The following is a 72,089-nucleotide window of genomic DNA, read 5'->3' as shown; positions in this document are numbered from 1 at the left end:
GCCTAATTAGGTCATCTAAATTTTTATTTCAACTTATTATATGATTGTATAAATACTATTTCATTTCTACGTAAGTGCATTGGCTATGTATAAATACTATTTTAGCTCTATATGAGTGCTTTGGTTATGTATAAATACTATTTCAATTATATATATGAGTGCTTTTAGAGTGTACTTGGTGTTTATCGGCTTTATATTTATAGATACTTGTAAAACTTTCAAGTAGGTACTAATAGTGTGCCTCCCTGGCATGAGTGAATGTATGTGCCTCCAAGGCATGAGTGAATGTATGTGTTACTAAGACTTTGTTCATTTGCTCAATTCAGACTATTCTAGATGTGAGATTGTGTGTCATAGCCTTTAAGTTATAAGTTACTAGACTAATCATTTGTTCGTTCAGTTCAAATCATTCAAAAGTGTAATTTCGTTTCCTAAACCTTAAGTTATAGTGTTACTAAGACTTATCGTTCATTTCGTTGTATAAAATTATAATAAAAGTTTTCTAAGAAAAATTACGCAGTATAATTACTTTATTTTGACCAAAACCATATTTTATTCGATTTAAAACCAACAATACCAAAATATTGTACAAGTTCATAAAGCAGTAAAAAATCATTTATAAGTAAAAAATATATTTAACGACTATCTTGACAGTTATATTTACAAACGATAAAATAATTATTATTTTTTAAAAATATCACAAACCTATATCCTTAGTTATTTAAAATATTAGAAATATAGATCATTATGTTTTGTGCAACATATATATTTACATATGGGTTAGTATTGTTCGTTTTAACCATCGTTTGTGCTTGTATTCTCCCCTGAAAACATAAAAATTTTCAAAGGGTCCGTAGAACTCACTTTCATTGCATTATTTATCGTTGTTTTGTTCAAATATGAAATTAGGATCTGAACTGTGATTCAGGCTTTCACTAACGACACCTAGTTTCTAGAAAACGAAAATTGAAAGTCGTATATCGAGCAAAAACTCATAGGAAAATGTATTCAGGTCGAAAAATTGTTTGGATCGGAAACCAGGATCCAATCTGTTATTTCTGACTTTTCAACCTACAAATTTTTGGAGCACAATTACCTCACAAGTTCATGGATTCGGTCGAGAGGTTCCAGAAAAAGTATTTGTGGTTGTCGAAAAATTTCCTGGAGGCTTACTGGGAAATTCCTAGAAATCAGTCGTTGGATTAAAAAATGGCCGGAAAAGTGGTTTTCAAGCGGCAGTTTGGAGTGGTACCTAATTTCAAGTGTCAAAAATATTTGGGAGGACCATTTGGTCGATTTTGAGGGTTTTTGGTGGTGGAAGCTAGCGACTGGTGGCGACTATCGACAATTTTCGGCGGTTCTAGGGCTGTCGGAGTGGATTTCTGCCTCGCCGGAGTTGTTGGAACAGATAGAAGGGCTGCTGGGGATGGGTGGTGGCAACATGTTGCATCAGGTGGTAGTGCACGACAGTGCAAGGTCGCGGAGGTGGTGGTCGGCGATGGTCCAGTCACCTAATTCTAGAAAGAGAGAGAGAGAGGGAGATAGAGAAAGAAGGTTGGTGCAAGTAAAAGAGCTAAACTCTCTTGCATTTTATAGAGAGGAGAGAGAGTGTTGGGCCACAAAAATTTGACAAGTGTCACTACTTAGCTGGTTACACGTATTGTCGTCTCGAATCGCATGCCAAAACTTAACGAAAAACGACTCTATTCCAACTTTTCAACTATGCTTGTTAGATGTACCGAAGATGATGATTCTAAATATGTGATCGAAGTTACCAAAGGATTGATTAATATGTTTGAACAATTTAGTGTATGTATGCTTCGTTTGGTTATTGTGGTCCTTCTATAGTTGCCTTGTGTATACAAGTCGTATATAGTCCAAGATTGTATAGTCATTCAAAATAAATGATTCGACCCTAAGCCCACAACCAAACAAGGAATAAGGTTAAATCAACGTTGTTATAGGATCTTAGTTATATACTGATGGGTTTTAGGCATTCTAACACTCTTATGGTGTACATGCCACCCTAGATGCTTTGGATCTATGTTTTCTCTATTATACATGGAAACTTTCAAGTTTCCAAAGCATCATCCTAACTAGCATATTATGGAGTATATACAATACAAAAACTAGTTAAATGACATACCTTTTGTTGTAGCTTGAAACCTTGGACCTTTAAGAGCCTAGCACCAATAGTATGAATGCCTCAAATGGAATCACAACACACCTTTGGACAAAGGATTACTTTTGAGAGAATATTCTAACCCTCAAATCGGCTCATGAACTCCAAGTACTCTAGTGCACGATTTTGAATGCTAAGGGCTTCTTATATAGTGTGGCTAGGATTAGGGTTAAATCCATGTAAACCCTAATGTGAATAACTTTTCATCTTAGTTAGGATCCATGGGTTAAAACCTCCATGGACTATCCATGGACTACCATATTGGCTTGGCCCATCCTAAATAACCATAAGCCTACACCATAAGAATGATTGATTTACCAAATCAATCCCCTTACATTTAAGTAGTCTCTTTTGATCACTAAATTAATTCCAAATTAATTCTTGATCAATACTAATTAAATCATATGATTTTATATTAATATATTAGAACTTATAATATATTAATAAATCATAAATAACCTCTTCTCAAAAGTCCATCCTAGCAAATTGTCCTAGTGATATGCAACCCAAATAGACCATGCTACTCTCGGGTCAAGTACATACCAATTATAGTTAAGGACTTAGACACTAATCCAATAGTCTCCCACTTGGATAAGTCTAATAACTATTATTGCAAGTACGACTTAAATCCCGACTAGCAATCATAGCTCTTAAAAGCCGCTGTCGAACTCTGATCCAGTCAATGACGTGTCCATTAGATAAGGGATCATATATTCCTCCATTCTAGATATCATATAGACATGATACATGGATTATAATCATTCTCTCTGTCCATCTGTTGTTTCCCGATTTCCGATTTATGACGGCCGACTAATTGAACAAATCAAATTAGTCCAGGCTTGGCCAAGCACTTTAGGTTGTCATCACTAAATCATCGAGGGGCCCAATATATCGCTTTTATCCCTCTAAGGGTAAAAGGAATGGATAAAATTCGACTCAAATACTTGCTTGTACTTACTCATCAAATCACACACAACAATATGTTTTATAACACCAAGTTACTGGTGCATTTACATATGTCAATGTGAAACCGACTTGTAAATTACAAATCCCATGTCTTGGTTTCAAGAATATATGATATTATCGTCTCACAATCACTCGTGATAAAATCCATGAAGTGATTCAGATGAGCGTGGGTTGAATCCAATGCTCGAATCTTATTCCAGGAGCACTCATGAACACTATAGCTATGTCTAAAACACCTAGACAAACTACAGACCCATTCATGACAGTCTTGCCTCAATACCTACTTCCAAAGTATGATCGATTGTAGATGGTTTGAATAACCTAGTTATTCGGGAAGTCAAAACATGCAAAGTGAAACACAAGAATAATACTAATCCTATATGGCCCCAAAAATTTGAGCCATATTGATTACTCATTATTCATTGTATAATGTTTCGAATAATATACTTAATACTTGAATTAAAACAATAGTCATGTCATGCTCCAAGCATGCACACTATGTTTTCTTTGGTCATTTCTTTGTGAAATAGATCATTGAAAATTTTCCGATGATGCTCATTTCACAACTCTATATCCTTATTGCAAGTGTAAGAATTCCAAATTCTTGTCACTGCTCTACACTATTATGCAATATTGTTTTGTAATGTCTAGGTATCAAGAGTCATAGAGACTTGACCAACGATATTACAAAACTTTCCACTGGAAATTGTTACAAGACAATTCCAACGAAGCGAAGTCTCAAATTCAAAGTACATTCCTTTGAACATCCTTCTTGCATAAAAGTTTATAACTTACACATAGATTCTTAATATCCAACTCCCAATATTGAAACATTCCATATTTACCATACGACAACTCATTATTAAGAGAACCCTATCTATTCATAATAATGTCAATATGTTCCATCCATTACTATACTTCCAACTGTCCTTAAGCAACCAATCCTTGGTGAACCTCATATTGTCCTTAACAGTTGTTTAACCACTTTTAGTCATATCCGGTTCTACTCCTTTTTTCCTCTTAATGCCCTAGGCATTTGGAAAATTAGAACACGAGAATATTATAACATATGCAATCGATCCTATACCAAAAGCATATGGGCTACGATTCATAATGTCCAACATAAAGACATGATAATTGATCAGTATCTTGCTATAATTTTTTTATTTTCCATGTTCTCACAATTCGAGCTATGAAAAGGGATGCCGTAATCATAATCGAATTTTGAGAACGCAATTAACAATTTCGTATAGAATTTCCTTATGTTGAACCATTCCAACATAACATTCATATATAAATATAAATATATATATATATATATATATATATATATATATATATATATATATATATATCCATGACTAAATTTGATTAAAATCTCAATCTAAGCTTTTAGAATTGAAATGAAGTATGAATTCCTCTCCCTTAATTTTAGCAAAACAACTTTTCAAAACCTGCAACTTTCAGAATTGAAACCTTTTGTTTTCTATAATTAACATTGCTAAATCGCAACACTTACCATAATTGATTATGCTCCCACTAGCATAATAATTATTTCTTTATTAGCATAACACTTACGCTCCCACTAGCTTTGACATGTACCCATAAATCAGTTGGACTTCTAGAAATCAATACATTATTGACTTTCATTACCAAAGTTCAGATTTCTGATACGAGATGCTTCGATAAGACTTTATCTAGGCTTCTCATACTCATACTTAATGAAAGCGTTTCCTCACAATCATTTTCATGAAGCGGAGAGAAACCTTATGACACTTAGATTTTATGGTGTATGTGTTCCTATCCATGTGAATTTGTCAAACCATAATCATAAGACAAGGTTAGTTGCAAATCCAAACTCATATGGACTGAACTTTTTCAATCTTAATTTATTGCCACTTGGCAGCACGAGGACCCACCAATGCTTCCAGGTTGTTATGCAAACAATTGAGAACTCATATAACTCACATGCATGGTCAACTTTACCTGGAATGAGCACATAAATAAGAATATGTCAACACGATAGGTTACAAACCTCAAGTCGTGTGCTAGTGATAAACAATAGGTTTTATTCTTGATCAGTTCTTGAACTTGTCAAGATCTTTAAGACTCACACTGGCCTCTTGACATATAAGTTTCTCTTTGTCAAGTACCATTACTTGATAACAAGTATTCAAGGGTTAGTGCAGTTTCTTATCAACAAAAACACTTCACACAATTAGTCTTAGTTGGTCCTTGTTTTATCCAAAATATCACAACTTACCAATTTCAAATGTACAAGAGTAGAAAACATTTTACTCTACATTTGATAAGTGTTTTAAATCTTCTTAAGATTATGTTACTCAAGGCTTAATCTTGGTGTATGACTCTAAGACTTGATTTGGAACGAAGTATGACTCATCTTCTTGATTTAACCATTTCAGCAATTGACGATTCCTCTTCTTAGCCATACAAATGCACTAAGATGTCCTTAGAGGATCAATTGTGATAAGATTTTTTATAATCATTAAGATGATCATAAAACATGATACTAAAGTACTCTCCCATCTTTTCAGAATGGAGAAACTTTTATCTTTCTGCCTAATTTGATTCTTCTCATCCATTCTGCCATACATTGAAACTTTTCCAATGTTTCAAAATTATACTTAATCTTGTAAGCATAACCATATTTACTAAACTTTAGTAAATCATGACGATTACTCTTATCGATCTTTGTGGTGAACTTGACCATCGCACAACCAAGTGTACTTGATCCCCCAGTCCTTCACTTGACTCACATATGCATGTGATCAAAGAATTAGTCTTAATTTCCCAAAGATGAAAATTCTCATTCATCATACAATACCAGTTGCATGATTCCAAGTCTCTATCCAACTGAAACATGGGCGATGAGAATCTTTCCTTATTTGGTAAATTTTAACACTACCACAAATGAAAGAATCAAATCCATTGCTAAACATAGAAACATACATACATCAATTTTCAGAAATGTCATTGCAAGGAAGTTTAATATAAAAATAAAAACAAAATTTTATTTATTTATAAAATGAGGAAAAACTTTTCCTTACAATGCAATTACAAATGAAAACTATGTTATTACATATTTCCTAGCAATCTATCATAACTCCTAAGCAGCAGCTAAAAAATCGGATCTTCGAACCATGGGATTGAAATCCATCTTCGCGATCAGATTCATCAGACTCTTACTTTTAAGATCTCTTCCTTTTGCATGATCCTACAAAACATCAAAATGCAACCTTATCACATCATGTATTAAGAATCAACAATTAGGAACTTAACAGAGTTAGATAGTGGACTTACCTGAAGCAGAGTAACTTTTTGATTCTACCTTCTCTTAGATCTTTCAGGTAGTCAGGGCAGCTTCGCAACCAATGCCCCTTCTCTTGGAAATAGAAACATATATACCCTTTGGGAATGGTACACGAGACTATCTCAGACTCAGCCTCTCTCTTTACCTTTTGGTCAACCAGGTTGACCATGGCCGATCCCTTTCCATTGGGAAGAGAAATCTTTTCTGGACTTCCAATGTTTCCATTGTCAATGCCCATGGAAGTTTGAGAAGTAGACCTTCCAATCAAATTTGCTTTTCCAGCGTGCCAAATCATTGCAGATTCAGCATCAACAAGCAAATAGGTAAGATCACTAAGGGTCAAGTCGTGGTCTGTTACATATTAGTCCTTAATGAATTCACTATATGACTCGGGAAGTGATTGAAGAACCCAGCCAACAAACAACTTCCTCGAGACAACGACACCCAATATTCCCAGCCTATCAATATGTGACTTCATGTCCAGGACATGAGTACACACAGGTCTTCCATCTTTATGTTTCATTGTAAGTAGGGTTTGAGTGATCTTGAACTTTTTAAGTCTTTGAGCTTGTGGGCCAGGGAGAATAATTGGAGGAGGTGGAGGAAGTGAAGTATGATTTACACTTCCACGATCCAATCGTGGAACATCGACTTCAATCGGGAAGCTTGCTCCAAGAGATTTGGGAAGACCATAGTTGTCTGAACTAGACATCTATAAGGGAGAAATTCAAGTTAGTTGATTTAAATCCTTAATATAACACCCAAATGAAATATTAAGGCTAGGACCCAACGCAATATTTAACAAATTAGAAGAGGGATGTCGTAATCCAGTTTGCAAAATATTTGAAGGTAGGTTAATAACGATTTACCAATTTCCACCATAAAAACGAAATTGATTATTAAGTTTTAATTGGTTTGAAATTCCTAGATCCTTTGAGATTCATTGAACTTTTCAATGGCATGTTTAAATCTCGATTTTTCCCTTCAAGTTTGTGACTGGGATACCGAGGATCACAAACAAGGTGTGAATAACCATGAAAATTAGCTTGCTACACTTAATGTTACAAACTACCTAATCAATGTGTCGGTTAACCACACACGCTCCATTGATCTATTGTAACACCAGTCAAAATAGGTCAACAACAATCACATGTAATTATGCCAATCATGTAATGTGATTTTGTTAAAATAGTAATTTGATAAAATTACTATGTAATTCATGTTAAAGTATGAACATTAATACATAATTTATGATATAACTCAAATTATACATCCATACGATTCCAAAAATATAGAGAACGTCTAAATCTATATAATAAGATGAATTTAAAATATACTTAGAATTATCTATTGGAGTCTAGAACAAAGTTGTAGTACTCGGAAATACCTACGCGTGGATATAAAGAACGTCAAAAACGGAGTTCGTATGCAAAAGTTATGACCTTCTGAAGATGCAGCTGTCTTAGAGCATGACACGTGGCAGGGAACCATAGCTGTCTGCATTCACGACGTGAACATTAAATTCACGACATGAAAGTAGTTCAGGACACATTTTGGAGCTAGAAAACACGTGCGAAGTCTATGGGAATGAGGTGTTCAATCCTCACGACGTGAAACTAGAATCGTGACACCTTCGGAAGCTAGAAGATGGATGACAAGCCTACGAAGAGATAAGTTCCAAACTCACAACGTTAACAAGGAGTTTCTCACGTCGTGAGGACCAAAAATCTTCCTATAAAGAGCAAGTTTGGCTATTTGCTTTCTCACACCTGATCTCCTTCCTTTTCTCTCATTTGCTGAAGCACTCTTGCATCCCGAGCCCCCGACGACCTCATACCGCTGACCGTTTCTACTTAGATTACATAAAATCATTCTATTAAGGTGAGTTTCACGGCCCCACTTTCTAATATTTTCGGGATATAGTTGTTTTGTCTCATATATACCTAAAGTATATATGATATGTTGAAATCACACAACTATGTTAAACTTGTTAGCATGTTAGTATTATAGAAGTATACTAATATATACTCGGAATTATACTCGAGAATTATATATATATGTGTGATGTAACTTGTGAGTTATAGTTCGGAGTTCTATTTATACTATGTGGTGTGATAGACCCAGAATTATACACGGAAGTTATATATATTGTTTGTTAAGTATGTTATATGATATTGTTGGTTTTATGTCAAGATAAAATATGTATGTTATTGTTGGTTTTATGTCAAGATAAAACCTGTATGTTATTGTTGGTTTTATGTCAAGATAAAATATGTATGTTATTATTGGCTTTATGTCAAGATAAAACATGTATGTTATTGTTGGTTTTATGTCAAGATAAAACCTTGTTTTACCTCAAGTTATAGCTGTTATACTTCCTAAATGTTATGAAGTTAGGAGTAATGTTTAAAATCATAGTCTAATAACTTAGGGTTTTAGACACGAAAATGCTTTTGTTGTTAGGACTATAGAACGCCGTCAAAGTCTACATGAGCTACCTCATTCATCAACTAAGATTGGGGATCTTAGTGGAAGTCCTCTGACCTGTAACCGTTAATCCCGTGTGAGCGAGGAAGTCGTGTACGAATAAGATACGGGTTGACGACCCCACTCGTGGTTGTTAATTACAACCCAAGACAAGCAAGTGACGATCCGTTCCTTTTATTTGTTATTGTTCTGGCGTCAATGAAGCACGCGGTATTGTTTCTCATGGTAAATCATGAGTGTATTATTTCTCATGGTAAATCATGGGTGTATTGTTTCTCATGGTAAATCATGAGTGTGTTTTGTCAAAGGTTTTGTTGTCAAGCAGCAGTTACAGACTCATGGTAGCAACTTGTTAGAAACATTATACTTTGTCGTATACAAGTATTAATGTTAAGTATAAGTTTCCCCTACTTATACCCTAGGTACTATTTGTATATTAAGTAGATAATTATACCTAACACACATACTCGTATAGAATTGAAATAAGATTTATATGTAGCAACTTTCGTTTGTATGGAATTACAAACACTTATATTCATAGTATGTGAGACTTATAGGTAAACTACTTATTTGGTAAGTAAACTTTTATACCTAGGATATATATACTAAATGTTGGAGAGTCAAAATGATACTTTCAAAACTATATTTTTGAACTTGGAAAATGTATTATTTTATGGAGTCAAAACCTGTGAACTCACCAACTTTATGTTGACGTATTTTAAATTGCATGTGTTTTCAGGAAGTTGATAACTATGATACAAGAAATGACGTTTCACTTCCCGGTGTTTCCACCGACGGCCGGGGTGTGACAGATTGGTATCAGAGCTATTAACTATAGTGAATTAGTACTTTCTTAAGAAAGCACGACTATAGTTTAAGGCTTACTCTGTTAGGTTTAGGTATATCCCTTAGCCTACAATATAAAGTATTATTAAATATTCTACTGAAGGACTACTTACGGGAGCGGTGATAGGATAGACATGTCGATTTGGGTTGCTGGATTTCAGAACGGCTATATGCTAAAATGATCCTGCCCACCGACTGTCTTGACTGGCCGGTGCCTTATCAGCTAGACCTGAAGTAACAAACAATAATTAATAATACTCGTGAACACAACAAACACAAAGATATAGAGTTATGTATGAACTCAGTCCCGCGATGAGAACACATGTATGTATAACCCAAAAATATAGAAAATCTAAACCCTCGATAACTATACAACGCAATGTTTTAGGTCAAACTCCTTAGTCAAGTTTTATTGTACATGGGCTGAACCATAACTAAACGTAGACTGATCACCTATGTTTAATTTTGGTTAGACCGATGCACAACTAAAATTAGATACGGTGTTTGATCGATTAAAACACCTGAAGATTCTAGAAGATTAAAGATAGATCTCAGATCATGATACCATCAACTCGGAGTACAAGAAGACGATGTTCCGAAAACAACATTTAGGACTCGGTATGGTCATTAAGAGTTCTTAGTTATGCCTTTGGATTGACCAACTCTCCAATAATGTTCATGGACCTCGTGAATAGTGTTTGCAAACCTTACTTGGATAAATTTGTGATAGTAGTTATCGATGATATATTGATATATTCATGAACCTAGGAAGAACACGGTCAACACTTGCAAATAATCTTGGAACTACTGAGAAAAGAAAAGTTGTATGCCAAATTCTCAAAATTTGAATTTTGGATTAGAGAAGTACAAATTTTTAGAACATGTATTTAGTAACAAAGGGATTCATGTCGAACCTTCCAAGATTGAAGAAATTACGAATTAGGAGGCACCGAAGACGCCAACAGAAGTGCGTCAATTCTTAGGGCTTGTTGGCTACTACCGTAGATTCATAGAGAATTTCTTCGAGGTAGCCAAGCCGATTAGAACGCTAACACCGAAAGATATGAAGTTCAACACGGAAGAAAAACAATAACCCGCTTTCCAGAAACTAAGACAAATGTTGTGTAGTTCACCAATCCTATCCCTCCCATATGGGACATAAGATTTCTTCATATACTGTGACGCATCAAATCAAGGATTGGGATGTGTGTTGTTGCAAAGAGGAAAAGTTATTGCTTACACATCTCGACAACTTAAGGTGCATGAGAATAATTACACTACCCTTGACCTTGAATTGGGAGCTGTAGTTTTTGCACTGAGAAGTTGGAGACACACAATTGGCCAGAGAACATATAGGTGATACCTTATGTGCCGAGCCAGAAATAATCCACGAGACAACTCAAAAGATCATTATGATTAAGGGTCCATTAAAGGTAGCACGTGATCGTCAGAAGAGTTATGCTGATGTAAGACGTGAGCCTTTAGAATTCCAAGTTGGAGATAAAGTAATGTTGAAGGTCTCTCCTTGGAAAGTCGTAATTCGTTTCGGGAAAGGAGGCAAACTAAACCCACGGTATATAGGACATTTTTCTAGCAAGAATTGGTTCTGTCGCATACCAACTCAAGTTACCTCAAGAGCTAAGCAATGTACACGATGTTTTTCACGTGTCAAATCTCAAAATATGTCTGTCCGATGACACTCTTATTGTACCTCTCGATGAGATACAAGTCAATACCAAACTCAACTTTGTAGAAGATGTCACAACCGTCAATTTTTTGCCAAGTCAAAGTCAACTAAAGTCAACAAGTCAAACCGGTCAACTCATCTAACCCTTGTACATTAGGGTTTCCATTATGTTTCTTATTGTACAACTCGCAATCCTCATACAAATTATCACTTAGAGTTTTCACGTGTTCGGAAATTCTAAACCCTAATCAGGGTAAGTGACGACTCTACTCGATAAAACATTATTCCTTAACCCTCGGGGGCATATAACAATCATAACAAGACTTAATGAGGTTTACAAACCTTGCGTTACAGAGCCAAATACTCAAAAAGGTCACAAAAGAAATCTCTCCCAAATCTCTCTCTGAAGGAGAAATCTCTCCAAGTATGTGAAATCTCCCCCAAATCTCTCTCTGTATGAGAAATCTCTCCAAGAATGTGAAATCTCTCCCAAATCTCTCTCTATATGAGAAATCTCTCCAAGAATGTGAAATCTCTCTCAAATCTCTCCAAGTATGTGTGATCTCTCCCAAATCTCTCTCAAAAAGTTCCTTTAACTTTTTATAATCATTTCGGGCATCCCCACACTTAACTTGGTGAAAAACGGCGCAAAACGGGAAGAATTCTTGAAAAGTAGCCTGAACAAACCGAAACCCTCATTTAAGGACCGAAGCCTCTCGGACCGAAAGTGCTTAGAACCGAACTGAGTCGGACCGAACCCGAAGCTGCCTGCGAACCGAACCCGAAGGTCCCTTCGGACCGAACCTTCCGAACCGAAACCATTAGGACCGAACCGAAGTCTGATGATCCGAACCCGAAGTTCGCTTTTGGTCCTGACCTTCGCCTTCGGGCTATTTCGCTCCACCTCGCCTTCGGGCCCAGCAGCAACAAGGACCGAACCTCGGCCCAGTACCAAGAGGTCTCGCAGATAGCCCTTTCCTTCCCGGTTTACGACTACGACTTCATTTTAGGTCCGTTTTACATAATTTTAACGTGGGATTTTCACCCAAAATTATATTTTAACATATAAGACCCCTAAATTCATAATTAATCACGTTTTTTAGTGTAAATCTTATCCAAGATTAGTGGGTAGGATATTTTGGGTGGAGTGTTGACTTTGCTTTAATGTATGACACAAGCAACCACCCATGCCCACTCAATGACCAGCTCTTGTCCTTCCACCATACCTGGTCATTTCATTGTCCTTTTTTTCCCCCTCTTTCCAGCCAAGTACTTTGACTCAAGGGTAGGAAAACCCTTATCTCTCCTCCCATTCACTCACACTTCACCAAGAAGCAAAAACTCATTCTCTCTCACTTCTCTCTCTAGATTTCGAGATTCAAGGCTGATTTTGAAGTTCTTCATCTACCTTGGTAAGTAAATCTCTCCCCACACTTGATTTCCTTACACTTCTCACTCAAATCGTGAGTTCCTTACACAAATATCGTCATATTTGTTGTTAGATCTTCGAATCTTCAAGCATCATCTAAGTGTTCTTGAGTTGAACACTTCTTTTCTTCATCATCCATCTACTGTAATCACTCAAGGTGAGTTCATACCCCTATCTTTTCGTGTTTTTCTTAAGTTTTAAGGGGGGGGGGGGGGGAATACAAGTTAAAACACCAAGAACACAACTAAACACATTTAACAGCCTTCATCAGAAAAGTTCAACTCCATTCACAGACTGTTTTGGTCAACTTCAAAATTTTAGTTTTCAAAACTGTATTAGGTGAAAATAGTTCAGGTTCATACCTTTAAAATGACTACTTTCTCATCACCATATGATTTTTCTACGATTTATGGTGATTTTTACAAAACTGCCTATCATTTCAGAAACAAATTCGGACCAGTCTGTGAATATGAACATTTTAACACAAGTTAAAGACTTATAAAAATCATAATAAAAATTATGAATAAACTAGACACATTTTATGAACTCTCAGAATTTACGGATTCAGTTTTCGACTTCGTATGATTTTTCTAAAACAATGCAGAAAGCTTAAAAAAACTAGTTAATAGCTTATAACTTTCATAACACTTTGTATTATGTTGAGCAAAGTGTATAACAATAAGTTCTAAATATTGAATGTAATTTCTTGTTAGTTTATCATCATAAACTGAAATTTAGTCATTCATGATAAGATTCTTCATTCATTTCGAACACATATAATAAGCTATAATAAGCATAGTTTATGGATTCATAGCACTAATGTATTTTCATAAAAGAGTTCTTTTTCAGTACAAACGTTTTGGATAAACTATAATAGGTATAGTTTATGTATCATTTACATTTCAAACTCATTTACCAAAGGTTTTCAGTTAAGTTCACGTAAATCTGTTAATGAATAAATTTGTGAGACATTCGCTTCGTGTTACCTTCATGGTAACAAAGTCAAAAGTCCTGTAAATTGTAACCAGAGTCTCTTGTAGGGAGAACGTGATAGTTGTGTATAGATATATATTGGGTTTGACAAACCCACACCTGATCTGCACGCAACAGCTTGACCGGCAGGTCTGTGGTGACAAGTGTCATTTAACGTACGACGCCTGAAGAACGTCGTATTACGAGGCCGTCTGAGTCATAGTATGGTTATAATAACTCACATGTGGTATTAACAAAATATAAGATTTACGGGTTCTTACTTTTAAATTAGCGAGTTATGTCGATTTAACTCACAGGAAATACTTTAAGTATGGAAAAATACTTGTTTATCTTCGGTCCTGGGATTTAGGACCACCTAACTTTAAAAAGGGTTTGATGCCGATTTAAAATCGCTTTTATATCTTTAAGTATGGAAAAATACTTGTTTTCGGTCCTGGGATTTAGGACTACCAAAATTTAAAAAGGGTTTTATGCCGATTTAAAATCGCTTTTATATCTTTAAGTATGGAAAATACTTGTTTATTTTCTGTCCTGGGATTTAGGACTACCTAACTTTTATAAGGAAAATATAGGATTTTCTTTGGAACATATTTCTATTAAAACTACATAAAGCTAGAATTGTTAGACTTCAGCTATAATTGTTAAGTGTATATGATAGAGTTATATAAGAATCTAGTCACAATCGACTTAGAATTGGTGGGCCCGCCTCATCTCCTGTTCCTTGTTTGGTTGTGGACCTAGGGCAGACCCATTATATTCAACGGTTTATTCAACTTAAATTTTATATAACTTATATACACTAGGCGATTATAGAAGGAATCTATGGGTCCCTCTAGGGTTCATTATCGCATAACATAGAAGCATTCATTTCACTTAATAAAGAAAATATTGGATTTTCTGGAAACATACTTTGTCGCTTTTACAAGGAAAACGGTTTCTTTCTCAAACAAAACTCTTATGAACTCACCAACTTAATTGTTGACACTTTTTCAAAAGTACTTGTATTCTTAGGAAATAAGTGAAACAGGAAAACCAACAGTATTTTGAGGATGGGACGATAAATCGTCAAACGTTTCATTTTGTCATCATAATGTAATTGATTTTGAAACATGTAAACTTATTCCATGGTGTAACCTTTTCAATTATATTTATGATGGTTGTATTTACTTTGAGCACTATTATATTCGTTGTTGTGATACTATACATGAAGTCCTCCACCCCCGGACGTTTCCGCCATCCTTGGTTTGGGGGTGTGACAGAAGAACCCGTCGAAATCATGGATCGATACGCCAAATGATTAAAACAAAGCCGTATTCCCATAGTGAAAGTTCGATGGAACTCTTTAGGAGGACCAGAATTTACTTGGGAATGTGAAGATCATATGAAACAAAAATACCCCCAACTATTTAACAAAAAACCATCCATAAGATAAATTTCGGGACAAAATTGTTCTAACGGGGGGAGAATGTAACACTAGTCAATATAGGTCAACAACAATCACATGTGATTATGCCAATCATGTAATGTGATTTTGTTAAACTAGTAATTTGATAAAATTACTATGTAATTCATGTTAAAGTATGAACATTCATACATAATTTATGATACAACTCAAAGTATACATCCATACAATTCCAAAAATATAGAGAACGTCTAAATCTGACTTCGCGTGAAGAATTTATGATAAACCCTAACACTATAAATCTATATAATAATATGAATTTAAAATAGACTTAGAATTAGCTATTGGAGTCTAAATCAAAGTTGTAATACTCGGAAATACCTATGCATGGATATAAATAACGTCAAAAACGGAGTTCGTATACAAAAGTTATGACCTTCCAAAAATGCAGTTGTCTTAGAGCATGACACGTGGCAGGGAACCATAGCTGTCTGCATTCACAACGTGAACATTAAATTCACGACATGAAAGTAGTTCAGGACACATTTCGGAGCTAGAAAACACGTGCGAAGTCTATGGGAATGAGGTGTTCAATCCTCACGACGTGAACATCAAATTCACGACGTGAAACTAGAATAGTGACACCTTTGGAAGCTAGAAGACGGATGGCAAGCCTACGAAGAGATAAGTTCCAAACTCATGACGTGAACAAGGATTTTCTCACGTCGTGAGGACCAAAAATCTTTCGATAAATAGCAAGTTCGTCCATTTGCTTTCTCACACCTGATCTCCTTCCTTCTCTCTCATTTGCTGAAGCACTCTTGCATCGTGAGCCTCGACGACCTCGTACCGCTGACCGTTTCAGCTTAGATTACATAAAATCACGCTATTAAGTTGAGTTTCACGGCCCCACTTTCTAATATTTTCGGGGGAAAACGCATGCTAAATATTGAATAAAAGTTATTATTATGTTTATATGATAGTATGTTCGTATCAACGTATATAGTTATATTAACAGGAATATAGTTGTTTTGTCTCATATATACCTAAAGTATATATGATATTTTGAAATCACACAACTATGTTAAAATTGTTAGCATGTTAGTATTATAGAAGTATACTAATAAATACTCGGAATTATACTCGAGAATTATGTATATATGTGTGATGTAACTTGTGAGTTATACTTCGAAGTTCTATTTATACTATGTGGTGTGATAGACCCAGAGTTATACACGGAAGTTATATATATTGTTTGTTAAGTATGTTATATGATATTGTTGGTTTTATGTCAAGATAAAATCTGTATGTTATTGTTGGTTTTATGTCAAGATAAAACCTGTATGTTATTGTTGGTTTTATGTCAAGATAAAATCTGTATGTTATTGTTGGTTTTATGTCAAGATAAAACCTGTATGTTATTGTTGGTTTTATGTCAAGATAAAACCTGGTTTTACCTCAAGTTATAGCTGTTATACTGCCTAAATGTTATGAAGTTAGGAGTAATGTTTAAAATCATAGTCTAATAACTTAGGGTTTTAGACACGAAAATGCTTTTGTTGTTAGGACTATAGAACGCCGTCAAAGTCTACATGAGCTACCTCATTCATCAACTAAGATTGAGGATCTTAGTGGAAGTCCTCTGACCTGTAACCGTTAATCCCGTGTGAGCGAGGAAGTCGTGTACGAATAAGATACGGGTTGACGACCCCACTCGTGGTTGTTAATTACAACCCAAGACAAGCAAGTGACGATCCGTTCCTTTTATTTGTTATTGTTCCGGCGTCGATGAAGCACGCGGTATTGTTTCTCATGGTAAATCATGAGTGTATTATTTCTCATGGTAAATCATGGGTGTATTGTTTCTCATGGTAAATCATGAGTGTGTTTTGTCAAAGGTTTTGTTGTCAAGCAGCGGTTACAGACTCATGGTAGCAACTTGTTAGAAACATTATACTTTGTCGTATACAAGTATTAATGTTAAGTATAATTTTCCCTACTTATACCCTAGGTACTACTTGTATATTAAGTAGATAATTATACCTAACACACATACTCGTATAGAATTGAAATAAGATTTATACGTAGCAACTTTCGTTTGTATGGAATTACAAACACTTATATTCATAGTATATGAGACTTATAGGTAAACTACTTATTTGGTAAGTAAACTTTTATACCTAGGATATATATACTAAACGTTGGAGAGTGAAAATGATACTTTCAAAACTATACTTTTGAACTTGGAAAATGTATTATTTTATGGAGTCAAAACCTGTGAACTCACCAAATTTATGTTGACGTATTTTAAATTGCATGTGTTTTCAGGAAGTTGATAACTATGATACAAGAAATGACGTTACACTGCCCGGTGTTTCCGCCGACGGCCGGGGTGTGACATCTATGATTAACATCAAGCTACCCTTTGCAGCGCACTATCAGTCCAGATTAGTGTGCCGACGACCCTCCACCAGTCAAGGAAGCGGCGGATGAGAGTGGACAACCATTAAATTGCCATTTTATAAGCAGTAATCTTATACCCCCCTTATAGACCGGATTCGTGAATCAGGCCAGTAACGGTAAGACTGACTTGTCTTATACATATATATAAATATTAAACCTATAATATTATAATAGTATAAGGTTTGAATTTTAAAGTTTAAAATTATAAGGTTTGGAACTAAAGTATTCAAAGGGTAACTTTACAAATTCCAAAACTTGAGGGCAAGTTTTGAACTATTCAAAAAAATTTCATTTTATAACTTATGAGTTTAATATAGGTTTTATGAACAAACTCTTCAAATTCCATAACTTGAGGACAAGTTATGGAGTTCATAAAAACATTTATGAAAAACATTTAAAAGAAGGACTTTTCATTTTCCATAACTTGAGGACAAGTTATGGAGTCCATTAAAAGCATTTAACCAATTATTTTAATTAACACAATAATCAAATAATTCATACATGATTCAATTAAATTCATATAAACAAGATAATTTGTATCAAACAAATTTCATGTAATTAGCCTAACCATATAAACTAATACAAAACATGAAACTTTGACAATTATCTTTTGAATTGGATAAGCATGATCATTACCACATCAAAAACAGGTTTATAAGTTCAAAAACAGTTTAGGGTAATGATCCTAGTCAAACTCCAGCCTTAAAACTCGAAAATCTACACTCTGGAGCACCAACTCGTCGAGTGCATGAACTGACTCGGCAAGTTGGTCAGTTTTCTAAGGGGACTCAGCGAGTCACCCAGTGGACTCGGCGAGTCCACTGTCCAGACAGCAGAAAATCGATTTTTCAAGCTTTTGAAAACAAGTAGCATCAATTATAATTGAAAACAATCCTAGTCTCTGATACCACTGATGAGTTTTAAGCATTCTAACACTCCTATGGTGTACATGCAACCCTAGATGCTTTGGATCTATTTTTCTCTATTATACATGCAAACTTTCAAGTTTCCAAAGCATCTTCCTAACTAGCATATTATGGACTATATACAATACAAAAACTAGTTGAATGACATACCTTTTGTTGTATCTTGAAACCTTGGACCTTTAAGAGCCTAGCACCAATAGTATGAATGCCTCAAATGGAATCACAACACACCTTTGGACAAAGGATGACTTTTGAGAGAATATTCTAACCCACAAATCGGCTCATGAACTCCAAGTACTCTAGTGCACGATTTTGGAAGCTAAGGGCTTCTTATATAGTGTGGCTAGGATTAGGGTTACATCCATGTAAACCCTAATGTGAATAACTTTTCATCTTACTTAGGATCCATGGGTTAAAACCTCCATGGACTATCCATGGACTACCATATTGGTTTGTCCCATCCTAAATAACCATAAGCCCACACCATAAGAATGATTGATTTACCAAATCAATCTCCTTACATTTAATTAGTCTCTTTTGATCACTAAATTAATTCCAAATTAATTCTTGATCAATACTAATTAAATCATATGATTTTATATTAATATATTAGAAATTATAATATATTAATAAATCATAAATAACCTCTTCTCAAAAGTCCATCCTAACAAATTGTCCTGGTGATATGCAACCCAAATGGACCATGCTACTCTCGGGTCAAGTACATACCAATTATAGTTATGGAATTAGACACTAATCCAACATATACAACTCTAAAGAGTTCACTTAATCACAGTTTCTTAGCTTATAGCTGACTTGGTTTCATAGAGTTCTTTCATAGGCTTCAGTGATAGTTAGAGCGTCATTGTGAAAACATTATTGAGTTTTAATACGTGAAAAGTGTTATGCACCTAACTTGAGTTGATACACAACATAATTAGTTCTTGTAAGAATTTATAAAGGTCCTATGTATCACGATGAGAGTTCTGAAGAGAATTCCTTTCAACTTACTGTTTCATTTGCATAGGAAGAAATTTATACCAATGTTAATTAACTATTTGATGAATACTATTTCATGTTGCTAAACTTAAACAATCCTTCGATTGAAAGATTTCATCCTACAACGGTTAGACTCAAACAAGAGCTGAATAGTAGAGCTAGATCATACATTCTAAAACCATTTAATTCTAGAAGCATGCAACCTAACATATCCATCAACAGTTACAAATATTAGTATACATTTCAAGAAATATATAAGATGTTATTCCAAACCTTATCATATGCATTCCTATTCATTTAAGATGTTTTCTTTTCTTCGAAATTTTAGTTGAGTTTTTGAATTTGGATCGTGATGTCCAATATAATTGTTTATCGCTAATGATTGAATTTGTGTAAAAGTATCTATGTTGATTATTTAGTGTTTTTGACCGTTATAAGAATGAGGTCAACACGATAGGTGTAGTTATTTAGGGTTAGAATGCAGTTTTCTAGTATTTCATGTGTACATCGTGTCCATACATTATCCATATCCACCATATAGGCTTCTGGATTCATGTTCTAGTGATTGTTACAAACCTATGGGTTGTAAATCCATATACGTATTTGAATTAACTAGTACTTATTTTTAAATCAAAGAATGTACCAGTCTCCCCTGACTAGTCATGGGGTGCGTCCCTTTCTTTAGTAAAAAAAACACTCTGCCCTGAGCATTTCCTTCTTGATCTTTCAATTTTGGACAATCTCTATTGAAGTGCCCAACCTTTCCACATTCAAAACAGTTACCACGCCCACCAGTGACATTCTTCAAGTTCACAGTAGTTGTTGCGCTCTTATAGAACCTAGCGGTGTGGCCCTTCTAATTGCAATTGTTGCAGAACAATTATCTTCATGCACCTAGGTACTAGTAGTTACATTTGTTGCATAATGGAAGGTTCCTCATGTATTGCCTCAGTGGGGTGTGTGATGTCGTGGTTGCTGCATATACTACCATTGTTTTCTACTTCTTTCCTGGAAATTTCTATGAGTCTCCTATATAATCTCCTTCAGACTCGCGCCTATGGTCTTTAGACAGGGGAGGGTCAGTCCTTGCAACCATGGTTCCTTGGTGGATCACTAGATTAGTGATTGCTATATATATATATATATATATATATATATATATATATATATATATATATATATATATATATATATATATTTGTTGGATCATGATTGTAATCACTTTCCAAAATCTGTGATTTCAAACCTACATGAAATCATATTTGCGATAATCCAATCAATTTCAATTTGGAAGTTTGGCCACTTCTAAATTAGAAACACATAAAATACCTTGTTTTTTTTGTATTCTTGAGAGATAGAACAAACTAATGTATGATTTTCATGTATGTAAGTTCCAACCCATTTTCTAGAACCAGAAAACGTTCTTATACTAGAAGGAAAGTAGTTAAACGGAAGTTGCATCCCTTTTGGCGCCAAAATTCATTAGTTCTTATGACATAACCAATTAATGACATCATAATGATATCAGAATAGTTTTGACGGGAAAATGCATGGCTAGAGTCATACTCGACATAGAAATCCATTTAGGATTCAGGGCGCTACCCCGAACCACCACCAGGGGCTATGCCCCTTGGACCTCGCTAGGAGCACTACCCCTATACATTTCCAAGGGTGCAACCCCTTGCAACCCTGGACCCAGGGGAACTGCCCCTGTACCGCCGTATCCCCGTGTACACATTTATCACTCCGAGTGTGCACCCTACACCTCCTATCTCGATTAGTAAATGGAGCTCATCCTATCTCATTATTAATAATAACTACACCAAAATATGTTGATAACACTAAAATCACCAACATTCCTCCCCAATTTTAGTGTAATCCTTAATTAACTAAAAGCAAAAACAAAATCATGCTTATGTATAAATGAAAATATCTTGAAGATTGAATTTTCACATTAGTATAATATACATGAATAATACTCGAGAATCAGTATGTCCTAAGGATTGAACCCATCAACTCATTTGAGTAACTGAAAGTACTATTGTCACACCCCCAGCCGGCGACGAAAACACTCGGCGGTGTAACGTTATTCCTTGTATCACAGTTATATAACATATGTTGAACAGTACAAAAGATTTTTATTATAAACTACAAACCTTTATTGATAATAGAAAGTTATATTATTATTCCAGCTTACCAGGTTCTTGAAAACACATGCATTTTGTAAATACGTCAACATAAAGTTGGTGAGTCCACAGGTTTCGACTTAGAGTAGAAATAGAACTCTTTCTAAGTTCGAAAAGTATAGAACATAGTTTGAAAATATCATTCTGACTCATACTTGTTTCTAACATATAGTATATATATCCTAGGTATAATGGTTTACTTAGTAGTATGCCTATAAGTTTCATATACCGTGCATATAAGTGTTTGTAATCCCATAAAAACAAAGGTTACTACGTATAAATCTTATTTCAATTCTATACGAGTAAAAACCGCTCCATATAAATCTTATTTCAACTCTATACGAGTATAAACCGCTACGTATAAATCTTATTTCAATTCTATACGAGTATAAACCACTACGTATAAATCTTATTTCAATTCTATACGAGTATTTGTACTAAGTATAAGTGTCTACTTAATGAGCAAGTAGTATACCTACATGTTCCTTGTACCTAGAGTATAAGTGTTTGGGAAACTTATACTTCACATTCATACTTGTATATCGACAAAGTATAATACTTCTAAAATTGTGCTACCATGAGTCTGTAACCGCTGTTAATACGACGCCACTACCTCGTAATGGTGTTATAAGTATTGCACCTTAATAATAGATTTCCTCACGCTTCATCTACGTCGAAATAGAATAACCTGGGCAAGTTTTTCACCCGAAAAACGTTGGGTTGTAGCTAGTAACCATGAGCGGGGGTGTCAACCCACATAGATTTACACACAACTTCATTGTTGGAAAAATGGGCAAGTTCGTCACCCGTAAAACGTTGGGTTGTAGCTAGAAACCACGGATGGGGTGTTAATCCGCATAAATCTACGCATACAACTGTTGGATTAGGTGGCTAAGCCCATAACTATAATTGGTATGTACTTGACCCGAGAGTAGCATGGTCCTTTTGGGTTGTCTTCACCAGAACAATTTGATAGGATGGATATTTGAGAATGAGGTTATTTGTGATTTATTAATATATTATAAGTATAATATATTAATTGTGAAATCATATTATTTCATTAGTATTAATCGAGAATTAATTTTGAATTTATTTAGTGATCAAAAGAGATTAATTAAATTAACGGGGACTGATTATGTAAATCAGTGATACATATGGTTTGGGCTATTGATCTGTGATGGGCTAAGTTTATGTAAGATTCCATGAAGAGTTAGCCCGCATGAGTTATGGATCATAAGCCTAAGTGTTTGGATTAGGGTTTGCACATGACTCTTGGAATCCTACACTATATATATATGTTACCCCTTAGCCTAAAATCGGAGATACTTGTATTCTTGGAGAAGCATAGCCGATTTTAGTGCCTAGAAACTCTATCTCACAGTCCTCTATTTGTTCATGGTGTTTGTGACTTATTAGAGGCATCACACTTGAGGTGCTAAGTTCTTAAAGTCCAAATACATAAAGCTACAACAAGAGGTATTCATCTAACTAGTTTTTATGATTCAAATATAGAATTGTATGCTAGTTGTAGGCTTCATGCTTTGGATATTTTATTGCATGTATAACTAGAGAAAACTTAGAACCAAAGCATTAGGGTTGTATGTGCACCATAGGGACGTTAGAGTACGTAAAACCCAACAGTGGTATCAGAGCCATGGGTAGTTTTCTGTTATATTGATGCATTGGTTGGTTGTTCGAAGCAAAAGAAAATCGTTTTTTGGAATTCGACAGATGACCACGACATGGTGGAGAATCTGTTTGCAGATTTTCAAGTTTTTGGCCAAGTTTTGGATCATAATCATTACCCCAAACTGTTTTGACTAATAAAGAATCATTTTTTATGATAAGAGGTAATGATTATCTTCATCCAAATTAAAAGACATTTATCAAATTTTAAGATAATGATTTGATTATATGATAATTTGATTATTTGTATTGTTTGATTTGAATTGTTTTGCTATAAGAGTTTCATTATGTCAAATTTGTAAAAGATAAAATTATGATTATTTTATTGGTTTTCAAATTTGATCTAAACGTTTTTAGGAGTTACAAATCTTGTCATCAAGTTTGGAACTAAAAAGGTTTTTCAAGAGTTACAAAACTTGCCCTCAAGTTTTGGTATTTGAAAAGTCTCAAATTATGAAACATTGACTTCTAAAACTCTTGTAATTAAAAAGGTGCAACTCTTGGGTTCATAACCTAAAAATTAATTAAATAGTTTTTAATTTTGAATTTTTATATTTAGAACCTTGATGTTTTTTTTTGAATAGTTCAATTACATTGTTATGGATTTCATTAAGTTAATTAAAGTGTTTAATTAAATGAGAATATTAATAAATCCATAATAACATGGTTTAAGTTTAATTAAAAGTTTAAAATACACCCTTATACTATATAAAATTAAAACTTTAATATATTATATATGTATAAGTAAAAAGTTAGTCTTACCGTTAGTAGGCCTCATTCACGAAGCTGGTCTATAAGGGGTGTTTAAGGCAATTGCCTATAAAATGGTGATTGAATGGGTATCCACCCTTACCCACCGCACTCTTGACTAGTGGAGGGTCGTTAGCCAAATGGGTAGGATAGGACACAAACTTCCATTAAAAGTATAATGAAATACAAAGTAACTAAATACTTTTATAAATTCCCAATCTTAGTTACTTTAGGAAAAATATGAATTTGATGCTAACCCATGAAATTATACTTTGCACCTTTCCAAGTCGTTAGTGGAGCATGTGTGGTTAACCAGAACACTAACTTGGACTAACAAGGGTGGCCAAGGGTAGCTCGATGTTTTTCATAAATGAATGGAGCGTGTGTGGTTAACCGGCACATTGATTATGTGATAAATGACTTCGAGAGTACCAAGCTAATTTTCATGGTTATTCACACCTTGTTTGTGATCCTCGGTATCCCAGTCGCAAACTTGAAGGGCATAATCGAGATTAAACATGCCATTGAAAATCTCAATGAATATCAAAAGATCTAGGAATTTAAATTCATTTAAAACCTAAAGTTCATTTTCGTTTTTCATGGTGGAAATTGGTCGATCGTCATTTACTTACATTCAAATATTTTGCAGTTGGATTACGGCATCCCTATTCTGAATTGTAGAATATTGTGTTAGGCCCTAGCCTTAATATTTCATTTGCGTGTAGATGTCTAGTTAAGACAACTATGTTCTTCCCAAATATTTTGGAAAAAGTTTTCCTTATGAAGATGATCTTCTGCGATTGGATCGTGGAAATAGAAATCATAATTCGCTTCCTCCACCTCCTCCAATAATTCTCCCTAACCCACATGTTAGAAGCCTTGAAAATGTCAAGGTCACTCAAGCCCTATTGGCAAGCAAATATGAAGATGGAAAGTCTGTATGGCTCACGTCTTAGAGATGAAGTCACATATTGACAGGCTGGGAATATTGGGTGTTGTTGTCCTGAGGAAGTTGGCTGTTTACTGGGTTCTTCAATCACTTCCTGAGTCATATAATGAGTTCATCAAAGATTACTATATGACAGACCGCGACATGACCCTTATTTATGACAGACCGCGACATGACCCTTATTGATCTTAACTATTTGCTAATTGCTGTTGAATCAGAAATGATTTGGCACACTGGTAATGCAAATTTGGTTGGAAGATCTACTTCCCAAACTTCCATGGACATTGACAATGGAAACATTGGAAGTACAGAAAAGTATTCTCTTCCTAATGGAAAGGGATCGGTCATGGTCAAGTCATTTGACCAAGTGGTAAAGAGAAAGTGTAAGTCTGAGATAGTCCCTTGTACCATTCCAAAAGAATCGGTTTGCTTCTACTGCCAAGAGAAGGGGCATTGGTTGCGAAGCTGTCGTATCTACCTGAAGGACCACAAGGATGGTGAAGTCAAAGTGTTTGACTCTGCTTCAGGTAAGTCCACTATCTAACTCTATTAAGTTCTTATTTGTTGATTCTTAATACATGATGTGACAAGTTTGCATTTTGATGTTTTGTAGGATCAAAGAAATAAAAGGTAGCTTAAAGGAAGAGTGCGCTGAGTCTGATGACGAAGAGATGGATTTCGATCGTATAGTTCGAGGATCGGATTTTTGAGCCACTACTTAGGAGTTATGATAGATTTCTTAGAAATATGTAATAACATAGGTTTCATTTATAATTACGTTGTAAGGAAAAGTTTTTTCGTATTTTATAAATAAATAAAATTTTGATTTTATCTTGTTTTATATTTCCTTGCAATGGCATTTGAGAAAATTGATGTTTATATATTGTTAGCAATGGATTTGATTCTTAGTTTGTGGTATTGTCACAACTGACCAAATAAGGAAAGATTCTCATCAACCAAACTTCAATTGGACTGAAACTTGGAATCATGCGACTTGTATTGTGTGATGAATCAGAACCTTCGTCTTTGGGAAATTAAGACTAATTCCTTGTTCAGATGTATATGTGAGTCAAGTGAAGGACTAGGAGATTGGGTACACTTGGTTGTGCACTGGTCAAGTCCACCACAAATAACGATAAGACTATTCGTCAAGATTTACTAAAAGTTTAGTAAATATGGTTGTGCTTACACGACTAAGTGTAATTCTAAATCATTGAAAAAGTTTCAATGTATAGCAGGACGCATAAGAAGAATCAATTAGGCAGAAAGATAAAGTTTCTCCAATCTGAAAGGAAACGAGGGTACTTGAGTATCGTGTTTTATGATAATCTTAGTGATTATGAAACCATATCACAATTGATCCTCTAAGGACATCTTAGTGCATTTGTATAGCTAAGAAGAGGAATCGTGAATTATTGAAATGGTTAAATCAAGAAGATGAGTCATACTTCGTTCCAAGATTAAGTCTTAGAGTCGTACTCCAAGATTGAGCCTTGAGTGACATAATATTAAGAAAGGTTTATAACACTCATCAAATGTAGAGTAAAATGTGGTAATGCCCGTAGATTTGGGCTAGTCAATTTAGAGACGATGAGCATCAAAAATGAGTTTTTGATGGAAGATTATTTAGAAGGATTAATCTTAACCAAGTTGTATTATATGTTACAAGGGTTCCGTACATATAAAGAACGTCGAAATCCAAGTTATAACGAAGAAGTTATGGCCCGTCGAAGTTTTACGGCAAAACCCGTCGAAGTTTTACATCCCAAATGTTTTAAAATGAATAAAAATACATTTCTTCGGAAATGCTTTGATAACGAATTTATCATGTTTTACTGGGAACAAATTCCGCAACATTTTTATCAAAAGAAGTACTCTGATTTTTATAAAACATAAACAAAATCGGTCTTTTTCTGGCCGTGAAAATGGGGATGTCACAGTTGGTATCAGAGCATTAGTTTAAGCGAACTAGGAATAAGGATTTATTTCTAGACTTAAATTTAGAATGCTAAGCGATGATCGTGAGGAGTGTGTCTAATATATTTTAGGAAGTATGCTTGAATAGACATAAGCACTAGCTTAATTAGGGAAGATTCCTAAGATGCTTTTATGTGCTTAATAATTTGTGATGCTTTATGTTATCGTTTGATCGGATCTATGGTCTGTTGCCGACCGGATCTGGAAATTTTATGTGTTCAGATTTCTAAACGTTTAATTACGATGTTAGAACTGGCATATAGTTTTTCGAGGTAATAAGAAGGAATAAGCGTCTAAACCTTCCTCTATCTTTATTCTCGTCTCAATACACCAAACGATTGCTTTGGTGTACAGAACATCATGGTGAAGACTTGTAGTGAATTGAGTAAATGGAGGAAATAAGAAGGCTTATGATACTGAATGGTACTTATCGGAAGATATCATAAGAGTGATATCTTGCCTTTAGAATGCATCTAATAAATAATACGTCTAGTATGGGAGAAGTAAACTTTCGATTTGCAGAAAGAAAGATTTTTGGTATAATTCATGAAGTTATCCCATCGTCTGACATTTCCATCACCAACCGGGTTGAAGTAGAATTGATGATTGAAGATACGTATGGAATAAGTCCTAGTAGAGTCTAGGGAAAATTTTATGATTGATTGGACACATTTTTATGTGTTAAAATTCTTTTTGTGATAGTAACTTGGAAAGCTGCGAGACAATACTTGGGACGAGTATGAGTAGGTGTGAATGGTAGTAGAGGCCTATACTACCGGAAGCACGGGACTCATGCTTGGATCAGGGAAAGTCACAAGGTTACCAAGGAGCTAGTAATTGATTTTGTTTTATTCAAGTATGTCGTTACCATCGTTTCAGTAATGACTAAGATGATGATTGTTATTCCGACCCTAGTGGTCATATCAAATTGAGTCCGACTACGCTGAGTATGTTATGTGGTTCAGAGAATCAAGTTCGATGTAGCATCTGACTTAAGACGGAAGATTGAAATAAAAACCGATCAGTAGAGGTATCGCGACAAGTTGCTTGTAGCTATAAATGCTACCTTTTAAGATGAGATTAGAACATGAACGAAAGTATAGTCTGTTCTGGAAGACTCTAAGAGACCTGAGTCTAAGCGTTGCAACATATGATGATAGGTCATTAGAATATGACACATCGTTCCATTGTAGTAATAAAAAAACTTATCTTAAGTTCGTATCCAGTGAGGATCGAGATTGTGACTTGAAGGTCATAATTTGGAGTCTACCGTGAGATAGGGAGCAAGTGCAAGATCGAGCACCACTTGCAGTAAAGAGGACCAAGAGTTAGATACTCATTCGAAGAAACATAGAAGTTACGATTATTACCTACGATGAAGAGATAACGTATGGAGGCATTATACAAGCCCTGTTTTGTTGATGATTCCGGGACGTAATCATCCTAAGGGGGAGATAATTGTAATGCCCGTAGATCCGGGCTAGTCAATTTAGAGACCATGAGCATCAAAAATGAGTTTTTGATGGAAGATTATTTAGAAGGATTAATCTTAACCAAGTTTTAGTATATGTTACAAGGGTTCCGTACATATAAAAAACGTCGGAATCCGAGTTATAACGAAGAAGTTATGGCCCGTTGAAGTTTTACGGCAAAACCGGCACAGCACCGGGAGATGTGAATAGTGAATTTACGGTAGAAGCATTTTTAGCCTTAGTGATCTAAAAAAATTTGTAGTATACGTTAAACCGAGAACATACAAAAAAAGAACGCCCAAATCTGACTTCGTATGAGGAAGTTATGAATTTTATAAGATTTGTCATAGCAGTGCACGACCCGAAACTCGAATTTTAGTTCGAGCAGTTTTTGGCCTACGCGACCTAAATGAGAGTTGAAGATATCATTAATAGGAACTCAACGGTAAAAAGACAAACGAAATTGGAGTCCGTATGTAGAAGTTATGAATTTTATGCGGACATTTAACAATATAATCTCCTCCTACTGTTAAATTTAAGATCGGTCGAGAATTAGCCGACGGAGTCTAAATGAAAGTTTTAGATATTGTTTTCACCTACACGTGGATATAAATAATTTCGAGAGTAGAGCTCGTATGTTAAAGATATGGGCGAAACTTGGTCCCTACTCTTCGAGCGCGATAAATTCGATACAGTTTTGTAAATCTGAGATAGAATGAGAATTAGCTGACGACGTCTAAATGAAAGTTGTAGTACTCGTAAATACCAAAGCGTGGATATAAAGAACGTCAAAAATGGAGTTCGTATGAACGAGTTACAAATTATAATAGCATTTTTACGTATTAAAATAAAGTATAAATCATATATACGTACACATATATATACAAATGTATATATCATTAGAAAGGTATCGACGATGCGGTTATTATAAGACTAGTGTTGAGTACTTTCGACATTAGTTTAGTACAAATATCGTTAAATCTATTTAAAATGGTATTATGAAGGGATGTTTAGTCGTTTATATAACTATAAGGTCATTAAGTAATTATGGAGGGCAGTTTTTGTAAATTCAATTACTATAAATAAGAGGCTTGGGCTCTCATATTTCTTGCACCATTCTCTTGATTCAAGAGTCTTTCGCTTCTTATCCCCTGAGCATTTCGGTCCCTCGTGATTCGACTTCTCTTTCTGTAGTTTTAGTATAGTTAGGTGAGCGCTGAAGCGCTGCACGAATCTTTCTTAGAAAGATTCAGCGACGAAGTTCTGCCCCTGCAGAGCCCGACTCCTAGCTAAAACCCCCTTGTAAGTAAGTTATGCTTACCTATTTTAATATAGCTTATATTTAAAATTAGTATTGTTATTATGAACTTATAATAAATATTTGAGCTATTATTATGACTTATATAAGTGTCGTTATAATATCTTTTTAACTACTCGCGGTACGGGGAATCTGGTTTAAAGGGCCGCATAGGGTTGTTGGATTTCAGAAGTGCTATATGCCAAAATGGTCCTGCCCTCCGGTGTTTTATGTCTGGCCCTTGTCTGTACATAGTGGTTGGAAAATATTGTTTAAACGTTTATATAATAATAATAAAAATAAGACTAATAATTAGTCACGGTAAATATTAGACTAAAATCTAGTGGTAATAATACTAGGTTTCGTCGAAGGAAATTATTTTAAAGTAAACAAAGCGCTGTCCGAGTACCAAGTCACCACCTTATCAAGTGAGTGCATAGTTACTTTCATCTTACACATAGATATGAAGTATTTTATATAAATTACGTGCTATGTGTGCATATTGTCTGTATACTTGTTATCTATGCTGGATGAATGATTTTATACATGATTTAAATGATTTAAATTGTACTCGTATTTTATATCTTCAAATATGTTGGGTGAAACATGGGTAGATGAATGATGAGAGATGAAAGATGATATGAGTGAACATTGGCAGCTATAGACTTGGTGCCTAAATAATATCGGCAGTTATGCACTTAGTACCTGATAGATAAACACTGGTAGCTATGGACTTAGTACCTGATAGATAAACACTGGTAGCTATGGACTTAGTACCTGATGGATAAACGTTGGTAGCTATGGACTTAGTACCTGATGGATAAACGTTGGTAGCTATGGACTTAGTACCTGATAAACATTGGTAGCTATAGACTTAGTACCTATTAGATGAACACTAGTAGCTATGGATTTAGTGCCCGATGAATGAAGATTAGAAGCTATGGAATTAGTGCTTTACCAACGAGCATTGTCAGCTATGAACTTAGTGCCTGTCTTATAACCATGGAAGCAAGGGACTTTGGAATGAACGAATAGATGACTCTTAGGGTAGACCCTTGAGAGTAAGGAAGATAATGGGGATGGGTAATTGGGTTGATTGCTTGATGTTTAAACATAATAATTAAATTATTGTGGGTTGAAAACCCTCTCTACTCACCAGGTTTCCCAACCTGACCCACTCAAGCTTATTTGTATAATAGGTGTCGATATGAAGTTACATCACGCTAAGAGATTAAAGAGATGTAGATCACTAGTGTAAATGAATGTAAGTTCTGTTTATGCTTATGTTTCTGTATTGACAATGACATCCCAAATGTTTTAAAATGAATAAAAATACATTTCTTCAGAAATGCTTTGATAACGTATTTATCATGTTTTACTGGGAACAAATTCCGCAACATTTTTATCAAAAGAAGTACTCTGATTTTTATAAAGCATAAACAAAATCGGTCTTTTTCTAGCCATGAAAATGTGGATGTCACAAATGTTTCTTACTCTTGTACATTTGAAATTGGTAAGTTGTGATCTCTTGGATTAGACAAAGACCAACTAAGACCAATTGTGTGAAACGTTTATCTTGATAAGAAACCGCACTAACTCTTAAATATTTGTTTGACAAGTAATGACTCTTGACAAAGAGAATATTATATGTCAAGAGGTCAGTGGGAGTCTTAAAGATCTTGAAAAGTTTCAAGAGCTAATCAAGAATAAAACCTATTGTTTATCACTAGCACACGACTTGAGGTTTGTAACCTATTGTGTTGATGTATTCTTGTTTATGTGCCTATTCCAGTTAAAGTTGACTATGCATATGAGTTCTATGAGTGCTCAATTGTTTGCATAAGGCAAAGCACCTTGATCAGTGAAAGTTCATTGATCAGTAAGGGTGATCTGCTCAACCAGTTGGAAGCACTGGTAGGCCCTTAAGCTGTCAGGTGGCGAGAAATTAATATTGAACAAGTTCAGTCCATATGAGTTTCGATTTGTCACTAACCTTGTCTTGTGATTATGGTTATGACAAATTCACATGGATAGGAATACATACACCATAAAATCTAAGTGTCATAAGGTTTCTCTCCTATTCATGAAAATGATTGTGAGGAAACGCTTTCACTAAGTAGATTTTAAGAAGATAGGAATTGTGATATTTGCATTCTCAAATTTGAGTACGATTACGACATGCCACTTTATAGTTCGAATTGTGAGAAATGGAAAAAAGGTCTAAACATTTGAGGCTAATTGTTGTAAGTTTTAAAACTGTTTAGACACACATGTGAGCTATCTAAGGAAAGGTGTATGAGTTTGAGAAGCCTAGATAAAGTCTTATCGAAGCATCTTGTATCAGAAATCTGAACTTCGATAAGAAAGTCAACAAGTATTGATTTCTATAAGTCCAGCTTATTTCTGGGTACATGTCAAAGCTAATGGAAGCATAAGTGTTATGCTGGTAAGAACATAATTATTATGCTAGTGGGAGCATAATTAATTATGGTATGTGTTGCAGAGTTTCAATTCGGAAAGTTGCAGAGTTTGAAAAGTTGTTTTGCTATAATTAAGGGAGAGGAACTCATACTTCATTTCAAATGTAAAAGCTTAGATTGAGATTTTAATGAATGTTAGTCAAGGATATATATGAATACCTTGTTGGAATGCTTCAACATTGGAAATTCTATATATGGAAATATTATAGCAAGAGACTGGTCAAGTATCATGTCTTTATGTAAGACATCATGAGTCGTATCCCATATGCTTCAGGTATAGGATCGATTACGTGTGCTATAATATTCATCCGTTCTATTTTTCCAAATGCCTAGGGCATTAAGAGGGAAAAGGGACCAGAACCGGATATGACTAAATTAGTTAAACAACTGTCAAGGACGATCTAAGGTTCGCTTAGGATTGGTTGGTTAAGGACAGTTGGAAGTATAGTAATGGATGGACCATATTGACATTATTATGAATAGACAAGATTCTATTAATAATGAGTTGTCATATGGAAAATATGGAAATGCTTCCATAATGAGAGTTGGATATTAAGAATCTACGTGTAGGTTAGAAACTTTTATGCAAGAAGGATGTTCAAAGGAATGTACTTTGAATTTGATACTTCACTTCCTTGGAATTGTTTTGTAATTTCATTGCTCAAGTCTCTGTGACTTTAGTGCATTGACATTACAAAAAGATCATTGCATAAAGGTTAGAACCTAACACATTCTAATAGTGGCAAGAATTTGGCATTCTTACACTTTTGATAAAATATTTGGAATTGTGAAATGAGTTTCATTGAAAAATATGTTCATTTGATCTATTTCACAAAGTAAGGACCATAGGTAAACATAGTGTGCATGCTTGGAGCATGGGATAACTATTGTTTTAATTCAAGTATTAAGTTGATTAATCGAAACATTAAACAATGAATAATGTGTAATCAATATGGTAACTAAATAAAAGGTGTTTTATTTATATTCAAAAGTTTTGAGACCATATTGGATTCGATTATTCTTATGTTTCACTTTGCATGTTTTGACTTCCAGAATAACTAGGTTTTTCAAACATCAACAGTCAATCATACTTTGGAAGTAAGTAATGAGGTAAGACTGTCACGAATCTGATTGTAGATTGTCTAAAGTGTTTAGACATAGCATAGGTTTGCTATAGTGTTCATGAGTAGTCCTATAAGATTTGAGTATTGGATTAAACCCCCGCTCATTTGAATTACTGTGACAACCCGAAAAGAAAAATTTAAAATTTTGCCTTGCAAAGCCCAGCCTGTCAAGTCAACTGGATGTCAGATTCATTTTTGCTATCATTTAGCCTCGTTTGGAGTCCGTTTAAAGGTCCAAAGGTCAATACATTCAAGCATTGAGCATAGAAATGGATCGCATACACTTTTAGCATCAAATCTGAGCCTTACACTCCAACATCAGGAGTGTACGGCCGTACACTGGGTGTGCGGCCGCACACCCCTCTCCTGGCAGCACACTCTCGTGTATATAGGAGGGACTTAGCCTTCTTTCATCTCTTTTCACCCTCCCAAGCCTAGAACTCGATTTTGCTCTCAACTACCATCCGATTTTAAGCTTAGATCTTCAAGTTGGTAAGTGTTCTTCTCCCGATTTGTTGTTAATCTTCATAAACTAGTTACATCCTTTGATTTCATCCATCTAAAATCATGTTTTGGCTAGATCTTCAAGTTACACCAAGAACACCAAGAACACACACTTGTTCTTGGCGATTTTGAGCCTTTTCGAGCTTCCGGATCGTAAGTACTTCTTCCCAATGCTTGAATCTTGTTAAGAACACTTGTTTAAGTCCTTAGAAATGCCCAGAACTCGTGATCTTATGGTGTGTGCGGCCGCACACACTCATGTGGCCGTACACCCCTCAAAAACCCTCAAAACACCTCTTCAAACACCCCTAAAGGCTTCCATATTGTAAGAACCATTCCCTAAGCTTGTTACTTACTAGATATGAGCCTTAGAAGACGTCCAAACCATGTTCATCAAGGAGTGTGCGGCCGCACATACTCCATGTGGCCGTACACCCCTTTGGTTAGTGCTTAAGGGCCTCCAAAGTGCCTTTCTAGCTTCAACACTTGATGAGCATCAGTCCTACAAGCCTCCCTACCATTTGGAAAACGTTTTGTGCACTCTTTATCATGAGTGTGCGGCCGCACACTCCCTGGCCGCACACCCATGACCGCACACTCCTGTGTGCAACCGCACACACATACTGGCCGCACATCCATCAATATGGGCATACACTCCCTTTTAGTGAATCACATGTGATTCCAACACTTGGACAAAGTGTTTCCTAGTCCCGTAAGGTGTTTCCTTGCATTTGGTTGCTTCTAAGCACTATAGTTATGTCAATATATGACAATGTATATCATTTAGGACTTGTTGTGTCTCAGGACTTCATTCGTGGAAGTTCTCATCCTTACACGCATATTCGTTAAATCACCCACACCAGGTGAGTTCATACCCCGTAATGAATCTTTTAACTGTTTTCAATGTTTTAAGGGGGGGGGGGGGAATACAGGTTGAACACAATGATAATTGTGTAATTGTTTGTTTCAAACATCTTCCAAAATTTTTTTTATGCCTTTTATAAGTGATCAAAACATTTCAAAAACTCTTTTAAAGTTATGTTACTTCATAGTTTCACAAAACTCCGTTTTTAAAGTACTGGCATAACTTGGTAGATAAAAGAGTCTTTTCAATATGAGTTCAAGGAAAACAATAGTAAACTATAATAGGTATAGTTTAGAAATCCAGTTCATGCTAGATACAATACACGATAATATAAAGAGAACCCACTATAAAGAGAAACGGGGAGGAATACACCATACTAAGTACCGGGAAAAATCACGTTATATATCTTGCCGGGTTTGCATTGACACTGGTATGATTTCACGTACCAGGACTAGCAGGCACGAGGTGATAAATCAAATAATATATCTTGCTGGGTCTGCATTGACACTGGTACGATTTCACGTACTAGGACTAGCAGGCATGAGGTGATAAACCTAATAATATATCTTGCCGGGTTTGCATTGACACTGGTACGATTTCACGTACTAGGACTAGCAGGCACGAGGTGATAAACCTAATAATATATCTTGCCGGGTTTGCATTGACACTGGTACGATTTCACTTACCAGGACTAGCAGGCACGAGGTGATAAACCTTTAAGTAACCGACTTAGGACTAAAGGCTACTTTAGACTCCCCGAGGTGTATTGTTCATTTGATACTACCTGGAGTCAGTATTTTATTTCTTTATAACCAGCAGTGCCATTGCTGAGGTTAAACATTATTTTCCCTATTACATTTACTTGCGATCTTCTCACATATTCATTAATGTATAAACTATATTTAGTTAAGGATAGTCTCACTTGGGAAAATACCTACTAATACAAGGAAAGAACACACATAACATTTGATGCCTTGGTAGAAGGCTACGTTTAGTAGAAAGGACCATAATGCTAACCTTATGATTCCCTAATGTATACATCAAAGAATACATATATATCAATAGGATCCGACGGGTAATAGGATGTGTGCTTTCCGCTCCATTTCCTGTTCCTTGTTTGGTTGTGGGATTGGAACAGATTCACCCAGTCTACTATCTATCCGATTCTAGATATATATGTCCAGTATACATTGAGTCATCATGAGGGTACCAGGTATGGGTCAAGTCATAGGGCACAGAGTCAATGCACAGTTTTCTAGTTCGGATTATACTTTCCAAATCAGAACTTTGGGTATGCAAAGCTAGAAACTTACCAGTTAAAGGTTTAATCGATTTTATTAAACCAGTATAAACTTAAAGGACCCTATGTGATTAACTCTATAATACTTTAGTTTATACATCACGGATATATATACCATTAATATCCAATAGGTAGTTGGATGTGTGCTTTCTGCCTTACTTCCTGTTCCTTGTTTGGTTGTGGGCTTAGGGCAGATTCACCCAACTAACTCTCTATTCGATATTAGATCATATATAGCCGGTATAAACTAAGTGATTATAGGAGTAATCAATGTGGTCACCATTTTATTATAGGAAATAAGAGTTTTCCTTAAAGAATCTTTTCATTAAATATAAAGGAACTATTACAATTAACTCCATGAGTAACAAGTGAATACACCGGGGTTATATACTACAATGATCAAACAAACAATGGGATGGGTGCTTTCCGCCTTAGAGCAGATGCGCTCAATCGATTGTTTGTTTACTCAGAGTTGTATATCACTTGTATACATTTAGTACTCATAGAAAAGATTGTAGAATCATTTTTACGTATCTTTCACCAAAGTAGAAAATATAGGATTTTCTAAGAGGAACTAGCGAACTTTTCTAAACAAATTTACGATTTATTTATATCACTAAAATCTTATGAACTCACCAGCTTAATTGCTAATCAACTCTTTCAAATAACTTGTATTCTCAGGAGCCTAGTAGACAGATACTCGCGCTGGGATTCAGAAGATGGAGCAGTATAGTTTCAAGTCTTGCTTATTATTTGCTTATGTACTTTATGTTGTGTGATCACACACTTTGTAAACACCTTCTTTCTAATGAAATGGTTGTTCATTACTTTGCTTACTATGATGCATGTCTTGTGATACTAAACATGACGTCCTCCACCCTACAACGTTTCCGCCGTTCCGGTTTTGGGGTGTGACAGATTGGTATCAGAGCATTGTTTATAGCGAACTAAGTATATCAACCGATAAAAGATATACAACTATAAATACAATGGGGCTTAAGTGCTCTGGATAATGGTATAGCTTAAAAGTATAACGATAAGTTATAAAAATATACCTACTTGCTTATACATGTACATACTAGAACGAGTATCACAAGAAGAACAGAACTAAAGTATTTAAAGGTTGAACACTGTCGTCAAACCTGAACAGTTATGTAATCATAGCTAGGATCAATATAGCCTGATCAACTATATTCATTCGAGATGTGACCGACATGTGTTTAGGAGTGATGTGGTGTTGCAACAATCTTAAAACTTACCTAAACACCAGTCGAGAGAATACTAGATCAAGTACATTTGAGTTAGAATACTATGGGAGTATTCTATGATTCTGTAATGCGAGAACAAGTTTGAAACATACCAGGAAGATTACATTAAAATACTACAGGAGTATTTTAGGCACTATAAAAATAACTTCTGTGATAACTTAAAGGACCCTTACGGATAGGTCTATAATCTTGCAATGTATACTTCTAAGGTTATATATAATTGAGAATTTATAGACTTAGAATTTGTGATCTACGCTCCACTACCTGTTCCTTGTTTGGTTGTGCTTTTGGAGTAGGATCACTTATTCGAAGGTCTATTTAATCTTAAGTTATATACAACTTGTATACATTGTGCAATTATAGGAGGACTCTGTGAGGATCACCCCATAAAGTTACCTTAAATCTCATAGATTCTTTAGTCACTTCCATTCTCGCACGACGAGCCTAGATAGATGTAACCACTTCCTCATAGTAGGCAACAGAAGAATCCAGGAGGAACAAGAGCAAATTCAGGAGAAGTTTTCAAAGAAGGAGCAACCGAAGTGACCAAAATGTCTTATGCATCACACTAATAAATAATAATCTTGTTAACTTAATGAGCAAAGTGGAAACACTGCTCACATTATGTGTTAGGATTATTTTCTTACATGCAACTGGTAACAGTTATTCAGGTAACAGATATTCATTCGAGGATAACCACTTCAAATTCATAGAGTTTATTGAGTATAGACTCTTTTATGAATTGTTTCTAGAACCCTGTGGAAGTCAGGACCCGATACACTCAAAACTGAGATAACCTTGTCTTTTCAGCTTTCGGCTTGTGTCCACTCCTATAGACTTATTCCATCTCATCTTTGTATTCTTTTAGCAAAGATGCCTCCTCGTAGATCGAATAGGCGCACTACTCCGATAACTCCAAATTAACCGCCATTACCCCCGCCACGGTTCGATCTAGCTGCTTTTCAGGCAGCGGTAACGGCAGCAACGACAGCCGCCCTAACCCAAATTCGCGCAAGTGGTATCATTGGATCTAGTAGCGGTGCTCACCTAACCGACCACGAAAATACCCATGAACACCCAAGGGAGTGTTCATATAAAGACTTCATGAACTGAAAACCAAATTCCTTTTATGGAAATGGTGGAGTCATCGCTCTGATGCAATGGTTCGAGAAAACAGAGTCGATTTTCGAGATCTGTTCGTGCCCCGAAGGGAGCAAAGTGAAGTTTGCTGCCTGCACCTTCTTCGGCAGAGCCTTAACATGGTGGAATGGCCATGTTAAGTCACTAACATTATCAGTGGCAAACTATATGGGTTGGGAAAACTTGAAGGAAAGGATGATGAGAGAGTATTGCTCAAGGGGCGAAGTACCAAAGCTGGAACAAGAACTATGGGAGCTAAAAATGGTTGGCTCAGACATAGTGGCCTATACTGACAGGTTTAGCGACCTGGCAGCACTGTGCCCCGGGATGGTTACCCCGGAGAACAAGAAGATAGAAAGATACATCAGAGGTCTGACTGCCCCGACCCGAGGTAATGTGTTGTCTTCTAACCCAGCCACATTCGATAGTTTAAAACACCTGGCTCAGCAACTCATCGACTTTGGAGTCCAGCAAGGCGTAGAAGTCCCGGTTCCCGAACTATCGAGGGAAGGGGACTATGGACAGAAGTCGGGGAACAAGAAGAAGGAGTAGCAAACGAGTACTATGTACACCGCCACAACACCCGCTACTCCAGCACCTGCCAGTCGATATGCGGGAACCCTCCCAAAGTGTAGAAGGTGCAAATATCACCACACCGGAGGATGCCGGAAAATGCAGTGTCTAAACTGCCACAGAATGGGACACAGTCCGTTTCTGCAGGGCACCGGCTCAACCGATCTCTCAAGTCCCTGGAGTTGAAGAAAACCAAGCCTGCTATGGCTGTGGTGAGACTGGACACTACCAGGAGGACTGCCCGATAACCAAAAACTCAGGCGCGGATGGAAGAATGCTAATGATCAACGCAGGAGAATCAACCCCGGAATCGTCAACGATCAGCGGTACGTTTTCGACCTAGTAATTGCTTTGAAAATAAATTTATATTTGTATAAGATTAACACTTGGGGATAACACCTAAAAGTAATTATAATAACTCCCTTTTTGAAACAAGTCACAACACTCAAAAGAACTAAGAGGTCCGTTTTGAGTAAGGGTTGTCCATAGCTAAGATTTTACAGACCAAGAGTGAGTGATTCCGCCTTAATTCCTGTTCCATGTCTGGTTGTGGATTTGAGGCAGAGTTACTCAGTCGACGTCTAAATTATCCTAATTATTCATAACTTGTATATTCAGGACGATCGTAGTGGTACCAAGGAGGATCTTAGTTTAAGCATCGATACTAGCTAACAGAGCACTTCCGCGGTATGTACGCGCACATCGCGGTACGATACGTAGGAGTGTTAACATCAAGGGGAAAACAGAAAGCACTAGAACATTCACAAAGAGTACATTTCGAGCACGCTAAGGATACACCATCGTATTGTTGGATTAATGTCTAAGTCCATAACTATAATTGGTAAGACTTGAACCGACCCGACATAGTCCATTTGGGTTGCATGGCATCATGCATTTGGATAGACTATAATGAGAGAAATAACACTTAAGGTTGGTTAATATATTATAAGTTCTAATATATTAATAAGGTTATTTAATTAGTATTGATCAAGAATTAATTTGGAATTAATTAAGTGATCAAAAGGAGACTAATTAAATATATGGGTTGATTGTGTAAATCATTCATTCTTATATATGTGGGCTTGTGATCCAAGATTCCTTATGTTGGACTAGGTCCATGGGGTGACCCATGGATACTCCATGGAGGTTAAAATCCATGGAGCATAAGGAATGGGTAAAGTTATGAGTTACATGGTGTAACCCTAATAGCCACCATATAAAAGAATCTCATGGCTCAAGAAATCGGGCACGAATGTGTGAATATGAGGGCTAGACGATTTCAAGGAGTGTTCAAGTTTCTCTCAAGTTATTCCAAGTGTATTTGGTGTTGTGTGAACCATTTGAGGTGTCACACTTGGGGCACTAGGCGCTCAAGCTTCATGAAGACATTCTACATCAAAGAGGTATGTATTCTATCTTGTTATATTTATTATTTTGTATGCTAGATTAGGATAATACCTTGGATGTTCATAATTGTATGTATAATAGAGAATACATAGATCCAAGGTATTTAGGGTTGCATGTACACTTAGGAGTGTTAGAATGCTCATAACCCAACAGTGGTATTAGAGACTAGGCTTGTTTTCTTGTTATACTTGCAAAAGTAGCTGAAAAATCGAGTTGTATGCATATATTCGATTGTTTTGGCTGGAATTGGACTAGGAACATTACCCTAAGATGTTTTTGGACTTATAAATTTGTTTTTGATGTGGTAATGTTCATGCTAATCCAATTTCTAAGATAATTGTCATAATTTCAAGATTTGTATTAGTTTGTATGTTCATGCTAATTTCTTGAAGATTGATGATTTGAATTATCTTGTTCTTATGAGGTTCTTAGATTAATAGAAAAGTTGTGTGAAATAGTTGTTTTCAATCCATTTTAATCTAAGAGTTGATTCCAAAGTGTGTTTTTGTAACTTGTCCTCAAGTTATATGAAAAGTCACATTTAAGAATCATAAAACTCATAAAAAGTTGGCAATGGTTACAAAAATGAAGAGTCTTGTCCTCATTAAAGTGTTTTATGACTCCATAACTTGTCCTCAAGTTATGGAGGTTCAAGAGTCACTTCATTAAATGATAAAATGTGTAACCTTAATTAGTTTCATAAGTTACAAAAATAAAGAAAAGTTACATTCTTTTATTAGTTTAAAGTCTTCCATAACTTGTCCTCAAGTTATGGAACTTGAAGAGTTTTTTTTAATTAAAACTACTTTAAACACATAAGTTATGGAATTAATTAGTTTTGAATATTTTCAAAACTTGCCCTCAATTTTTGGAATTTGTAAAGTTTTCCCCATGAATACTTTAATTCCAAGTTAGCCCTTAGAATTTTAAAAGTTAAAATTCAACCCTTATACTTTATAGTATTATAAGTTAATAATAAATATATGTATAAGAGCAAGTCAGTCTTACCGTTAGTAGGCCTCATTCACGAAGTCGGTCTATAAGGGGGGTATAAGGTTACTGCCTATAAAATGGCAGTTTAATGGGTGTCCACTCTCACCCACCGCTTCCTTGACTGGTGGAGGGTCGTTAGCCGAACGGGCAGGACAAGGACTATAATTCTACCTTCATTAAAAGTATTAATGATAAATACTAAGTAACTAAACACTTATAAATTCCCAATCTTAGTTACTTAGAAAAATGTGAATAAGGTGCTAATCCATGAAATTACACTTTGCACTTTGTTTAAACCGTTAGTGGAGCGTGTGTGGTTAACCGGCACACTAACCTGGATTTAACAAAGTAGGCAAATGGTAACTTAATATTTATCATAGTATCGGTGGAGCTCGTGTGGTTAACCGGCACATCGATTGAGGGGTAAATATTAAGGGTACCAAGTATATTTGCATGGTTACTTCACACCTTGTTTTGTGATCCTCGGCATCCCAGTCACAAAACCTGAAGGGCACACTCGAGATTGAAACATGCCATTGAAAAGTTCAATGAATCTCAAAAGATCTAGGAGTTTCAAATCCAATTAAAAACCTAATTACATTATTTCGTTTTTCGTGGTGGAAATTGGTAAATCGTCATTTACCTACCTTCAACTATTTTATAACTCGGATTACGGCATCCCTCTTCCAGTTATAAATAGGTTGTTGGATCCTAGCCTTAATATTTCATATTGGGTGTTATATTAAGGACTTTAGATCAACTATCTTGAATATCTCCCAAAAGATGTCTAGTTCAGACATCTATGATCTTCCCAAATCTCTTGGAACTTTACTTCCTCCACCTCCTCCAATTATTCTCCCTAACCCACAAGTTCAAGGTCACTCAAGCCCTAATGGCAAGCAAGGTCTATGTGTGATCACATCTTAGAGATGAATTTACATATTGACAAGCTGGGAGAGTTGGGTGTCAAAGTCTTGAGAAAGTTGGATGTTCAATCACTTTCTAAGTCACATAGTGAGTTCCTTTGGGACTACTATGAAACAGACTATGACATGAACCTTAATGATCATATCTATTTGCTTGGTGCTGCTGAATCAACAATGATTTGGAACGATAGTAAAGCAAATTTGATTAGAAGATCAACTTCCCAAAAACTTTATGGACAGTGACAATGGTGACACTGGAAATCCAGAAAAAGCATTCTCTTCCCAATGGAAATGGATTGGCCATAGTCAACCCGGTTGACCAAATGGTAAAGAGAAAGGCTAAGTCTGAGATAGTCCCATTACCAAAGGGTCCATATGTTTATTTTGCTAAAGGAAGGGGCGTTGATTGCAAAGCTGCTAAATTTACCTAAGGATGTTAAAGTCAATAAGTTTGACTCTACATCAGGTAGAGCCCATTATCTAAATCTGTTAAGTTCTATTCTGAGATCCTCATTACATGATGTGACTGGGTCACATGTTGATGTTTTAAGAATCAAAGAATAGAGAGAAATCTTAAAGGAAGTATATGTTGATTCTGATCGCGAAGGTGGATTTCGATCGCATCAGAATTTTGAGCAAGGAATAGATAACAACAATTTTCCATGTGGATTGTAAGGATAAGTTTTTCCGCAAAGTTTTAAAATAAAAGAAAATTGTTTAATTTTATTTATTTGAAGTATCCTTACAATGGCATTTGTGGAAAATTGTTGCTTATATGATTCCACTGACAGCAATATTGGAAAATGGATTTGATTCTTTCATTTGTGGTAGTGTCTAAATTTACCAAATCAGGAAAGTTCCTCATCGCCCAAGTTTCAATTGGACCGAAACTTGGAATCATGCAAGTTGAATAGTATGATGAATGAGAACTTTCAAGCATTGGAAAATCAAGACTAATTACTTGTTCACATGGATGTGTGAGTCAAGTGAAGGACTAAAGGGATCGAGTACACATTCTTGTGCACTGGTCATGTCCACCACAAAAGATCGATAAGACTATTCGTCATAATTTACTATAACTCAATAAATATGGTTATACTTACAAGCTTAAGTGTAATTCTGAGACATTGGAAAAGGTTCCAATGTATGGCAGAGCGAATAAGAAGAATCAAATTAGGCAGAAAGATAAAAGTTTTCTCAAATCTGAAAAAATGGGAGAGTACTTTAGTATCATGTTTTGTGATCATATTAATGATTTAAGAACCACATCACAATTGGTCTTCTAAGGACATCTTAGTGCATTCTTATGACTAAGAAGAGGAGTCATGAATTGTTGAAATGGTTAAATCAAGAAGATGAGTCATACTTCGTTTCAAAACAAGTCTTAGAGTCATACTCCAAGACTATAAGTTGAGTGGCATATCTTAAAGAAAGGTTTATAACACTTGTCAAATGTAAGAGTAAAAGTGTCCTACTCTTGTACATTTGAAGTTGGTAAGTTGTGATGTTTTGGATTAAACAAAGGCCAACTAAGGCCAATTGTGTGAAGTATTTGTCTTGATAAAGAATCCGCACTATCTCTTGAATATTTGGCAAGATAGTCTTATATGTCAAGAGGACAGTGGGAGTCTTAAAGATCCTAAAAAGAATTTCAAGAACTAATCAAGAATAAAACCTGAGGTTCTTCACTAGCACACGACTTGAGGTTTATAACCTATCATGTTGACATATTCTGTGCCCATTCCAGTTAAAGTTGGCTTTGCATAGGAGTTCTGAAAGTTCTCAATTGGTTGCATAACAACTTGGAAGCAATGGCAGGCCCTGTACTGCCAGGTGGCAAGAAGTTAAGATTGCATAAGTTCAGTCCATATGAGTTTGGATTTGTCATTATCCTTGTCTTGTGACCATACTTTTGACGATTCACATGGATAAGAACACATACACCATAAAATCTAAGGGTCATAAGGTTTCTCTCCGATTCATGAAAATGATGGTGAGGAAAAACTTCCACCAAGTAGATTTGAAGTAGATGGCAAAAGGTCTAAACAATTGAGACTATGATTACGACATCCCTTTTCATAGTTCTGAAATTGTTTAGACACACATGCATGCTATCTAAGGAAAGGTATATGATTTTGATAAAGTTTTATCAAAGCATCTCGTATCAGAAATCTGAACTTTGGTAAGGAAGTCAATAAAGTATTGATTTCTAGAAGTCCAACTGATTTCTGAGTACATGTCAAAGCTAGTGGGAGCATAAGTGTTATGCTAATAATCATCATGTTAGTGGGAGCATGATAATTATTGTTAGTGTTGCAAGTTAGCAATGTTAATTATAGAAAACAAAAGTTTCAATTCGTGAGGCTGCAGGGATTGAAAAAGTTGTTTTGCTATAATTAAGGGAGAGGATATACTTCATTTCAGTTCTAAAGGCTTAGATTGAGACCTTAATCATCTTTAGTCAAGAATATATATATGAATTTCATGTTGGATTGGTTCAACTTAAGGAAATTCTATATATTGCGTTCTCAAAATTCGATTATGATTACGGCATCCCTCTTCATAGTCAAATTTTGAAAACATGGCAAATAAAAATATTGTAGCAAAAGACTGGTCTAGAATCATGTCTTTATGTGAGACATCATGAATCGTGTACCATTTGCTTTGGGTACAGGATCAATTGCATGTGCTATAATATTTGTCATTTCTAAATTTTTGCAAATGCCCAGAGGCATTAAGAATGGAAAAGGTCTAGAATTGGATATGACTAAAATGATTAAGCAATTGTCGAGTACAATCTGAGGTTTACCAAAGATTGGTTGTTCAGGGACAGTTGGAAGTATAGTGCTAATTTTGGAAGGACCATATTGACATATTCTGAAAAGAGGCATCTCTTATTCAGAAGTGATAGTCAAAATGAGAATATGGAGTTGTCTCCATAGGTGGAAGTTATCTGTGTAAGATTAGAAAACTTAATGCAAGAAGCATGTCCAAAGCAATGTACTTTGAATATGAGACTTAGTTTCCATGGAGTTGATCTCCATTGCAATACCTTATAATGACTGTTGACAAGTGTTTGTGACTTTGTACATATTCATTACAGGAGGGTCAGTGCATATAAGTTTAAAATCTAAACAGATTTCGATAAATGATAGGAATTTGAAATTCTCACATTTTTCGATAAGGATTTGGGAGTGTGAAATTAGAATCATTGAAATTATGTTCAATTGGTTTATTTCACAAAGTAAGGATCATAGACAAACATAGAGTGCATACTTGGTGAATGGCAAAGCTATTGTTTAAGAAAAACATAGTGTACATGCTTGGAGCATGGGACAACTAGTGTTTTTAATTCAAGTATAAAGTTGATAAAACCGAAACAATGAATAATGAGTAATCAGTATGGTGATAAATAAAAGTGTTTATTTATATTCATAGGGTTTGATACCATATTTGATTCATTTATTCTTGTGTTTCACTTTGCATGTTTTGACTTCCAGAATAACTAAGTCGCTCTTCCTGAATGATTAAGTTATTAAAACCATCCACAGTCGGTCATATGTTGGAAGTAGATATGAATCAAGACTGTCATGGGTTGGTTTGTAGAGGTCCAAGTTGGTGGACAAAGTGGTGCTACAACACTCATGAGTGCTCATAAGTTCTGAGTATTGGATTCAACCCGCGCTCATTTGAATTACTTCATGGATTTTATCACGAGTGATCATGAGACGATAATATCTTATATTCTTCAAACCTAGAGATATGAGTTGTTACTATGAGTTGGTTATACATTGATTGCACGAAAACGCATTGGTAACTCGATGTTATAAAACGTGCCTTTGTGTATGATTCAACAAGTAGTAGAACAAGCCATATGAGTCGAAGTTTATCCATTCCTTTTACCTTCGGGATAAAAGCGATATATGTGGGCCCCTCGATGATTTAAAGATGATACATGTGAGTGCTTGGCCAAGCCAGGACTGATTTGATTTGTTCAATCAGTCAGTCATCATGAATCGGAAATCGGGAAACAACAAATGGACAGAGAGAATGATTGATAATCCATGTCTCAGTCCATATGATATCTAGAATAGAGGAATATATGATCCCTTATCTAATGGACAAGTCATTAACAAAGGTCAGAGTTCGACAGAAGCTTTTGAGAGCTACGATTGCTGATCGGTTTCTGAAGTCATACGCAATAATAGTTTTAGACTTATCCAAGTGGGAGACTGTTGGATTAATGTCTAAGTCCATAACTATAATTGGTAAGACTTGACCCGACCCGGCATGGTCCATTTGGGTTGCATGGCATCATGCATTTGGATAGATTATAATGAGAGAAATAACACTTAAGGTTGGTTAATATATTATAAGTTCTAATATATTAATAAGGTTATTTAATTAGTATTGATCAAGAATTAATTTGGAATTAATTAAGTGATCAAAAGGAGACTAATTAAATATATGGGTTGATTGTGTAAATCATTCATTCTTATATATGTGGGCTTGTGATCCAAGATTCCTTATGTTGGACTAGGTCCATGGGGTGACCCATGGATACTCCATGGAGGTTAAAATCCATGGAGCATAAGGAATGGGTAAAGTTATGAGTTACATGGTGTAACCCTAATAGCCACCATATAAAAGAATCTCATGGCTCAAGAAATCGGGCACGAATGTGTGAATATGAGGGCTAGACGATTTCAAGGAGTGTTCAAGTTTCTCTCAAGTTATTCCAAGTGTATTTGGTGTTGTGTGAACCATTTGAGGTGTCACACTTGGGGCACTAGGCACTCAAGCTTCATGAAGACATTCTACATCAAAGAGGTATGTATTCTATCTTGTTATATTTATTATTTTGTATGCTAGATTAGGATAATACCTTGGATGTTCATAATTGTATGTATAATAGAGAAAACATAGATCCAAGGTATTTAGGGTTGCATGTACACTTAGGAGTGTTAGAATGCTCATAACCCAACACGTATAACAAACATTTCCTTCCAAATTGGCCAAACTTTGTTCAGTAAAGAGTCCGTTACTGTCATTCGTCATGAAATGGCGTGGTCCCCACCATACTAAGTTCATATGTTCCTATCGCCTCGACAGTCAAGTTCACGAAACCTTCGTCACTCGTAACGACAGTCCGACCTAAACGTCAGTTTTGTCTTTCGTATTTTAAACCTCAAAGTACTCGTGCGAAGAGTACTTTGTCTTCCGAAACCTTGCCGCCGTATGTTCCACAGACCTTTTCGAAATACCACTCGTCCAGCAGACCAAGTTCAAGCACAGAGGCTAAGGACGAATACAACCCACCTATCACTATTCAGTGTATACGCGAGGGTGGTATATGATTATGATCACGCAGATATAGTATGTGTGTTTCCTCCCTATCTCCTGTTCCTTGTCTGGTTGTGGACCTGGGGTAGAGTCACGCATCCGACCGTCTAACTAATTTTAATTATATACGACTCGTATGCATGATATAACGATAGAGGGACTGAGTATGAATCCTATCATGAACAGTAGGGCAAAGTTCCCAGGTCTACGAGTGAGTATTCTGCCAAACAGAGAAGCGCAACCCTAGTAGTACGGCTAAGAAAGCTAATTTCGGGACGAAATTCCATCTAACGGGGGGATGATGTGACAACCCGAAAAAAAAAATTTAAAATTTTGCCTTTCAAAGCCCAGCCAGTCAAGTCAACTGGATGTCAGACTCATTTTTTCTGTCATTTAGCCTCGTTTGGAGTCCGTTTAAAGGACCAAAGGTCAGTACATTCAAGCATTGAGCATAGAAATGGATCGCGTACACTTTTAGCATCAAATCCGGGCCATACACTCCAACATCACCGCACACTGGGCATGCGGCCGCACATCCCTCTCCTGGCAGCACACTCTCGTGTATTTAGGAGGGACTTAGCCTTCTTTCATCTCTTTGCACCCTCCCAAGCCTAGAACTCGATTTTGCTCTCAACTACCATCCGATTTTAAGCTTAGATCTTCGAGTTGGTAAGTGTTCTTCTCCCGATTTGTTGTTAATCTTTATAAACTAGTTACATCCTTTGATTTCATCCATCTGAAATCATGTTTTGGCTAGATCTTCAAGTTACACGAACAACACCAAGAACACACACATGTTCTTGGCGATTTTGAGCTTTCTCGAGCTTCCGGATCGTAAGTACTTCTTCCCAATGCTTGAATCTTCTTAAGAACACTTGTTTAAGTCCTTAGAAATGCCTAAAACTCGTGATCTTATGGTGTGTGCAGCCCCACACACTCATGTGGCCGTACACCCCTCAAAAACCCTCAAAACACCCTTCAAACACCCCTAAAGGCTTCCATATTGTAAGAACCATTGCCTAAGCTTGTTACTTACTAGATATAAGCCTTAGAAGACGTCCAAACCATGTTTACCAAGGAGTGTGCGGCCGCACACACTCCATGTGGCCGTACACCCCTTTGGTTAGTGCTTAAGGGCCTCCAAAGTGCCTTTCTAGCTTCAACACTTGATGAGCATCAGTCCTACAAGCCTCCCTACCATTTGGAAAACGTTTTGTGCACTCTTTATCATGAGTGTGCGGCCGCACACTCCCTGGCCGCACACCCATGACCGTACACTCCTGTGTGCAACTGCACACACATGCTGTCCGCACACCCATTAATATGGCCGTACACTCCCTTTTCGTGAATCACATGTGATTCCAACACTTGGAAAAAGTGTTTCCTAGTCCCGTAAGGTGTTTCCTTGCATTTGGTTGCTTCTAAGCATTATAGTTATGTCAATATATGACATTGTATATCATTAGGACTTGTTGTGTCTCGGGACTTCATTCGTGGAACTTCTCATCCTTACACGCATATTCGTTGAATCACCCACATCAGGTGAGTTCATACCCCATAATGAATCTTTTAACTGTTTTCAATGTTTTAGGGGGGGGGGGGGAATACAAGTTGAACACAATGATAATTGTGTAATTGTTTGCTTCAAACATCTTTCAAAATATTGTTTATGCCTTTTATAAGTGATCAAAACATTTCAAAAACTCTTTTAAAGTTATGTTACTTTATAGTTTCACAAAACTCCGTTTTTAAAGTACTGGCATAACTTGGTAGATAAAAGAGTCTTTTCAATATCAGTTCATGGAAAACAAGATCGGGAAAGTCATAAAGGGACGTTGAACGCAATTCGCCAAGGGCGATACCCTGATCGATTGAGGGAGACTGGTACTAGTAAACTATAATAGGTATAGTTTAGAAATCCAGTTCATGCTAGATACAATACACTATAATATAACGAGAACCCACTATAAAGAGAAACGGGGAGGAATACACCATACTAAGAACCGGGAAAAATCACGTTATATATCTTGCTGGGTTTGCATTGACACTGGTATGATTTCACGTACCAGGACTAGCAGGCACGAGGTGATAAATCAAATAATATATCTTGCTGGGTCTGCATTGACACTGGTACGATTTCACGTACTAGGACTAGCAGGCACGAGGTGATAAACCTAATAATATATCTTGCTGGGTTTGCATTGACACTGGTACGATTTCATGTACTAGGACTAGCAGGCACGAGGTGATAAACCTAATAATATATCTTGCCGGGTTTGCATTGACACTGGTACGATTTCACTTACCAGGACTAGAAGGCACGATGTGATAAACCTTTAAGTAACCGACTTAGGACTAAAGGCTACTTTAGACTCCCCGAGGTGTATTGTTCATTTGATACTACCTGGAGTCAATATTTTATTTCTTTATAACCAGCAGTGCCATTGCTGAGGTGAAACATTATTTTCCCTATTACATTTACTTGTGATCTTCTCACATATTCATTAATGTATAAACTATATTTAGTTAAAGATAGTCTCACTTGGGAAAATACCTACTAATACAAGGAAAGAACACCCATAACATTTGATGCCTTGGTAGAAGGCTACATTTAGTAGAAAGGACCATAATGCTAACCTTATGATTCCCTAATGTATACATCAAAGGATACATATATATCAATAGGATCCGACGGGTAATAGGATGTGTGCTTTCCGCTCCATTTCCTGTTCCTTGTTTGGTTGTGGGCTTGGAACAGATTCACCCAGTCTACTATCTATCCGATTCTAGATATATATGTCCAGTATACATTGAGTCATCATGAGGGTACCAGGTATGGGTCAAGTCATAGGGCACAGAGTCAATGCACAGTTTTCTAGTTCGGATTATATTTCCAAATCAGAACTTTGGGTATGCAAAGCTAGAAACTTACCAGTTAAAGGTTTAATCCATTTTATTAAACCAGTATAAACTTAAAGGACCCTATGTGATTAACTCTATAATACTTTAGTGTATACATCACGAATATATATACCATTAATATCCAATAGGTAGTTGGATGTGTGCTTTCCGCCTTACTTCCTGTTCCATATTTGGTTGTGGGCTTAGGGCAGATTAACCCAACTAACTCTCTATTCGATATTAGATCATATATAGCCAGTATAAACTAAGTGATTATAGGAGTAATCAATGTGGTCACCATTTTATTATAGGAAATAAGAGTTTTCCTTAAAGAATCTTTTCATTAAATATAAAGGAACTATTACAATTAACTCCATGAGTAACAAGTGAATACACCGGGGTTATATACTACAATGATCAAACAAACAATGGGATGGGTGCTTTCCGCCTTAGAGCAGATGCGCTCAATCGATTGTTTGTTTACTCAGAGTTGTATATCAATTGTATACATTTAGTACTCATAGAAAGGATTGTAGAATCATTTTTACGTATCTTTCACCAAAGTAGAAAATATAGGATTTTCTAAGAGGAACTGGCGAACTTTTCTAAACAAAATTTACGATTTATTTATATCACTAAAATCTTATGAACTCACCAGCTTAATTGCTGATCAACTCTTTCAAATAACATGTATTCTCAGGAGCCTAGTAGACAGGTACTCGCGCTGGGATTCAGAAAATGGAGCAGTATAGTTTCAAGTCTTGCTTGTTATTTGCTTATGTACTTTATGTTGTGTGATCACACACTTTGTAAACACCTTCTTTCTAATGAAATGGTTGTTCATTACTTTGCTTACTATGATGCATGTCTTGTGATACTAAACATGACGTCCTCCACCCTACAACGTTTCCGCCGTTCCGGTTTTGGGGTGTGACAGATTGGTATCAGAGCATTGTTTATAGCAAACTAAGTATATCAACCGATAAAAGATATACAACTATAAATACAATGGGGCTTAAGTGCTCTGGATAATGGTATAGCTTAAAAGTATAACGATAAGTTATAAAAATATACCTACTTGCTTATACATGTACATACTAGACCGAGTATCACAAGAAGAACAGAACAAAAGTATTTAAAGGTTGAGCACTGTCGTCAAACCTGAACAGTTATGTAATCATAGCTAGGATCAATATAGCCTGATCAACTATATTCATTCGAGATGTGACCGACATGTGTTTGGGAGTGATGTGGTGTTGCAACAGTCTTAAAACTTACCTAAACACCAGTCGAGAGAATACTAGATCAAGTACATTTGAGTTAGAATACTATGGGAGTATTCTATGATTCTGTAACGCGAGAACAAGTTTGAAACATACCAGGAAGATTACATTAAAATACTACAGGAGTATTTTAGGCACTATAAAAATAACTTCTGTGATAACTTAAAGGACCCTTACGGATAGGTCTATAATCTTGCAATGTATACTTCTAAGGTTATATATAATTGAGAATTTATAGACTTAGAATTTGTGATCTACGCTCCACTACCTGTTCCTTGTTTGGTTGTGCTTTTGGAGTAGGATCACTTATTCGAAGGTCTATTTAATCTTAAGTTATATACAACTTGTATACATTGTGCAATTATAGGAGGACTCTGTGAGGATCACCCCATAAAGTTACCTTAAATCTCATAGATTCTTTAGTCACTTCCATTCTCGCACGACGAGCCTAGATAGATGTAACCACTTCCTCATAGTAGGCAACAGAAGAATCCAGGAGGAACAAGAGTAAATTCAGGAGAAGTTTTCAAAGAAGGAGCAACCGAAGTGACCAAAATGTCTTATGCATCACACTAATAAATAATAATCTTGTTAACTTAATGAGCAAAGTGGAAACACTGCTCACATTATGTGTTAGGATTATTTTCTTACATGCAACTGGTAACAGTTATTCAGGTAACAGATATTCATTCGAGGATAACCACTTCAAATTCATAGAGTTTATTGAGTATAGACTCTTTTATGAATTGTTTCTAGAACCCTGTGGAAGTCAGGACCCGATACACTCAAAACTGAGATAACCTTGTCTTTTCAGCTTTCGGCTTGTGTCCACTGCTATAGACTTATTCCATCTCATCTTTGTATTCTTTTAGCAAATATGCCTCCTCGTAGATCGAACAGGCGCACTACTCCGATAACTCCAACTTAACCGCCATTACCCCCGCCACGGTTTGATCTAGCTGCTTTTCAGGCAGCGGTAACGGCAGCAACGACAGCCACCCTAACCCAAATTCGCGCAAGTGGTATCATTGGATCTAGTAGCGGTGCTCACCTAACCGACCACGAAAATACCCACGAACACCCAAGGGAGTGTTCATATAAAGACTTCATGAACTGAAAACCAAATTCCTTTGATGGAAATGGTGGAGTCATCGCTCTGATGCAATGGTTCGAGAAAACAGAGTCGATTTTCGAGATCTGTTCGTGCCCCGAAGGGAGCAAAGTGAAGTTTGCTGCCTGCACCTTCTTCGGCAGAGCCTTAACATGGTGTAATGGCCATGTTAAGTCACTAACATTATCAGTGGCAAACTATATGGGTTGGGAAAACTTGAAGGAAAGGATGATGAGAGAGTACTGCTCAAGGGGCGAAGTACAAAAGCTGGAACAAGAACTATGGGAGCTAAAAATGGTTGGCTCAGACATAGTGGCCTACACTGACAAGTTTAGCGACCTGGCAGCACTGTGCCCCGGGATGGTTACCCCGGAGAACAAGAAGATAGAAAGATACATCAGAGGTCTGACTGCCCCGACCCGAGGTAATGTGTTGTCTTCTAACCCAGCCACATTCGATAGTGCAAAACACCTGGCTCAGCAACTCATCGACTTTGGAGTCCAGCAAGGCGTAGAAGTCTCGGTTCCCGAACTATCAAGGGAAGGGAATTATGGACAGAAGTCGGGGAACAAGAGGAAGGAGTAGCAAACGAGTACTATGTAAACCGCCACAACACCCGCTACTCCAGCACCTGCGAGTCGATATGCGGGAACCCTCCCAAAGTGTGGAAGGTGCAAATATCACCACACCGGAGGATGCCGGAAAATGCAGTGTCTAAACTGCCACAGAATGGGACACACAGTCCGTTTCTGCAGGGCACCGGCTCAACCGATCTCTCAAGTCCCTGGAGTTGAAGAAAACCAAGCCTGCTATGGCTGTGGTGAGACTGGACACTACCAGGAGGACTGCCCGATAACCAAAAACTCAGGCGCGGATGGAAGAATGCTAATGATCACCGCAGGAGAATCAACCCCAGAATCGTCAACGAGCAGCGGTACGTTTTCGACCTAGTAATTGCTTTGAAAATAAATTTATATTTGTATAAGATTAACACTTGGGGATAACACCTAAAAGTAATTATAATAACTCCCTTTTTGAAATAAGTCACAACACTCAAAAGAACTAAGAGGTCCTCTTTGAGAAGCTATGATGGCCAGTATGTACATTAAGGGTTGTGCATAGCTAAGATTTTACAGACCAAGAGTGAGTGATTCCACCTTAATTCCTGTTCCATGTCTGGTTGTGGATTTGAGGCAGAGTTACTCAGTCGACGTCTAAATTACCCTAATTATTCATAACTTGTATATTCGGGACGATCGTAGTGGTACCAAGGAGGATCTTAGTTTAAGCATCGATACTAGCTAACAGAGCACTTCCGCGGTATGTACGCGCACATCACGGTAAGATACGTAGGAGTGTTAACATCAAGGGGAAAACAGAAAGCACTAGAACATTCACAAAGAGTACATTTCGAGCACGCTAAGGATACACCATCGTATTGTTGGATTAATGTCTAAGTCCATAACTATAATTGGTAAGACTTGAACCGACCCGACATGGTCCATTTGGGTTGCATGGCATCATGCATTTGGATAGACTATAATGAGAGAAATAACACTTAAGGTTGGTTAATATATTATAAGTTCTAATATATTAATAAGGTTATTTAATTAGTATTGATCAAGAATTAATTTGGAATTAATTAAGTGATCAAAAGGAGACTAATTAAATATATGGGTTGATTGTGTAAATCATTCATTCTTATATATGTGGGCTTGTGATCCAAGATTCCTTATGTTGGACTAGGTCCATGGGGTGACCCATGGATACTCCATGGAGGTTAAAATCCATGGAGCATAAGGAATGGGTAAAGTTATGAGTTACATGGTGTAACCCTAATAGCCACCATATAAAAGAATCTCATGGCTCAAGAAATCGGGCACGAATGTGTGAATATGAGGGCTAGACGATTTCAAGGAGTGTTCAAGTTTCTCTCAAGTTATTCCAAGTGTATTTGGTGTTGTGTGAACCATTTGAGGTGTCACACTTGGGGCACTAGGCACTCAAGCTTCATGAAGACATTCTACATCAAAGAGGTATGTATTCTATCTTGTTATATTTATTATTTTGTATGCTAGATTAGGATAATACCTTGGATGTTCATAATTGTATGTATAATAGAGAAAACATAGATCCAAGGTATTTAGGGTTGCATGTACACTTAGGAGTGTTAGAATGCTCATAACCCAACACGTATAACAAACATTTCCTTCCAAATTGGCCAAACTTTGTTCAGTAAAGAGTCCGTTACTGTCATTCGTCATGAAATGGCGTGGTCCCCACCATACTAAGTTCATATGTTCCTATCGCCTCGACAGTCAAGTTCACGAAACCTTCGTCACTCGTAACGACAGTCCGACCTAAACCTCAGTTTTGTCTTTCGTATTTTAAACCTCAAAGTACTCGTGCGAAGAGTACTTTGTCTTTTGAAACCTTGCCGCCGTATGTTCCACAGACCTTTTCGAAATACCACTCGTCCAGCAGACCAAGTTCAAGCACAGAGGCTAAGGACGAATACAACCCACCTATCACTATTCAGTGTATACGCGAGGGTGGTATATGATTATGATCACACAGATCTAGTATGTGTGTTTCCTCCCTATCTCCTGTTCCTTGTCTGGTTGTGGACCTGGGGTAGAGTCACGCATCCGACCGTCTAACTAATTTTAATTATATACGACTCGTATGCATGAGATAACGATAGAGGGACTGAGTATGAATCCTATCATGAACAGTAGGGCAAAGTTGCCAGATCTACGAGTGAGTATTCTGCCAAATAGAGAAGCGCAACCCTAGTAGTACGGCTAAGAAAGCTAATTTCGGGACGAAATTCCATCTAACGGGGGGATGATGTGACAACCCGAAAAAAAAAATTTAAAATTTTGCCTTGCAAAGCCCAGCCACTCAAGTCAACTGGATGTCAGACTCATTATTTCTATCATTTAGCCTCGTTTGGAGTCCGTTTAAAGGACCAAAGGTCAGTACATTCAAGCATTGAGCAAAGAAATGGATCGCGTACACTTTTAGCATCAAATTCGGGCCTTACACTCCAACATCAGGAGTGTACGACCGCACACTGGGTATGCGGCCACACATCCCTCTCCTGGCAGCACACTCTCATGTATATAGGAGGGACTTAGCCTTCTTTCATCTCTTTTCACCCTCCCAAGCCTAGAACTCGATTTTGCTCTCAACTACCATCTGATTTTAAGCTTAGATCTTCGAGTTGGTAAGTGTTCTTCTCCCGATTTGTTGTTAATCTTCATAAACTAGTTACATCCTTTGATTTCATCCATCTGAAATCATGTTTTGGCTAGATCTTCAAGTTACACGAACAACACCAAGAACACACACATGTTCTTGGCGATTTTGAGCTTTCTCGAGCTTCCGGATCGTAAGTACTTCTTCCCAATGCTTGAATCTTCTTAAGAACACTTGTTTAAGTCCTTAGAAATGCCCAGAACTCGTGATCTTGTGGTGTGTGCAGCCGCACACACTCATGTGGCCGTATACCCCTCAAAAACCCTCAAAACACCCTTCAAACACCCCTAAAGGCTTCCATATTGTAAGAACCATTCCCTAAGCTTGTTACTTACTAGATATGAGCCTTAGAAGACGTCCAAACCATGTTTACCAAGGAGTGTGCGGCCGCACACACTCCATGTGGCCGTACACCCCTTTGGTTAGTGCTTAAGGGCCTCCAAAGTGCCTTTCTAGCTTCAACACTTGATGAGCATCAGTCCTACAAGCCTCCCTACCATTTGGAAAACGTTTTGTGCACTCTTTATCATGAGTGTGCGGCCGCACACTCCCTGGCCGCACACCCATTAGCGTACACTCCTGTGTGCAACTGCACACACATGTTGGCCGCACACCCATGGCCGCACACCCATCAATATGGCCGTAGACTCCCTTTTAGTGAATCACATGTGATTCCAACACTTGGACAAAGTGTTTCCTAGTCCCGTAAGGTGTTTCCTTGCATTTGGTTGCTTCTAAGCACTATAGTTATGTCAATATATGACAATGTATATCATTTAGGACTTGTTGTGTCTCGGGACTTCATTCGTGGAACTTCTCATCCTTACACGCATATTCGTTGAATCACCCACATCAGGTGAGTTCATTCCCCGTAATGAATCTTTTAACTGTTTTCAATGTTTTAAGGGGGGGGGGGGGGGGAATACAAGTTGAACACAATGATAATTGTGTAATTGTTTGTTTCAAACATCTTTGAAAATATTGTTTATGCCTTTTATAAGTGGTCAAAACATTTCAAAAACTCTTTTAAAGTTATGTTACTTTATAGTTTCACAAAACTCCGTTTTTAAAGTACTGGCATAACTTGGTAGATAAAAGAGTCTTTTCAATATGAGTTCAAGGAAAACAATAGTAAACTATAATAGGTATAGTTTAGAAATCCAGTTCATGCTAGATACAATACACGATAATATAAAGAGAACCCACTATAAAGAGAAACGGGGAGGAATACACCATACTAAGTACCGGGAAAAATAACGTTATATATCTTGCCGGGTTTGCATTGACACTGGTATGATTTCACGTACCAGGACTAGCAGGCACGAGGTGATAAATCAAATAATATATCTTGTTGGGTCTGCATTGACACTGGTACGATTTCACGTACTAGGACTAGCAGGCACGAGGTGATAAACCTAATAATATATCTTGTCGGGTTTGCATTGACACTGGTACGATTTCGCGTACTAGGACTAGCAGGCACAAGGTGATAAACCTAATAATATATCTTGCCGGGTTTGCATTGACACTGGTACGATTTCGCTTACCAGGACTAGCAGGTACGAGGTGATAAACCTTTAAGTAACCGACTTAGGACTAAAGGCTACTTTAGACTCCCCGAGGTGTATTGTTCATTTGATACTACCTGGAGTCAGTATTTTATTTCTTTATAACTAGCAGTGCCATTGCTGAGGTGAAACATTATTTTCCCTATTACATTTACTTGTGATCTTCTCACATATTCATTAATGTATAAACTATATTTAGTTAAAGATAGTCTCACTTGGGAAAATACCTACTAATACAAGGAAAGAACACCCATAACATTTGATGCCTTGGTAGAAGGCTACGTTTAGTAGAAAGGACCATAATGCTAACCTTATGATTCCCTAATGTATACATCAAAGGATACATATATATCAATAGGATCCGACGGGTAATAGGATGTGTGCTTTCCGCTCCATTTCCTGTTCCTTGTTTGGTTGTGGGCTTGGAACAGATTCACCCAGTCTACTATCTATCCGATTCTAGATATATATGTCCAGTATACATTGAGTCATCATGAGGGTACCAGTTATGGGTCACGTCATAGGGCACAGAGTCAATGCACAGTTTTCTAGTTCGGATTATACTTTCCAAATCAGAACTTTGGGTATGCAAAGCTAGAAACTTACCAGTTAAAGGTTTAATCCATTTTATTAAACCAGTATAAACTTAAAGGACCCTATGTGATTAACTCTATAATACTTTAGTTTATAAATCACGGATATATATACCATTAATATCCAATAGGTAGTTGGATGTGTGCTTTCCGCCTTACTTCCTGTTCCTTGTTTGGTTGTGGGCTTAGGGCAGATTCACCCAACTAACTCTCTATTCGATATTAGATCATATATAGCCAGTATAAACTAAGTGATTATAGGAGTAATCAATGTGGTCACCATTTTATTATAGGAAATAAGAGTTTTCCTTAAAGAATATTTTCATTAAATATAAAGGAACTATTACAATTAAATCCATGAGTAACAAGTGAATACATCGGGGTTATATACTACAATGATCAAACAAACAATGGGATGGGTGCTTTCCGCCTTAGAGCAGATGCGCTCAATCGATTGTTTGTTTACTCATAGTTGTATATCACTTGTATACATTTAGTACTCATAGAAAGGATTGTAGAATCATTTTTACGTATCTTTCACCAAAGTAGAAAATATAGGATTTTCTAAGAGGAACAGGCGAACTTTTCTAAACAGAATTTACGATTTATTTATATCACTAAAATCTTATGAACTCACCAGCTTAATTGCTGACCAACTCTTTCAAATAACTTGTATTCTCAGGAGCCTAGTAGACAGGTACTCGCGCTGGGATTCAGAATATGGAGCAGTATAGTTTCAAGTCTTGCTTGTTATTTGCTTATGTACTTTATGTTGTGTGATCACACACTTTTTAAACACCTTCTTTCTAATGAAATGGCTGTTCATTACTTTGCTTACTATGATGCATGTCTTATGATACTAAAGATGACGTCCTCCGACCTAGAACATTTCCGTCGTTCCGGTTTTGGGGTGTGACAATTACTTCATGGATTTTATCATGAGTGATTGGTGAGACGATAATATCTTATATTCTTGAAACTGAGAGATATGAGTTGCAGTTTACAAGTCGGTTGCACATTGATGATATGTAAACGCACCAGTAACTTGGTGTTATAAAACATATTTTTGTGTGTGATTTGATGAGTAGATAGAGCAAGCATATGAGTTAAAGTTTATCCGTTCCTTTTACCCTCAGAGGGATAAAAGCGATATTTATGGGCCCCTCGATGATTTAGTGAGGACAACCCTAAGCGTGTAGCCAAGCCTCGACTGATTTGATTAGTTCAATTAGTGGGCCGTCATAAATCGGAAATCGGGAAACAGCATATGGACAGAGAGAATGATTATAATCCATGTCTCAGTCCATACGATATCTAGAATGGAGGAATATATGATCCCTTATCTAAAGGACACGTCATTGACTAGATCAGAGTTCGACATCGGCTTTTAAGAGCTACGATTGCTAGACGGGTTTTAAGTTGTACTTGCAGCTATAGTTATTAGACTTATCCAGGTGGGAGAGTGTTGGATTAGGTGGCTAAGCCCATAACTATAATTGGTATGTACTTAACCCGAGAGTAGCATGGTCCTTTTGGGTTGCCTTCACCAGAACAATCTGATAGGATGGATATTTGAGAAATAGGTTATTTGTGATTTATTAATATATTATAAGTATAATATATTAATTGTGAAATCATATTATTTAATTAGTATTGATCAAGAAGTAATTTGGAATTAATTTAGTGATCAAAAGAGACTAATTAAATTAACGGGGACTGATTATGTTAATCAGTGATACATATGGTTTGGGCTATTGATCTGTGATGGGCTAAGTTTATGTAAAAATCTATGAAGAGTTAGCCCGCATGAGTTATGTATCATAAGCCTACGTGTTTGGATTAGGGTTTACACATGACTCTGGGAATCCTACACTATATATATGTTACCTATTAGCCTAAAATCGGAGATACTTGTATTCTTGGAGAAGCATAGCCGATTTTGGTGCCTAGAAACTCTATCTCAAAGTCCTCCATTTGTTCATGGTGTTTGTGACTTATTAGAGGCATCACACTTGAGGTGCTAAGTTCTTAAAGGCCAAATACATAAAGCTTCAACAAGAGGCAATCATCTAACTAGTTTTTATGATTCAAATATAGAATTGTATGCTAGTTGTAGGCTTCATGCTTCAGATATTTTATTGCATGTATAACTAGTGAAAACTTAGATCCAAAGCATTAGGGTTGTATGTGCACCATAGGTATGTTCGAGTACATAAAACCTATGTTCGAGTACATAAAACCCAACAACAACTTCCTCCCTCACATGGGATTAGCGGTTACAGTCAGAGGATTTCCCCTAAGATTTATAATCTTAGTTGATGAATAAAAATAGCTCATGTAGACTTTGTCAACCTCCTATAGTTCTAATGGTGAAAGCATATTCATGTCTAAAACCCTAAGTTACTAAACTATGTTTTTAAACATTACTCCTAATTTCATAATACTTATGCAGTACAATAGTTATAACTTGAAGTAAAACCGGTTTTATCTAACATAAAACCAATAATAGCAACATACTTAACACGTAGATATAACTCCCGACTATAACTCCGATGCTATAACACAAATAGTATATATAGAACTCCCGAGTATAACTCCAAGACTATAACACATATAGAACTCTCGAGTATACCTCTGGGGCTACATTAGTATATCCTATGATAACAACATGCTAACAAGTTTAAGATAGTTGTATGATTTCGATATATCAGATATATTCTAAGTATATACGATACAAAACAACTATATTTCGATTAATATAACTATCTATGTTGATATGAATATACTATCATATAAACATAATATTAACTTTTATATAATATTTAACATGCATTTTCCACCGAAAACATTAAAAAGTGGGGCTGTCAAACTCACCCTAGTAACATGATCTATAGAATCTAAATGGTCAGAGGCTCGTCATTGTCATGCTTGGGAAGAGAAACGGCCTTTGAAAAACGAGGGAAAGAAAAGTAGAAGGTGTAAGGAGATAAAGGTCTCACTTGCTATTTATAGGTTGTTCTGGGCACATTTACGTCATGAAATGCCTATGTTCACATCGTGAACTTCCATGAGTCATCCCGTAGCTTTACCACGTGTTTTCTAGCCTCGATTAGTGTCCTTGACTACTTTCACGTCTTGGAATTAATGTTCACGTCGTGGACTTAAGGCGGCTAGGGTTTCTGCCACGTGTCATGGCCTTAGACAACTACATCTTCGGAAGATCATAACTTTTGCATACGAGCTCCGTTTTTTACATTCTTTATATCCACGTGTAGTTATTTCCGAGTACTACAACTTTGTTTTAGACTCCAATTTCTAATTCTAAGTCCATTTTAAATTCCTATTGTTATAAATGCTATAGTGATAGAATTTATCATAACTTCTTCATGCGAAGTCAGATTTAGACGTGTTATATATTTTTTTTGGAATCGTATAGACTTGTAGTGTTGAATGAAAATGTCATTAAAGACTATAATATGTGTTTGTTATATTTATGGGAATTATCTTTGACCAAATTTTGACTATTGTTACAACTATACACATAAGTTAAGCACAATATCTAATGTTTCATACTTATTACAACTATGTGTCTTATCCATTAATGAGTGCATAAAAGCCTAGCCCAAGCTTTCTGAAGCCGCATCACTTCACACTCACATATGTAGTCTTTTTATATCATGCATCTATTAATGCACTTTTTCAAAATAACTATTAAGAACTTAATCAACCTACTTTAAATTTACAGGTTATAAGGACATACCCTGAGATTTAGTAAATAAATGTGCTTCAATCTCCATACCAGGCTTTCCACATTGAATTCAACTTCTAACATTGTATAAAAAGGGAATTGTCTATCTCACCCATAGAGATATCAAGTGGGACTTAAACCCATCCCTATAACTTACTTATTTTCCAAGCCTCTAGCTATCTCTTCGTCAAGTGATCAACTAATTTTTGTTGAGATTGAACAAACTCAACAAACATCATACCATGAGTAATGAGCTCACATATCATGCTATGCCTAACTCCCAAATGTAACATTATTCCATTATACACTTGACTATATGCTTTTAGCAAGGTGGTAGCATTATCACAAAGTATAGAAATATGTGATATAGGCTTTGGCCACAAAGGAATTTCATAGATCAAATTCCTTAACCAATTTGCTTATTTTCCACCACTTGCAAGGGCTACAAATTTAGATTCCATAGTTGAACTTGTGATACATTTTTGTTTCTTAGAAGCCCATGAAATGGCACCTCTACCAAGAAGAAACATCATACCACTTGTAGAATAATGGTCCTCAACATTAGTGATCCAACTAGCATCTGCAGATCCTTCAATAACCTAAGGAAACCTTACATAACTCAAACCAAGGTCCATCGTTTTCTTAAGATACTTCAACAATCTCCTTGTGCTGGTCGTTGCATATATCAAACACCCAATGACTTTTGAATACTCAAGTTGTGAAACTGCTATACCAGTATTTAACATAAGTTTCATACTCGGATCAAAAGGAGTACTCACATATATCCTTCATGGAGAACTACGATGATAAAAACTCTTTGGTAATGTCAACTTTCCTTTGATCAGTACCAAATATTAACATATCATCGACATACAAGCATCTGATCAATTGTCACACCCCCAAACCGAGTTGGCAAAAACATTCGGGGGCATAGGACATCATGTACAGTATCATAATAATGAGTAATAGTAACACAAAGCAACAACATCCATAGTATTGAAAATAAAGTAATTAAATTTGTGTTCTTAATGTTGTTTGTATGACACCAAAATGTATAGCAAAATAAAGACGAGTATAGTATGTGCTCCATCTTCTCAAAACCTGGGTAAGTGTACATGTCTATTGGTTCCCTGAGAATACAAGTTATTTTGAAAAGAGAGTATCAACATTTAAGTTGGTGAGTTCATAAGTATTTAGTATTATAAATCTAACATTGTTCCATGAAAATGTTAGTATGTTTCTCCAGAAAATCCAATATTTTCTATAATAAATGGAAAGTAGCCTTAGGCCTTAAGGCCAAAATGTTTGTATATTAATGTACTCTGAAATAGTATATGTGTATGTTTTCCATAAATGTATGCTTTCTTAATTAGAAAGTAGTGTACCGTACTTGTATGAAATCTGTTGTATGCAAATACTGGAAAATAATGATGTGCGGTTTTATTACATAAAATAAAACCACTGAAGTGATGTTTGTTTAGAAAACCAAATTGTTTGTTAATGCAAAATTGCGAGTGGGGTTATAACCATGCTAAAATGACTAGTGGCCTACACGACGTTCTTCAGGCGTCAGAATGTTATGACATTTGCCACACCAGACCTGCCGGTCTAACTGTAGCTAACAATTTAGGTGCGAGATTGTCAGTCCCGTATAGATCTATACACAAATTCACGCTCTCCCTCCCGGAGACTCTGGTTATAAAATAGGACTTTAGCATGTACCTTAGTAGGTACAACGAAGTAGTGGCTCACATAAAGTATTAACTGGATTATGTATAGTGTGTATATGTTCTCTTGTTCTTGTAAATGAATAATGTACTTGTAATGAAAAGTAATTTGTACTTATGTATTGATTCATGTAATGTATCTTTGAACTGGTAAATAGTGTGAATTGATCCCTAAACTATACCTATTATAGTTTATAAGTTGTTATGTTGGTACTGAAAATTGTTAAGGAAGATACCCCTTTGCTTGACATGATACAAACAGGTTAGAAATTCTTTTTGAAATAAGTTTTATAGTTATATATATGTTGCATGTATAATTAAAGTTTAAAAGGCAGTTGGACTAGTACTCCTATCATAAGCCCACAACCAAACAAGGAACAGGAGTTAAGGCAGGAACACTGCTCCTAAGCTTGTTAAATCTTAATTGTATATATATATATATATATATATATATATATATATATATATATATATATAGTTTAATAAAAGCATTAATTTAAATAGTTGAAAACATTTGAAAATGGTCTAACATAGTTTATAAAGGTATTAAATAGCTTGAAATGTTGATCCAATTGTAATAACGTCGCCACCCCGGCGTTTTCCTCCGTCGGTCGGGGTGTCACAGAATGGTATCAAAGTAACGACTATAGAGAACTTAGTATTTCCTTTTTAAGAAAATTACAACTATAGTCTAGGGCTTACTCTAGTAGGTTTATGAAATATCCTTACCCTACAACACTTAAAAGATAAAAATCCAATAAACTTAAAAACACGGATTTAGATCAAATACTCAATTAGGTTTCATAAAACATAGGTCATACCATAACTAAACCTAGTTGTGCGCCTAAGTTTTATTTTGGTCGGGCCTCATGCATGATCCAGCTTAAGCGAAGTAGTTGATAGACTAAAATCTTGGCATTTTAAGAAACGTAAAACATGATCACAAGTCAATAAAAGCAAATATAATATTCTTGTATGTATATGTGTAAAACTTTTGTGTAGCATATTTGAGATACTAAAAATTTTGGTGACAAACTTTTCGGATAGGTATTAGAATATGTAAGAATAAGTAAATTTTATTTTTTTGTTAGTAGGTCTTTGTACCACTACTTGTAAGTCTTTACATTGTGAAAATGGTAAAGACTAATGTACTCGGATGTTAATGTTTAAATGAAACATATCTTATTAAGTTTAGAAATCTTTTTTTGAACCGTTATATGAATAATAATGGTGAATAAAAACATTATAAAGAGAACTAACAAAAACATCACAAACTAAATCTCTACTACTAACAAAGATAAGAAATTAAATTACTTCCAAGAAGGAACACCAGATTACAACCCAAAGTAACACCAACTACCGAACCAGCTATGGGACAAACCCGGAGAGGTCGACTAACCAGAAGGCCGGTTGTGACTCCAGATCCATTGTAATGGCAACTGCAAGGAGCTTGAATGATGGAAGGTGACTCGTGGAAATGAACGGACTGGGAAACAGAGCTGGAAGCACTCTTCAATCACATCCAGAAGAACTTGTTCCTACAAGGACTTCCTAAATTGCAAGCCAAGAAACTTTTATGGAAACGAAGGCGTTGTGGGTTTAACTCGTAGTTTGAAAAAGTTGAAGCTGTTTTTGACATGTGCTATTGTGCTGAGGGTAGAAAAGTGCGGTTTGCCGCATGCACCTTGATGGACAGAGCTCTAACATGGTGGACTGACCATGTAAAAACTTTGGGTATCTCGGTGGCAAACTCAATATCATGGGAAAACATGAAGGGACTTTTAATAGAGGAGTACTGCCCCCAAGAAGAAGTACAAAGCATAGAACATGAGCTTTGGAACCTAAAAATGAAAGGTTCTGATGTCAAACTTACACAACAATGTTTAATGACCTTGCACAACTCTGTACAAGCATGGTGAAACCGGAAAGCAAGAAAGTGGAGCGTTATATATGGGGTCTGGATCCACAATGTGACAACCCGTTATTTTCTTCTTTGTAAAAAGTCAATAAAAGTCAACTCAAGTCAAACCCACCAAATAAAGGTCAAACTTAGTGATTTGTTACTTTAATAAAAATTAACTTAATATATTTGATACATATAAACACTTGGTAAAGTGTTGTATGAATAAGAAGTGAAAAAATCTAAAAGGAACAGAGAACCCTCGTATCAGCCGCAAACGCTTCGGACCGAAAATGAAGTTCTCGGCTGTAAACTCCTCAGATCGCAAACGGTTCGCAGCTGCATACCCTCTCGGATGGTGTTTTCTGCCGAAAACTTAAGGAGTATTTATAGAAGGCTGACCGAAAACCACCATCACTTCTTCATTTTCCGGCCGAAAACTCTCTATTTTCTCTCAACTATCATCGAGTTCATCATCTTTTCCTTTAGAAATCATAGAAAGCTCTTGAAGATCTTGGCGAAACCTTGTTATATTCTTCCAAATTAGCGTGAATCACCTTACCTTATTCAAATCATCAACCGAAATCACTCCAAATCTTCTTTAGAACACGAAGAACACACGCATACTATTCTAAGGATTATTGTAAGTCCTCTTACAATAATTAAGTGTTGTTTAGCACTTTAAGCATCACTATAACATAGAATTTATACTTGATTTTGATATTAATATAAATTAGGATTTGGTTTTATTGCGGGTTCTAGCTTGTGAAATTAACGCGACTACACCGTATCTTCAACCAGAAAATCACAAAATGTGAGTTCATACCTCTACATTTTTACTGTTTTTCAAAGTTTTAGCGGGGAATACAAGTAAAACACAAGTAATCTTGTGTTATTATCCAAATGATTTCAAACAGTTTCAATCTATAATTAAAAACTGTTTCAGAGTGCGTTAATTATTTAAACTCTCGTTTTTCTCCAAAATATATAGTTATATATATATATATATATATATATATATATATATATATATATATATATATATATATATATATATAATTGAGATTTAAACAGGCTTAGGACTAATGTCTCTGCTTTAACTCCTGTTCCTTGTCTAGTTGTGGATTTAAGGAAGAATCATTTGTCTGACTGCCTTTTTAGTCTGAATTATATGTGCAAGATATGTATATAAGTATAAAATGAATTTGATATAAATCTTTAACCATTTTGGTTTCACGTTGAATAAAAGGGTATCTTTCTAAATTATTTTTTTACTATTTATACATTTGGTTAAATTGCAAAAGCTTTCAATTCCGAACGAATATTCATATAAACTATACTAGATATAGTTTAGGGAACTTTCAAACAAAGGTTTTAACTATAAAAAGGGTAATACAAACTGTTTATCATTACAAAAAGACTTTTTTATATTCTACACATAACCGTCGATATAGCTTTGTAAGAGTTACTTTCAAATACTTATCTAAGTACCAACAAAAGCCGTGATATTATAACCAGAGTCTCGTTGACGGAGAGCGTGAGTTTGTGTATAGATCTATACGGGACTGACAATCCCTCGCCCTAACTGTTAACTACAGTTGGAACGGAAGTTCTGGGGTGACAAATGTCATAAACATTTCGATGCCTGAATAACGTCGAGTCAGGACATCCTGGTCATTAGTATGGTTCTAAGAACTCACAATTTCGTATTAACAATACGATTAGTGTATGAATACATAAATAACTTCATATAGTTTATTCAAATAACAAACTATAATCCTATACCTTACAGTACAGCTGGTGAAGCCAGGAACATACATACGAACAAATAGAACATAAAAGACCCCTATTGCTAACTCTATGATTCCTTGGTTTATACAGCAGGGTTATATATGAATCATATCCGATAGACAGTAGAGTGTGTGCTTTCCGCTTCATTTCATGTTCCATGTTTGGTTGTGGGCTTAGAACATATTCATACAGTCTACTATCTATTCGATCTTGGTTATATATATATATATATATATATATATATATATATATATATATATATATATAACCCGTATACACTAAGTAATCATAGGGGGAAACAGGTAAGGGTCAGGTCATAACATATGAGTACAATATACTATTTTCCATTACAAAACGTACTTTTCCGACATAACGTTTAACTAGTTGCATACATACAAAAAGGGTTTCATACAAATACAACTGTAATACATTACATTTCTAAATAGAAGGAAGGTTTCATTCAATAAGGATCTTTACTGTTAACACTGTGATCACCTAGCGTATACGATAGGATAATATATAATAAAGATCTGATAGGCAGTGGAATGTGTGGTTTCCGCCTCATTTCTTGTTCCTTGGTTGGTTGTAGGCTTAGGGTAAAACTACACACTCGAGTGTCCATTCGATCTAAATTATATATAGTTTGTATACACTAAGTGATCATAGAAGGAAGGACACACTCACTTTTTCCAAAAGGACCATTACAGTTAACTCTGAAACTACCTAGTGTATACGCCAAGGTTACATACTAAGTAGATACGACAGACAATGGAATGTGTGGTTTCCGCCTCATTTCCTGTTCCTTGTTTGGTTGTGGTCTTAGGGCAGAACCACAAAAATAAGTGTCTGTTCGATCTGGTTTGTATATAACTTGTATCCACTAAGTGATTGTAGAAGGAACTAGTATGGATCGCATTTCTTACGATTATTAAATCAGAAAATATAGGATTTTCTAGAAGAACATATTAAGGTTATCAAAGAACAAAGAACATTCTAAATAAAACAAAATACTTATGAACTCACCAACTTAAATGTTGATACTCTCTTTCAAAATAAATTGTATTCTCAGGGAACCAGTAGACAGGTACATTTACACGGGTTTTGAGAAGACGGAGCATATTCAAGACTCATCTTTTACTTTTGTTATACGTTTTGGTGTCATAAAAACTATACTAAGAACACAAATGTACTAACTATATTATTAATGCAATGGATGTTGTTGCTTGTTTTACTATTTTACATTTGTTGTGACACTGAACATGACGTCATCCGCCCCGGACGTTTCCGCCGTTCTGGTTTGGGGGTGTGACAGATTGGTATCAGAGCATTGTTTATAGTGAACTAAGTATATCAACCTATAAAAAAAGTATACAACTATAAACACAATGGGATAAAAATACTCTGACCAAGAGTTATACTTTTAAAATATAAGTATACATACATGCATATATACATACTAGAACAAGTATTACAAGAAGAGCAAAACAAAAGTATTTAAATGTTGGGCACTACGGTCAAACCTGTACAGTTATGTAATCATATCTAGGATAAATATAGCCTGATCAACTATATTTATTTGAGATACGACCAACATGTGTTTGGGAGTGATGATGGTGTTGCAACAGGCTTAAAACTTACCTAACTCTATATACAAAGGTTCTCTAGAACAAAACACAAAGTTAAAATACTGCAGGAGTATTTTATGAAGCTATAAGGTAACAAGTCTAAAAACTTACCAAGTTCATATACCAAGAAACGATAGAACTAAACATACAATTAAAATACTATAGGAGTATTTTAGGCACTATAAATAACATATGTGAAAACTAAAAGACCCTTACTGGTAGGTCTATGATTGCGGAGTGTATACTCCCAGAGTTGTGTATAATTGAGATTTTATAGACTTCAAATTTGTGACATGTGCTCTACTTCCTGTTCCTTGTTTGGTTGTGGTTTTAGAGTAGGGTCACTTATTCGAAGGTCTATTTAATCTTAAGTTATGTACAACTTGTATACACTGCGTGACTATAGGAGGACCCGGTCAGGATCACCCCCATAAGATAAAAATTGTTTTAATTAATCTCATAGATTCTTTAGACACTCCTATTCTCGCACGAACCACGTAGATAGATATAGCCACTTCACTACAACAGTCAATAGAGGAGTCAAGAAAGAACAAGAAGAGGTTCATGAGGAGTATTCCGAGAAGGAATCAGCTGAAGACTTAACACACCTGTGACGAACGAGAAAACCATAGGGATGTTCGGAGACAACATATCTTTATAGCTGGAACTAGGTAAATCATAGTAGGGACAGAGGACAGAGGAAACCACTCACGAGTCATGCGAAGAGACCAAACATCTTATGCGTCACACTAATAACTAAAGAACTAATGTAATCTAGTGAGTTAGTGATTTCACTAGTCACACTATGTGTTAGGTTTATTATATCTTTCGTAACAACTAGTAACAGTACACCAGGTCACAAAATTTCAGTTAAGGATAATCACTACTAGAAATTCATAAGTTTATTTTACATAGACTCAATTTATGAATTATTTTCGGAACACTATAAAAGTCGGAACACGATACACTCGGAACTAAGATAACTTGGTTTAAATCACAATCGACTTATAGCCACTACTAAAGACTTACCATCGTTTCACCTTGTAAACTTTATAGCAAAAAGATGCCTCCTGGTAGACCTAGAAGGCGTGTCATCAATAACACGATGACAAATCGACCACCTCCACCGCCACAGCACGACCATGTTGCTTTTCAAGCTGCGATAACCGCCGCAGTGGCTGCCGCTATGACTTAAATTCATGCGAGTGCCACCAGTGGATCTGGTAGCTAACTACGGAAATACCTACGTACATCCACGGGAGTGTTCATACAAAGACTTTATGAACTGCAAACCCAAATCCTTTAAGGGAGATGGGGGAGTCATTGCCTTAATGCAATGGTTCGAGAAAACGGAATCAGTTTTCGAGATCTGCACATGCCCAGAAGGGAGCAAAGTGAAATTTGCTGCTTACACCTTCTCCGGTAGAGCCTTGACATGGTGGAATAGCTATGTTAAGTCGCTAACCTTATCAGTGGCTAACTCATTGGGCTGGGAGAACATGAAAGAAATGATGATTGAAGAGTACTGCCCTAGGGATGAAGTACAAAAGTTGGAACAAGAGCTGTGGAACGTTACCATGACCAGCTCTGACGTAGTGGCCTACACTGACAGGTTTAGTGACCTGGCAGCATTATGCCCCGTGATGGTGACCCCAGAGAGTAAGAAGATAGAAAGGTACATCTGGGGGTTATCTCCCCAAATTCAAGGGAATGTACTGGCTTCTAACTCGACTACCTACGATAGCGCCAAACGCTTGGCCCAACGACTCATCGACCATGGAGTCCGTCAAGGCATGATGACCCCCGTTCCTGAGTCAACTAAAGAAAGTCATGGATCAAGAAAAAGTGGCAACCCACACAAGAATCCCCGAAGAAGCAACAAATGGTTGCCGTTTATGATGCAACAACACCTACCACTCCAGCCATTGTCAGTCGATATGTTGGAACTCTTCCGAAGTGTAGCAAGTGTAACTACCACCACATCGGAGCTTGCCGGCAGATGCATTGCAATAACTGCAACAGAAAGGGGAACACTTCCCATTTCTGTAGGTCACCAGCACAACCAATCTCCTAGGTCCCCGGTACTGGAGTAAGCCAGGCCTGTTATGAGTGTGGCGAAATCGGACACTATAAGAGGGATTGTCCGATAACGAAAAATTCTGGCGGAGATGGAAGAGTGTTGATGATCACCGCAGGAGAGACTGTCCCATAACTACCATGAACAACGGTACGTTTTCCTAACAAAAATTTGTTTTGAAGCTTAAATTTCTACTAAAAGGGGTGTCAATTCAAAGTAATTAAATTACTCTCTCGTCCTAACAAAATCACAGTATTCATATAAAGATTAAGGATCCTTGCAGGTGAGCTATGATGGCTTATTGTATACATAAGGGCCATTTATGATTAAGATTTTACAGGCTTAGAGTGCGTGATTCCGCCTTACTTCCTGTTCCTTGTCTGGTTGTGGATGAAGGGCAGAGTCACTCAGTCGACGGTTTTATCAATCTTAACAATACATGACTTGTATACACCAAGCGTTTATAGAGGAACCTTGTAGGGATTATATTATGAAGTATCATCACTAGTTCTCAGAACACTCTTACTGCCAGTACTCACTTAGCACGGTACAA

The sequence above is a fragment of the Lactuca virosa genome, chromosome 2, assembly GCF_052849685.1.
Source record: "Lactuca virosa cultivar CGN04683 chromosome 2, Lactuca_virosa_CGN04683_v6, whole genome shotgun sequence".
Classification (NCBI taxonomy): Eukaryota; Viridiplantae; Streptophyta; class Magnoliopsida; order Asterales; family Asteraceae; genus Lactuca; species Lactuca virosa.
Note: the sequence above shows the minus strand (reverse complement) of the source record.